This window comes from Scyliorhinus torazame, chromosome 4 (genome assembly GCF_047496885.1).
Source record: "Scyliorhinus torazame isolate Kashiwa2021f chromosome 4, sScyTor2.1, whole genome shotgun sequence".
In the NCBI taxonomy this organism is placed as follows: Eukaryota; Metazoa; Chordata; class Chondrichthyes; order Carcharhiniformes; family Scyliorhinidae; genus Scyliorhinus; species Scyliorhinus torazame.
Window position 1 is genome coordinate 165,975,138 of NC_092710.1, and position 72,089 is coordinate 166,047,226.

The following is a 72,089-nucleotide window of genomic DNA, read 5'->3' on the forward strand; positions in this document are numbered from 1 at the left end:
TATTACGTCTACCCAAAGTGGGTGCATGTGTCCTCAACTTGTATGATTCAGGCCAGGCACTGCAAGGATCAGTGTGCTTTCCTTTTAGAGATATCCACCGGATCGACGATGTTCTCAGTTTCTACTGGTGTTCCAGTTTAAGGTATAGAAGACCAATTTGGAGCAGTCTTTCAATTTTTCCCGACTTCTTTGTATTCGTTCTGGGAAATGTCATACAATCACAGAGTGTAGCGTATAAAAGCAGCAATTTTCTTTACTATTAAACGTTTTCTTTGTTTGTTTCATTCTTGGGGAGATAAGTTCTCTTTATTAGTTCTGTGCGTGCGGGGAGAGGGAAGCTGCGGGGGCGTTGGTGCACAGCACCAGTGTTTTCCACTGCATTAAACAGGGTGGCTCCCCTCTTCCTCTTCCACTTTGACTCCACCCAGCCGCTTGTTGCCGCGCATGCGCACCGCGCCTGGCGGCTCCCGCCCGCCTGACTGGAAGCGCGGCCGTTGCCGGGGCAGTGCTTCCGGTGAGAACTCTGCGCAGGCGGCTCAGCTTCGCGGAGGGGGTGAGTCGGGGGAAGGAGCTGCGGGTTGAACACGGCGTCCACCGCAGGGGCTCATTGAAAACAACACAGAGGTTAACCCGCTCAGAGACAACATATTCCTGCTTCACATCCATCCATCTGTACCCCTCCCCCCGCGCGGGGTGGTTATAAAGCATCCACAGCACTAACTGTACTTGAACTGTAGGTCACCCTGCCCAGCATTTATTCGCTTCGCCAACATCACCCAACACATCATCTGGTCATTTATCTCATTGCTGTCTGTGGGACCTTGTGCATAAATTCCCTGCCCTGTTTCTCCGCCACAACAGTGAGTTTGCTTCCATCAGCTTTGAAATGCTTTAGGTCTTCGTGAGATGCTGCACAAATGCAGGTCACTTATTAGGTTTGGGACTAGGAACATTGGTGAAGTGGTGCCGTGACAAATCTATAGGTCAGTACCCCTGAACTTTAGAGGACAGTTTGCCTTTGTGAGTTGTCGAAGGCCATTTCCTTTTAAAAGGTGGCGGGTGATTGTTGAGATGGTCTTTGGGGAAGTGATCGAATGGATGTTATATTTAATGATGTGGAGATGCCAGCGTTGAATTAGGTGGGGTGGGCACAGTAAGAAGTCTTACAACACCAGGTTAAAGTCCCAACAGGTTTGTTTTGAATAACAGTGCTAACAGCGGAAGAGTTTTTACATTGATGTCCCCTCTTCCCACCCCCGAGTTTAAGATTGTATTTAGTTATATTAATTATTAGAGCAAACAGTTTTCATTATATTAGTTTAATTTATGAAGCATTACATTCAGTTCTATTTATATGGCATTTTCCATATAGTTGAACATCCCAAGGTGATTCACAAGAGAGTTATCAAACAGAATTTGACACTGAGCCACAAAGAGTTATTAGAACAGATGGCCAAAAGCTTGGTTAAAGAGCTTAGCTTTAAGGAGTATCTTAACGGAGGACACAGATATAGGAACGCTAAGGGAGGGAATTCCTAAGCTTAGGGCCGAGGCTGCTGAAGGCATGGCCACTAATCGTGCAACAAGTAAAATCAGGAATGTGCAAAAGGCCAAAATTGGAGAAGTTAGGGTTGTGGGCTGAAGGAGATTACAGCGATACGGAGAGGAAAGGATGAAAACCATGTGGAAAATTGCAAAATCAAGGTACTGTTTACCTGCAGCCAATGTAGGTTAGCGAGCATAGGGTTGATGGATGAACATGACTTGGTGTAAGTTAGGATGTGGCAGCAGAGCTTGGATAAGCTCAATTTAATGGAGAGTGGAAGATGAAAGGCTGGGCAGGAGAGCATTGGAACAGTCAAGCCTCGAGGGGACAGAGGCATACATGATGGTTTCAGTGACAGATGAGCTGAGGCAAGGACAGAATTGGATAACGTTATTGCAATAGAAGTAGGCAGTCTTGGTAATGGAAAGGATATGTATTTGTAAACTCAACTCATTTAAGTCAAATATGACACTCAGATTGTGAATGGTCTGGTCAGCCTCAGACTGTTGCCAGGTCCAGGGATGGAGTCAGTGGCCAGGGAATAGAGTGTAACAGGGACTATAGACAATGGCTTTGGTCTTCTCAACATTTAATTAGAGGAAATCTCCTGCTCATCTAGTACTGGGTGTTGGACAAGTTGTTTAAGTAGTGATTGGTGATGTTTGATGTGAGAAGAATGCAAAATCACTATTAAATATTAAGATTTCGAAAACACATGGATGAAAGATTGAGCTACAGAAGTTGTTCACAGTTTAATTAAAATTTTCTTTACTATTGGAATAAAACAAATAGACAAAGTTATTCAGTTCAGTTATGAAAATTAGTACTGTGATTATGGTACTGGGCTAGAAGTCTTGAGTTTGTGAATTGAAATCCCATCAAGGAAATTGAGGTTGAATTAAAAAAGCCATATTTTTGTCGGTTTGTATCCGAATGATCATGAAACCCACATTATTGTCTTCTAAAAAAAGTACTTTACTAAGCTTCAGAGAAAGAGAGGAACCTCCTTACTTGATGGCAGTGAACTAGTTACAGCCCACACGCCCTCAGGAAGGATAGGCTACAAAACTGCCTTGACATCCCAATAATTAAAAACTAATGATTATTAAAGTGCTGCTTTCTGAACCACAGTTTCAGAGGTACCACTTACCGGTGAGGTTGAAAATAAATTTTTAAGGTCCTTTTTTTTTTGTCTTTTGAGGTCTTTATTTAAGGACCCTAATCTGACTCTTCAGGTGGATATAAATGATTCTACAGTACTATTCTCTTGCTTTGTAATCTAACTCCTCATACCAGATTATGTCATCTCCTGTTATGACAGATGCCCTGTGCCAAAGGACATGGGTGTTTGGCTGCACCGATTGAATTTTAAAAGTAAGGAATGTGAAGTGCATCGGCTATCCCAAGGGTGTGATGGTATGGTGTGATACTTATGCTCTGCTTTAAGGCAGATCCTTGCTCCGTTGTCTGCTAGTGCTTCATCCTGAACTGATTTTCTTGGCCGCTTTTGTCAATGGTGCTTTGCCTTTGCCTTCCACTCTCAGGCAAGGAAAGGAAACAGATTCCCGTGTCTACCTAAACCAGAATGGGAATCAAACTTGTGCTGTTGATATTTTACCAAACCCCACACTAACCATCTAGCCAAATGCAGATGTAACATCTGACCTTTTACCTTCTCAGTCCTCACTGGCCAAGGCTTCAAATGCTTTCCAGATGAAGTGGTGATTTACACTTCTTTCAATCTTGCCTAATGTATTCCCTGATCACATTTGTTACACTGGTGAGATCAGATGCAGATTGGGGACTGCTTTGTAGAACATCTGTGTTCAGTCCTCGAGCATGGCTCAGAGCTTCTGGTGACCTGTCATTTTAATTCTCCACCTTGCTCTCATACTGACATCTCTGTCTTCTGCCTACTGCACTGTTCCAGTGAAGCTCAATGTAAGCTTGACAAATGGTATCTCATCTTTCAATTAGGCACTTTACAGCCTTCCAGGCTCAACATCGAATGCAACAATTTTGGAGTATAATTTGCCCCACTTTGTTAACTTTTCTTTGCTTGTTTGTTTTTTATCTCTTATTTGGGCTTTCAGCCAACAGTATACCTGCTCTAGGCACATTTTGTTTCTCTATTTATTTTCTTGACCCATCACCATTTCCTTTTCCCTATGTTATGATCCTTGGCCAGACTCTCAAATTGTTGGTAAGATCTGGTTAGGGACCAATACAATCTTTTTTGAAGTTAGACAAAATTTGAGATTTCAGACACTTGCTCAGTGAAAAAAGCCACAAGATGCCATGGGTTTTGAACAAGCAAAAATAAATTTAATTGTACAAGGTCAAAAAGTAAAAACAATTTACAATAACTATCTTCTACTCTTGACATTCAGGGTAAGTATGAATTGTGCGTGAATTAACAACTGTAGTCGAACACACCACACATGGCAGTTGAGACCAAGAGTCCATGGATTTCTCAACCTACCCAGATATCAATAACACTGAGTCAACCAATCTCACTGAAACTCTGTCTGTTTGTGAGAGATTCCAGCCTTCACCTAACCTGGGAATTCTCTCCAAACACCACTCCAACAAAGATGGCATAAACTACCTCGGAGGGTTTCAATCTCGCCTCTGCGATTCTGTTGACCTGGAGTACGGATTATGCAATGAAGCATCAACTCACAAGTACAACTTCAGACCTTCAGCCGCATAAAGCTGAACACTCATGTTCCGAAGGGGTGCCTTTACCCCAATGATCTCTTCCTGACTCTGTCCCCTCTCTGGGACTCTTCTTTTGGGATCTCTCCTTGTCCCTTGCCTTCTTGATGTTGCTCCGCTCCTGGTCAACTGATCTGGCACCGTTTTATTTTCTTGCGCGGGCATGCTGGGTCTAAAGAAAATAGATATGCTAATCTAAGCAAATGCAGCCTGCCCCCGGTGCAAAATCTGAGATCCTTTGGGAGTTAAATTTCCTGACCTCCGCTCTGAACTTTAAGATAAGTTCGACTTTCATAACACCTAGAATTATCCTCTGTCTTTCACCTTATCACCAACATTCCTTTTGGCCTTGTCCCACCCAGCCATTTACATTTCTAACTATTCCCATTTAAAAAAAAAAATGTAATCTACCCAATTCATTTTTTTTCCAACTAACGGCAATTTAGTGTTCCAATTCACCTACCCTGCACATATTTGGGTTGTGGGGGTGTGACCCACACAAACACGGGGAGAATGTGCAAACTCCACATGGACAGTGACCCAGGGCTGGGATTGAATCCGGGTCCTCAGCGCCGTGAGGAAGCAGTGCTAACCACTGCACTACCATATCGCCCTCTCTTCCATTTCTGATGGAAAGTCATACTCTGTTTCTCTCTTCACAGTTGCCGATTAATCTGAGGGTTTTTGTTTCGCATTTTATGCTTTTCTTGTGCATAATCTTCTCGGCTTCTAAAAATATTTTGAGTATACAAAAGTAACACGTTAGATTCTCTAACTGGCTGTTTATGCTGCTTCAGTTAATAATAATAATAAGCACTTATTGTCACAAGTAGGCTTCAATGAAGTTACTGTGAAAAGCCCCTAGTCGCCACATTCCGGCGCCTGTTCGGGGAGGCCGGTGCAGGAATTGAACCCGCGCTGCTGGCCTTGTTCTGTTCTGGCCTTCTGTTCAAGAAAAGACAAAAGAAAAATCATGAAATTTATTGCAACAGATATAGTCTTAATAGAAAATATCAGTGGAGCAATTGTAAACCATGTCATTTTCTGGATGCTGAGGACAAGTCAAAACTTTAAAAGTTATTTACAGTTACATGACTGAGTGCTTGGTTGTTCAATCACACTACTCTGCAGAATGCTGACTCTTGGTTTGATAACTGCCATGTAGACCATTATGGTTTTGTCACCCTCCGATTTATTAAGTATTTAGTTACTGAGAGAATTTGAGATTCCACTATATGACTGACTTTGAGACCCGCTCCATGTTGTCACATGATTTCTACCACCAGGGCTGTGACTTGAGATAACTAAAAATTACAACCACTGGCCGCAATTGGTAAATGATTGCGCAAATTTTCATATTAACAATTTCAGTGCTCGGTGTTCGGCCCATGAACATTGAAGTTGAAAATTTATGCCAGATAGCTTTTATGTCATCTTTTCCCTTGAATCTTCAAGAAAAAGCCAGAATTATTTAATTCCCGATGTACTTAATGCAGTGGAAAACATCTCCTTCCTTATCCGTATGATTCATTTGTGCTATTTCTATTGAGTGTTTCAATTATCTGTCATTTCTAACTTGGAAATGGCAGTTATGCTTGGACTGCTAACAAGAATAATCAGCTCAGGTCTCATTATGGATTAAATGCTGCAGCTTTCCTCTTTTGGACAGCTGTATTGAAGAAGCCTCGAATAAGTGACTGACTGCTGTAAGAAGAGGTTGTGCCTATCATCTCGGTGAGACAATCTTTCATTTGTACTTCAGTCATTAACAGGCGTAGTTGCTTTGACTCTGTTAGATGTATACAATAAGGTCTACACGTGCACAATTTATTGGAGAAAACATGCTGCTAGTTCAGGTGGGATTGTAAATTTAATTTTTTGTTGCCTCCAGGATTCTGCAGAGGATCAGCATGGAGCTTGGAAAAGCAAAATTGCTGCGAACTGGAATTAATGCATTACATCAGGCTGTTCATCCAATTCATGGGATTGCCTGGACAGATGGAAAGCAAGTTGCTCTCACTGCCATATACCTAGTCAATGGTGAGGTAAAGTTTGGTGACAGCAATGTCATTGGAAGTTTTGATCATGTCAATGGCCTTCATTGGGGCCCTGTTTGTTATACAGGGGCTCTGGCATTGCTCGCTGTTCAGCATAAAAAGCATATAACTGTATGGCAGTTACAAAACAGTACCTTGGAGCACAACAAACTTTTGGTTTCACAAACTTGTGAACTGGGAGAGATATTTCCAATATTGCAACAAGGCTGTGTGTGGCATCCAAAACATGATGCCTTAGTCGTACTAACGAAGAGAGATGCCTCTGTGTTGTTTGCAGTGCAGGTTGACAATCGCAGAGTTAAAGCAGATATCAAAGGTAGTGGTTTGATTCATTGTGCTTGTTGGACTACAGATGGGAATCGTTTAGTAATTGCTGTAGGCAGTGCCCTTCATTCGTACATTTGGAATAATACCCAAAAGACTCTCATTGCATGTAAATTCTGCCCCATATTTGATGTTGGAGGATACATCTGTGCAATCGAGGCTTGTTTGGATTTGCAAGTGGTTGTGACAACTGAATTACCCCTTGATAGAATCTGTGGTCTCAATGCTGGTATTACTTTTGATGTTGCACCAATGTCAGAAACTGGATCTTTGATCTCACGACCCACAATGCTCGCAGTTGATGAAAACCATTTGATGGATATGAGAAGAAAATCAATAGATTCCTCAAGGTCTTTGATAGAAGGCCCAACATTTTCATCATCTGGCCCTTTAGATCTGACCCATCTTCTTGCAAATCATCGCAAATCTGATCCCAGCCCCCTTATTCATCTGAAACGTAGGGATTGCCTTACTGGAAGTGGTCAAGACTCATCGCATCTGATTCTAGTAAAATTTGAGAGAAAAGTAACAACAACTAGAAAAGTAAACATCCCTGGGATTCTGGTCCCCGATATTGTAAGTTTTGACCCTCGTCGATGTACAATCGCTGTATCATCTAATACTTGTAACATGATATTAGTGTATTCAGTGACCCCTTCAAGTATGCCAAACATTCAGCAAATACAGTTGTACAAAAATGAACGGCCAAAGGGCTTGTGCTTTCTGACTGAAAAACTACTATTGCTTTTAGTTGGGAGACAAAAATCAAATGATCTTGCTTTTCTGCCATCTTCAAATTCAGATCGTTATTTAATCAGACTTATGACTAAAAATCTAGCCTTGGATGATGGTTCTGTATTACCAGAGACTCGTGGGCAGCCTGGTATTAATATCTCTGGAATGAAGAAGTATTTTGAAAATCTGTCCCAAGAGGAGCCAATTACAGGAAAAGAACTACTGTTGCCAGGAAATACCTCAATTCAATTTCCAAACAGTAGAAAAGGATTGATAGAAGAAGTGAAGAACAGCAGCAGTGAGCAGAGCTCTGAAGCAAGTACTCCCAAACCAACAGAAGGAATCTCACCCAGCGAGTCTGCTGTGATTTTTAACTATGTTGCAGAACCTGTTAATAGTCCCATAACTAATCATGGACTTAGGATACCAAATAGAAATTTGACTAGTCCAATCTTGGTTAGTGGAGATCAAAATACACAATCTCATACTAGTACTTCACTGAACATTGGTGACAATGCAAATGAAAAAATTGAACAACTGTCTAGAAAAATGGAAAAGTTATATGAAAGCTTCACAGAGATGAAGCAGTCCCTTTCTCAAATTACAGATTATATAAAAACTGGAAAGAAGTCTTCAATGGCCTATCCACCTGATCCATCCTTTCTTTATATCATCTGTCAGGTATTTTTTTCTACATTGTTAACTATGCTGTTGAGAAGTAGATGTTTAGTTTATACGCTTGGTTAAGAAGTCAGAATTGTGCTTTATTTGATTTTGCATGCAATTAATCGTTGCTACATGAAGGCTTCCAAATTTTTAGCGTTGTACTTGAAAGGAGTTAGATTTAACCCAGGAACAAAGGCGGATGTGTCAAGTGAGCAGCTTAAAAAAAAGTTCACAGTATTGTCGTTCCAATTATTTGGTTGGATACTAATTCATTATTTGCTATTTGTTTCACCCTGCACCCTCTTTACCCCACGCCCGTGATAGATGGCAAGCAGCACCCTTGCAAGTTTCTGCCCTCTAGCTCTTCACCTTCTATTTCATTTCTTTCCTCACTCCACCCATTTCATTTCTTCCCTCGCCCACCCATTTAATTTCTTCCCTCACCCACTCCCATTTAATTTCTTCCCTCGCCCACCCATTTAATTTCTTCCCTCACCCACTCCCATTTAATTTCTTCCCTCACCTCCCCCCCCCCCCCCCCCCCCCCCCCCCCCCCCCATTTAATTTCTTCTCTCACCCACCCCCGAAAGTTAGGAAGAAACATTCCTGACCCTAGCCTACCTCTTGTAATTACATTCAATGGACGGGATTTTTTGCACTCCAGGCGGCATGTTTCATGGCTGTGGAGGTGACCTGCTATTGGTCGAAAGATCACGCCGCTGTCAATGGGGTTTCTCATTTTATGCACCACTTGCCTGGAAACCCATGACGGGGCTTCGCCATTGGCAGGTCCGGAAGATCCCGCCTGTGAGAATACCTGGAAAATTCCGGCCAATTTGTCTTATTTGTTAATAACCTTATTTGTCTGGGCAGCACAGCGGTGCAGTGGTTGGCACTGCTGTCACGGCGCCGCGGTCCCAGGTTCGATCCTGGCTCTGGGTCACTGTCCGTGTGGAGTTTGCACATTCTCCCCATGTTTGCGTGGGTTTCGCCCCCACAACCAAAGATGTGCATGGTAGGTGGATTGGCCTCTGGGGCTGGTTTAGCACAGGGTAAAGAGCTGGCTTTTAAAGTAGACCAAGGCAGGCCAGCAGCACGGTTCAATTCCCGTACCAGCCTCCCCGAACAGGCGCCGGAATGTGGCGACTGGGGGCTTTTCACAGTAACTTCATTTGAAGCCTACTTGTGACAATAAGCGATTTTCATTTTTTCATTCATGCTAAATTGCCCCTTAATTGGAAAAAATGAATTGGATACTCTAAATTTATTTTTTTTAAACTTATTTGTTTTTTCAATGTGTTTCTCTCGCTCTGATGTAAGCAATAATTATATCTATCTTTTCTATAAGCAGAACTTAAATGAGTTGGTTTCAAATTTGGTGTTAGCATGAAATCTCAGTCCCTAACACCTGTCTGACGATTGCTGCTCTCATCTCAATATACACTAAATGTGTCAGCAGATCATTTCCTGTCTCACATGCACAAGCTCCTTTTGGAAAAAAAAGTACTTGCACATTTTGCTTCATAAAAGCTTTGAAAGTTGTATTATTTTCAAAACTATTTAATGAGAAAGGCTACTCAGTATAAAGTCCTAGAAGCTAACAAAGAATATGCCAACAGTACAGTTGACTTGAACGTTGCTGACATAGTCTGGAAATTTAGGTGCACATTCTATTTTCAGTGTCAATATAATCAAAATTCAAATGAAAAGGGGAAATTTTAACCAAATGTATGTATTTTGAGGGGGTTAAAATCTTGCCCCGTATGAAATCACAGCTCCGGCCAAAAATATCAAGCCCAAACCTAAGCATTGAAAACTAATGCAGCATATATACTTAATCTTTTTTTTGAAAAAAATATTCTTAATGTGACTGACATTTAAGTTACTGATAAAATAACAGATAATTATTTTTAAAAATTTGTAGGTATCTGGTAGTCCGATTGCATAGCAAGTGTTGGATTTATGTAGGCAAATCCCATTCTAAACGTTCACAACTTTTCAATGTAGGAAAAGTAGACACAACAAAACTATTATAATAGGAAGTTATTATGTGTAGAAAGGTAATCAAACATCAATATATTAGGCATAGATTATGCAGTGTGAATACATTTGCTATACCATACTTCTTTGAAGACAACTCTATCCACAGTGATTAATGTGGTAGTCACAAGTGCATCAAGTACTGGAAAAAATTGACCTCAACTTATTATATAAGCTGTTTGCAGAAATAGCTGATTTTAAATGCGGCTTGTGGTGTACATTATTTTAATAATTTTTTGCAATAGTATTGAAACTTAATTGTATCCTGCTGGTTATTGATGTGATTTGTATTATTAGTTCGGGCATTAAAGCATTTAAGCCAATGTTCAATGCACAAATTCGAATCAGTGATACGAAGATCCATTAACACCTGAAACAGCTAGTGGTGCAAGGTGTTATAAATATAAATATTGCTGAGGCTTGGATATTTGCTGTGAAGTGTTTTATGCTTCAAAATGAATTCTGTTATCGATGTTCTAAATGCAATTTAACATTGGGATTTTCAAAATGTGCTTTAGTGGTGCTGTGTATAGAACATAGAACATAGAACATAGAAAAATACAGCACAGAACAGGCCCTTCGGCCCACGATGTTGTGCCGAACCTTTGTCCTAGATTAGACTTGTCTCTGTGGTTTCAAGCATGATCAATCCAGCTGTCACTTGGGAGGGAATGCTCACCAGACATTTTTGCCAGACAATGATGGAAACCATCAAAAACCAGTCCATCTGTAGTCCACTGCAGCAAGTTGAGGAAGACAGGGACAGAAGCCGTGACAATTCACCTTTCATTCAGAGATCGATGGGGAAACTCCAAAATTATTTTATAAAATAGAAAGAAAAACCTTCTTTCATTCAACTAGAATAGCTATGAACGCATCTATCTACAATAGAATTCTTTTGAAATACCTCACTTTCAAATCTAAATGTTTTTGCATTAAATATCTTCTGGGACATATTCAATTTATTTAACTTTTTGATATATTTTGTGTGCTCATTAAAGTGATATGCCAGTGATTAAAAATGGCACATTCCTTCTAATTTGGGACCCAGTTTCTGCATTGCATACATTCCAATCAGTTACAGCATAAATTGTATGAAGGATTAAATAATCTCAGTATATCTTAAATTCAGCCTATACACTTGAGCGGTTGCATGATATTTCCATTTACCACATCGACTATCTTTCTTGACTAGTTGAGTGAGCTTGTTCTTTAGCTGGCATTATCAACAGCTACATTTATAGATGTGCATTCACCAGGAACTGTGTACAAGTGATTGAAAATAATTTTGCTTCGAGTCACTGTTGGCATTGGAGAAGAATTTTTTTAATCATCAGTCTGGGTGGCATTCTACCTCAGGTAGTCCAGGAACAGCATTACAACTCATTTTATCATCTGGTTCTCTTGAGGCAAATGTGCACATTTCAATGAATCTCATGAAACACAAGAGTTGTAAAATTAGGCATTTTATTAAATTACTATTGGTTAAATTAATTTATATTAATTACATTTGCAATACCTAACATGTATTTTAATCCAAATTATTAAAGAAAATGCTGCAAGAAAATACAGTTGTGGATGAAAAACGAGCTTTTACCCTTTGTGAAGGCAGGCTTCGTCTGAGTACAGTCCAAGAAGTTTTTAATCTCTTCGTTGTTGAAATGTTTCATGGTAAGTAGTTTTGGTTCATAAATAAGAAATCTATTATGTCTTCTTTTGTAGTACCATTTTTAGCATTTTTTGTGAGGGCCACGAAGAATCCAGCAGAAGTTTGTGGAGTCAAACAGAAAGTAACTTTATTTACAACAATATGTACACCGGGCCAATAGTTCACCACTGGTTCCCTCTCGAGCCGGTACCACACTGGCCAGCTCTATTTATACAGCTGTACTGCTAATGATTGCCCCATCTCCCTCTCATTGGGGGAGCTCATATTCTTGAAGTACCATGGGGTAATCCATTGTCCCCAGCCAATAGGATCCGGGCAGATTACAATAGAAATATTGGGCAAATACTGGGTCTGAGATTTTCAGTCCTGAAATAGACACATACCTGAAATATTACTGCATGCTGAAAAAGTAGTTATAGGAAAAATCGCATCTATCACCCAGATTGTACTGGACTATATCTTTCTGCTTCCATCTGAGATTGCCATCCTGTTATTGCTGATATAACTGCAGTCACTTATTTCTCCAATTGGAGACTGAGTTACCTCTCTTTGCTAAAGTGTAAAAGGAGCACTGTCAGTATTCTGCTAGTGAATAGCATTCCTTGCTGTGTTCACCTGTTTCAGTAAATTGTTGGCAAATTGAAAATTCTTAGCTTGAGAGTGAAGGAAACTCACAAGTGTAGATACAAATTTGAAGGTTTGTATCTGTGATGGCCCATATTGCATCAGCTACTTTCAGAATTTTTATCTGCATTTGTATGGCAGAAATCCCTGTGGCAATAACCAAACCAAAGCTTTCTCAGATTGACTATTGGCATTGTTGTGTTGTATCACCCAATGAACTGGAAGTGGGGAATGACTTACAATAGGACCTACAAGCAAATAATCTATTCGTTACCAGACGTGATAGACAGGGAATTGCCTGGTCATTTCCATTCTCGTTGGGATTAGTGGTATTATTATGTGCACTTAGGTGTGACAGAGTGCTTTTTTTATACCACTTCACCTATAATTTGGACCTTTCAGGTAGGGAGATAGTAGAATGAGTAGGTATGCTTGAAAACTCAAAATCATCAAGCACAGAGCAGCCTTGCTCATGCGTTTGGTGTGCTATTCCATAGAGTATTAAACCTTTGCAGAACAAGGATTCAAGTGGTCTATATCCAACTGTAAAACTTCCAATTTCCTACTCCCAACCTTAATCGGGTATATTCAGCCATTTAAAAAAAATCATGTAATTTCAATTTTCAGATAGATTTTTTTCAAATTTCTAGCTAGTCATTTTGTTCAATTGTTATACTTTGAGCTTAAAAGGCATACATTGTGATATTTAGACTTTCTCCATTTTATACTGGAAAAATATATTTACCAAAATCTTGTTTGATTTTTTAAATTTAGAAACTGCCTTGCCCAGGAAACCATGTTACAGGCTGGGTAACCTGCATTATTAATAGTAGGAGATTCTATTCATTTGTATTCCTTGCATCCAATAACAAAGCTAAAATTGGTTCTATTTGTAATGATTCAGTGCCCTGTAGGGTTAAAGAGTGAAATGTAGGCTAGTCTTTTTATGTTTAAAATTTTAACATTTACAGTATCAGAAAAAAGAGCAAGGTGGCTTTTACAGCAATCTCACTTTAATGTTTTATAACGCATCAAATTGTAATTTTATGTTCAAACAATATGTGCCCGTTCTAAACAGAAATAGAAGATTTTTGAGATTATCATTGGGCTAAGGTGCTCTACTGAAATCCGATTATGTCTTACTGTATGACGTTCGTATTCATTCCTGTAAACTCAACAAGTAGGACAGTCAGATGATCATTTGCTAGTTAGCACTTTTCTAGTTTCTGGATTAGCATTATTCTAAAGGAATGTGCAGAAATTCAAAAAGTTCCAGATGAGAGGAACAGTGAGTTAGAACAAATCTATTTAGAATAATAGCAATTGTTCAGAAACATGCGAGACAGCACTGCCTACTTGATTTTAATGATTGTCAGCTTTAATAGGCAATTAATACAGAAGTGTCCTTGTCTCCAGAAATCATGCATTTATTGAATCGTAGAATCACTACAGTGCAGAAGGAGACGATTCGGCCCATCAAGTCTGCACCAATCCTCCAAAAGTGCACCCTACTTCGACCCACCCCGCCCTATTCCTGTAACCCTGTATCCTAGCCTGCACATCCCTGGACATTAAGGGGCTATCTAGCATTTTAATTCCTCTTCTGTTTGGCCTTTCACACCTTTTATTCTCTCTGGGGACTGTCATTAGCACTCTTTTCCCTTAGTTTCTGTGGCTATGACTCATCTTTCATTCCGTCACCCCACAGTATAAATATCTCCCATTTTCTATGTCTTTTAGCTTTGACAAAAGGTCGAAACGTTAGCTCTTTTCTCTCACTATATATATGCTGCCGGACCTGCTGAGATTTCCCAGCATTTTCTCTTTTGGTTTCACATGTATGGATAGTTGTGTCATCAGAACAGATGCTCTGGAGAAACTGGGAGAATGGAGCCTTTATAGGGAAATAGATGTGAGGAAGTGTGGGTAAGGTCACTAGGAGTCAGTGGCTCATAGTTAATGTTTGTTGATAGCTTATCCTCAGAAATCGATCCCAAGAAATTGAGAAGAAGGAGGGTTGGAGATAGACCATGTGAAGGTGAGAGAAGGGTGGAAATTGGAAACAAGGTTGTTGAATTTGTTGGTGGTGCCATGGTCCAGGGAGAGCTAGGAGGAAGTGTCTGAGAGTTGGTGTTTGGCCACTGCAAAGTAGAGGTAATTATAATTAACTTGGGTCAACATTCATAGATTATCATAGAATTTACAGTGCAGAAGGAAGCCATTCGGCCCATCGAGTCTGCACCGGCTCTTGGAAAGAGCACCCTACCCAAGGTCAACACCGCCATCCTATCCCCATAACCCAGTAACCCCACCCAACACAAAGGGCAATTTTGGACACTAAGGGCAATTTATCATGGCCAATCCACCTAACATGCACATCTTTGGACTGTGGGAGGAAACCGGAGCACCCGGAGGAAACCCACGCACGCACAGGGAGGATGTGCAGACTCCGCGCAGACAGTGACCCAAGCCGGAATCGAACCTGGGACCCTGGAGTTGTGAAGCAATTGTGCTATCCACAATGCTACCGTGCTGCCCCTAAAATATTTTTTTCTTTCATGTGGGCGGCATCCCTCATTCACCCTCAAGCTGAGATTCAGCATAGAGAAATCTAAAGATTTGTAAAAATAAATGGAATACACAAATTTCCTTCATCAACTTGTTAAAATATACTACAGGTATTGCGTGATCTTGTAGCTGCCAAGTCATTTAAAAAAAAATCTTTTTATTCTCAATTTCAACATTTTCATCAGATAAACAACAATAGAAAAAACAAATAAAAACAAGTACAGTAACAATCCCCTAAATGAAAACCGCACCCCGCTCGATATAAGACCAAAACATCCACCCATACATTCCAGGTTAAAAAATTAACAGTCAATCAGTAAACAGTGTACTCAAAAACAACAATAACCCCTCCCCCCACCCTCAATGTTCGATGGAAGCCAATTTTTCAAAGTGCATAACAAACAGTCCCCTTGAATTGTAGAACCCCTCCTTCACCCCCTCAGCTCAAACATAACCTTCTCGAGAGTCAGAAATTCCAGTAGATCCGCCCACCAAGCCGACGGCGGAGAAGCTGACCTCCAGCCCAACAGCACCCGCCTCTGGGCAATCAGCGAGGCGAAGGCCAAAACATCTGCCCCTGCACCCGCCTGCAGCTAGGGCCGGTCCGACACCCCAAGAATGACTTCATGGGGCCCTGGTTCCAAGTTCACATGCACTACCCCCGAGATGACACTGGAAACCTCCCTCCAATACTTCTCCAGCTTCGGACAGGATCAAAACATGTACATGGTTTGCGAGGCTTCTCCCACAGTGCTCACATACGTCCTCCATTGCCTCAAAGAGTCGGCTCACCTTCATCTCCGGAGCACCTCACACTACAAACCGTCTTCCATAGCCTCATCCAACTCTTACTCCCACTTGGCTTTGATTCCCTGCATGGACCCCTGTCCTTCCCCAAAATTCTCGCCTAGATCACTGACACCACCTCCTTCTCCATTCCCCCTGCCGTCAATACCTCCTCCAACAATGAGGGGGTCGGCGCTATCGGGAAACTCTGAACATCCTCCCTAGCAAAGGTTTGGAGCTGCAGGTACCCAAACCCTTCCCCCAGTCCATATTTTTCCCCCAACTCTTCCAACCTCGCAAAATGTCCCCCCAGAACATGTCTTGTAATACTCTGATCCCCCTCTCCCATCTCCAAAACCTCCCGTCCACCCTCCCTGGCTCAAACCTATGGTTCCCCTAATCGGCATCTCCCCTGTCCCAGCCCCCAGCTTAAAATGCTGCCTCAACTGCCTCCAAATCTTTGGTGTTGCTACCACCACCAGACTCCCAGAATACTTGCCCAGGGCCATTGGGAGCGGCGCTGTTACCAACACCCTCAACACCAAGCCCCTGCACAGACCCTCCTCCATCCTAACCCACCGGGACTCCCCCCTTCCAACTCAACTCCTCACCTTTGAATAAAGCTCAGACATGTTTGCTGTTTTACATGTACAGAATTAGATATCATCTTTAGGAGTAATGTTGATCAATGATCAATCAGTGATTTTCAGTTTGATCATATTTCTTTTTGCTTCAATTGCTTCAGTTTAAATTATTCAGTTCGGAAATGGGGAACCTTCTGTTAGTGGCAAATATTTGCAGAATGTTAGCTGCAGTAAAGCAAGATTGAGCAGAGGGAGATTTCCCCAGGATTGAAAGTTAGCAAACATTAGAGAATTAAATAAATAGTTTGCATTTATATAGCACCTTATTGTGCCAATTATTCCAACAGGTTCATCTTTTAACTTCCAAACTACTTTTCCTTTAGCACAAAGAAACAGCTTTTGCTTGTTTCTTCAGTGCTCTTTATACACTTAATCATTTTAATCAGGTTGTATCTGCTACATGCTGCTAAAGTTATCTTCCTTGTCGACTATTTATAATATATTCTTATTGCTTATCTTAATTTTAATTTCTCTCAGTTTATACTTATTTCTCTGATAAAGTTTTTTAAAAATTCTATTTTTCTTCATTAATGCCTCTCTCAACAGCATATACTAATTTATTTAGTTTATTCCTCATTCTATTTAAGTTTATTTTCTTGTAATCAAATATACCTGCTCAATCCTTAATGATGCCAATTGCCGGATCTGAAATCTGATAAAATAATAGTCACTAATCCCAAGAAATTTCATAACTTTTAACTCTCAAGCTATTCGCATGGCGTCTACAAAAACTATTGTGAGTTTCCTCTACTATGATCCATTACATTTCAGCTTGAACATTGTTGCTCGTGGTGTTATGCATGAACATATGCATGTATAATGTTTATCTGTTTTCCCCTTTGACAAAAGCATTAATTCATTTGTTTTATTTCCATGAACATTCCTAGTTATTCTCACATGATGAGAGCATTGTATATTGTACAAAATCATATAATTTCATCATAAAAATATTGTTATGTTCTTTACTATATCGTTTACTTGCCCCAGGAGTTGAGTATCAGAATCAGTTTGCTGGTACTACACTTTTTTGGGAGGTCCAACCAAAAAATCACGTTTTTTTTCTCTTGAGATATTATTCACATTTCTTTGTCATCCTTATTAACCTGCACATTTAAATATAATCCTCATGTTTGTCCTGAACAAGGTATACCTCTGAATGTAAATTCACTGCTATCTTTTGGGGTGTACCTTGCCTGGACCGGTCACAAAATACCAATTTTTACTTCTGCTACTGTTGCTTCGAGTTCCAGAATTTTATTCCTAATGCTTCCAGTGTTTAGGTAAAATCTCTTTCCGGATTCCATACTTTAGTCTCTAATTTATTTGTAGCCTCTCCCTTAAAAATTGTTCCTAAATGTATTTGGTGGTTTATCTTGGCTTCTTAATCTCAATTTCTCAATCTTCTCATGAGCCACATCAATTTAGCTTTTTCTGACCCCATACACTTTCCCAATTTAGTTTGTAATGTAACTTGTTGAAAAGAAAATTGATTTGTTTTGCTTAATCAACTATTCATCGTCGTGATCTGAATGATATCCTAGCAACCCACTGCAATTCAAAGAGATGCTCTTTCACCTTATCGATGTAGTAGCAAAAAGCAATCTCACTAATTGTTATATGATGGTCAGGACAACCTTGTAGCTAAAATAGAACAGGATTTTTGCATAAGCTGTTTTGAGCTCATAAGAATTCAATCTTTTTGTCAAGTAGCATCTGCACATTTAACACACTTGATATACTTTTGATTGAGCATATGGAGCAGTGGCAGAAGATGCAGAGCCTGGCCCAAAAGGTGGAGGAGGCGTTGGGGGAACATGAGGACCAGTTGACCTCGCTAAAGGCAGGGATGGTGACGAGCAGTCAGAAAAAGCTGAGGGAGAAACTGGAAAATCTCGGGAACCAAAACAGGAGGCAAAATCTTTGAATTGTGGGGATGCGTGAGGACATTTAAGGTGCAGAGCTGCCAAATATGTGGCAAACATGCTGGAGAAGCTGATGGGGTGGGGGATTTTGACCGTCCTCCTGAGGTGGATCGAGCGCACAAGGAGCTGAGGAACAGGCCACAGGTGGGGGAGCCGCCGAGGACGATGGTGGTGAGGCTGCATCATTTTCTCGGCAAGGAGAAGATTTTGAGGTGGCCGAAGCAAACAAAGAAGTGCACATGGGAGATGAATGAGCAGCATATCTACCAGGACCTGCGAGCGGAGTTGACCACGCGAAGGGCCGGGTACAACTGGATCCAGACTGTCCTCTGGGGCAGAGGGGGGTTGAAGATTGGAGTTCTGTACCCTGCGCGTCTTTGGATTATGCACCAGAAGCAAGAGTTTTATTTTGAGTTTGCGTTCACATGTTCTGGGCGTGTCAAAAGCTGAGGGGGTTCTGGCAGGGGTTCTCTGATGACATGTCTGAGACCCTGTGGGTGTAGGGGTGGCCCAGCGTCCAGAGGTGGCAACATTTGGAGTGTCGGAAGATCCGGGTTCAAGTGGGAGAGAGGCTGATGTCTTGCTCTTTGCCTCCCTGATAGCCCGGAGACGGATTTTACTAAACTGCCGGAACTCGGAGCTGCCAAAGGTGGGGGTATCGGTGAGTGACCTGGCAAATTCCTGGACTTGGAGAAGGTTAAGTTCGCCCTACGGGGAGCGAAGGAGTGGTTCACCCGGAGGTGGAAGATTTTTCTTAATTTCTTTAAGGTGAATTAAGGCATCAGCTGTGGAGGAGGGGGGCTTTAGGGATTTGTTTCTGGTTTCTTTGTTGTTTTGAGGGGGAACAGGATAAGTGGGGGAGGGGGGGGGGGGGAGAGTTATGTGCTTGGAATCAGGGTTGTTATGGGCCTGTGTTCTTGTTTCTATGAATTTCTGGTTTTCTGATATTTGTATGTACATCTGCAAAATGCCTTTAATAAAAATATTTTATAAAGGAGTTAACCACATTACTGTTTGTCTGGAGTCACATGTAGACCAGACGAGGTAAAGATGGCAGACCTCCTTCCCTAAAGGACATTAGTGAATGAGGTGGGCGTTTACAACAATCAACAATAGTTTCATGGTCACCATTACTGAGACCAGCTTTTAGTTCCAGAATTGAATTTAATTCCCATTCCACCAGCTGCCTTGGTGGAATTTGAACCAATATCCTCAGAGCAGTAGCCTGCGTCTCTAGTTTACTAGCCCAATGACATTATCACTACACCATCATCTGCCCCGATTTCAGCTGAGTCATCAAAATCAGCACACTACGGGACATCTGAGTTAGAGATCTTGCCCTGCCAAGAATTTGAGACAGCGAAGGTGGAATCTGTTCATCCATTTCTCCTGCTTAACTATGTTGCCCAGGTATCACCACTTTAGAATAATACACTGAAGACGTAATCTTGGTAGACTCACAGTTTGGTATTCTCAGTCAATTTGCTGTTGTCCCACAAGCTCTTGATGAGCTTGGATGTAACAGTTGAAACTTTTGTGATGCATGTATTGATTTCAGCATCAAGTGACGGATTGCTGGCGATTGTAGAGCCTAAATATGTGAAGCAGACGATACTGGAAAGGTTGTATATTTAGACATCAATCTGCCTTCGGGATGCACTCCACATTTTTTGTCAGGGTTTAATACCTTTGCCTTCAACTCTCCCAAGTTATCCACAAGGCAGTGGAGCTATTTTCCATAGCTGGGAGTTTGAGTGCCAGGGTATGCCCACATGCCAGTGGGCCTGCACACTGCATATCTGGAGGCCAACTTCTCCGAGTTTCTGTAGTATAAACTTGGACTACACATGTTGTTGTTGTTGAAACGGTTTTCGCTGGGAAATTAAACTACTGTTATTATTCCTTAGTTTTCATCCTTATCATGCATTGATCCCACCTTGGTGTAATAACTTTGCCAGAACTGGAGAGCCATAACTCTATTATCCTACGGCTGATGCTTCATGAACATATAAAGGGTAAATCAAGAAGGAAACTGAAAACATGTTTGCATCCTTATTTATGTACGCATCAGTCTCTTTTGGGTGGTGTGATAACTGTAGGTGTTGTGATACACTGGCGTCACACCATTTAATTTGGTGATTATTGCTGGAAGGTGGTTATGTGCAGCAGGTTCGGATTGAGCATCATTATACCACAAGGCACAGAATCAGTGGCAATTTTGTCAATTCATTGTGCATTGGTAATGTTAGGATACCATAAATCAACTATTTAATGCTGGGTTTGCAATTTTGTGCACCAAATACTGGTGGTTGAAATTTCTGAAGAAAATTAATGTTATTTTACAGGAACTAAGATCATAAAAGATGCATATTTCTGACATTCAGATTTTTGTTGTGTTATGGGCCAGGGTTTCGAGAACCCCAAAGTGCACCATGGAGTTCACCTGACCCACAACTTTTAATAGATTGTGGTATGGGGAGCACCCGGCCCACTCTACAGGTGTGGTAGAGCAGAAATGGAAAAGTATTTTTTAAAGCAAAACAATGTTTATTCTATGAACTCAAGTTAACCTTTTAAAACATAGTGAACATCTTAGCAACCATTAATTCAAATACAACCCCCAAAGAATACAACACTAAGTATTCCTTTAAGCTTTCCTTTTAACATCCGTAAGACTTAAAACACCTTTTACCAGAAGCACAGCAGGTTAAAGTCACTGCTGTTATTAGTTTTAAATCACCCGGATCGATTTACAGTCTTTAGATTACGGAGAGACTCTAATACACCTGGCTGTGACTGCAGCTATCCAGCTCTGAAAACGAAACTAAAACACACCGTGCAGCAAACAGCCTAAAACTACATAGATCATAGAATTTTACAGTGCAGAAGGAGGCCATTCGGCCCATCGAGTCTGCACCGGCTCTTGGAACGAGCACCCTACCCAAGGTCCACACCTCCACTTTATCTCCATAACCCAGTAACCTCACCCAACACTAAGGGCAATTTTGGACACTGGGGGCAATTTAGCACGGCCAATCTACCTAACCTGCACATCTTTGGACTGTGGGAGGAAACCGGAGCACCCGGAGGAAACCCACGCACACACGGGGAGAATGTGCAGACTCCGCCCAGACAGTGACCCAGCGGGGAATCTAACCTGGGACCCTGGAGCGGTGAAGCAATTGTGCTAACCACAATGCTACCGTGCTGCCTGAAAGTAAAAAGCTGACAGACAGCCCAGCTCCACCCACTCTCTGACATCACTGCAGTCATAAACACCCATTTCTTAAAGCTACTCTCACTACAGATACTTATATACACACCCATTTATAAACACCCATTTCTTAACGGTACTCTCGCATGACCCCTCCCCCCAAGAAAAAAAACCCCATCAACTTCAAGATGGTTTCATTTTTCACCTTCTCACTATCCTTTAAGAAATGCACACAGTAAATATACTTCTCCGTTTCAAAAAACAACACGCAAACAGGTATAATAATATAGTCCATTATTTTTTCGTTTTTCTTCCTCCAACTGAAATCCTTCTCGATTGATAGTCTCTTTGAACAAGAAGGTCTCTGCATGAGCCGTCCATTTCGCTATGCCTCGGCATTTCTCTTTAAAGTCAGATACTTTAGTTCAATCAGATCACAGAGTCCCTTGTAATTCTCCAACACAGGAGCATTGGTTATCACAGCTTTCAGGCAGTCAAATGCATGTTGAAACTCGGCTGTCCACTGAAATTTTAGACGTTTTGTCAGCAAGTCCATCAGTGGAGCAATCACGCTACAAAACCTTTGCACAAATGTTCGATCAAATCCACTCATGCCAAGAACTCGCATTATTTCCCTTCGTCTTGAGGGTATCGGAAACTCCTCAATAACTGTTGGTTTCACATCCCGTGTGACCATTCGACCCCGTCCACTTGCATGGCCAAGGAAAGTGACTTGGGCTTTTCCAAATTCACTTTTGGCTAGGTTTACCACCAAACCCGCCTCCTGAAGTCGATCGAATAACTCCATCAGATGTTTTAAATGTTCTTTCCATGTCTGGCTGAAAATTAGCAGATCGTCGATGTATACCGCACCATTGGGTAATCCTGAAACAACTTTGTTAGTTAACCGTTGAAATGTGGCTGGGGCGTTTTTCATGCCAAATGGCATAACTTTGAATTGGTATATACCATCTGGAATCACAAAAGCTGAAATCTCCTTTCCCCTTTCGGATAAAGGTACCTGCCAGAAACCTTTAAGTAAATCCAGTTTGGAAATAAAAGCTGATTCTCCCACTTTCTCAATGCAATCCTCCAAACGTGGAATAGGATAAGAGTCCTTTCTTGTAACTGCATTAACCTTTCTATAGTCCACACACAACCGTTGGGTACCGTCTGGTTTTGGTACCATCACTATGGGTGAGCTCCATTGGCTACAACCCACTTCAATTATGCCATTTTTAAGCATGCTGTCAATCTCTTTATTAACCTGTGCCAATTTTAAAGGGTTAAGTCTATATGGATGTTGTTTGATTGGAACAGCATTTCCCACATCTACATCATGTATAGCCATTTTAGTACTTCCCAATTTATCTCCACAAACTTGCCCATGTGATATCAATAACTCTTTCAGGTCAGTTAGTTTTTCCTCTAGAAGTTAAATCAACAATTTATCCCAATTTTTAAGAACATCTTCGTTTTCCAATTTAATTTGAGGTAAGTCAAATTCACAGTCATCTGGATTTGGTTCGTCACTTTGAGTTAGAATCATTAAAACCTCCTTTTTCTCTCCTTTCCTTTCAAAGTACCTATTAAGCATATTCACATGACACACTCGGTGTGTCTTCCTTCTATCTGGTGTTTATACCTCATAATTCACCTCACTTAATTTCCTTTCAATCTGATACGGTCCACAAAACCTAGCTTTTAAAGGTTCACCTACCACTGGTAACAACACTGAAACTTTATCTCCACTGGCAAAACTACGAACTTTGGATTTCTTGTCCACTACCCGTTTCATCACATTTTGTGCAACTTTTAAATGTTGTCTAGCCAATTCACCTGCTCTATTTAATTGTTCCCTGAAATTTGACACATAATCCAATAATGTAATTTTTGATTTCTCACTCACCAATTTTTTCTTAATCAATTTATGTGGTCCTCTTACCACATAACCAAAAACTAGTTCAAAAGGACTGAATTTGGTTGATTCATTAGGTGCATCCCTAATTGAAAACAGTACGAATGGAATTCCTTTATCCCAATCCACTGGATAATCTTGACAATAAGCCGTCAACATTGTCTTTAATGTCTGATGCCACCTTTCTAACGCTCCCTGCGATTCTGGATGGTACACAGTTGTTTTAAATTTATTCCTAAGCTATCCATAACTTCTTTGAATAACCTCGAGGTAAAATTTGATCCTTGATCCGATTGTATTTCTGTGGGTAGTCCATATCTCGTAAAGAATTTAAGTAACTCCTCCACAATCTTTTTAGCTGTAATATTATGTACTGAAATGGCCTCTGGAAACCTAGTAGACACATCCATTAATGTCAAAAGATATTGGTTCCCACTTTTTGTTTTAGGAAGCGGTCCTACGCAATCAATTAGAACCCTTGTAAAAGGTTCCTCAAATGCTGGAATGGGTATAAAGGGCGCTGGTTTTATCACTGCTTGAGATTTCCCTATCAGTTGACATGTGTGACATGATTGACAAAAGTTAACTACATCTTTATGTAGTCCAGGGCAATAAAAATGTTTCTGGATTTTAGCTTGAGTTTTTCTTATTCCCAAATGATCTCCCACTGGTACCTCATGTGCAACTCGCAACACCTCCTTTCTATACCCTACCGGCAATACTACTTGATGAACTTCTGCCCACTTTTCACATGTAAAGGTCTCCATTTTCTTATCAAGACATCACTTTTACGGTAATAACACTCTGGTATACACTCAGATTCCTCTTCTGTGTATGCTTTCTGATACATCCGTTTTATTTCTATATCTTTTTGTTGTAACTCCGCCAATTTTCCTGAACTAAAAATATCTGCCTCATCCTCCACCTATTCTTGTTTTTTTTCAACCATCTGATCAAAAATTGTTTCTGACAATTGCACTTCAACATCATCTTCACTCTTTGATTTCTCCTCTTGTTTTAACCTATGACCTTGCGACCTTGTCACTACACAATCTTGAAAAATCCAAGGATACTCGTCCTTCAACACTTCAGTTGTCTGATTTTTCACTGGCTTATCAACCACAATAGGCATCACTCCCACCTGCGATCCAGCTATATCATTACCCAAGATAAACTGTATTCCTGGACAAGATAGTTTCTCTATTACTCCTACTACCACTTAACCACTCTTCACTGGACTTTCCAACCTTACCTTATATAATGGAAGACTATTCTTCTCAGCCTGAATTCCACATATTACCACCTTTTCTGGCAATATTCTTCCCAAACTACATAACTCCTCATCTCTTACCATTACAGATTGACTAGCTCCCGTATCTCTTAAAATTGTGACTTCTTTACCTGCTCCTCCTGATACACATGAGTAAACTTTACCCACACAAGTAAATTCTTCAAAGACATCTGGCACCTTCTTATCAATCACCTCTTGATCAGGCTGTACAAACTTTTGCACCTCCTTCGCTTCACTTGGGCTTTCCTTTACCACTTTAACAAACCCCACTGTCTTAACCTGTTTTACCACATCAGCCCTCCCAGTGCTTTTCTTCAACCACCAACACTGTGACTTTACATGGCCTAGTTTATTACAGTGAAAACATTTGAAACTTTTCATTTCTTTTCCACCCTCCTGGATTTATTTTTTAACCAGAGGTACACTCTCCTTATTGTCTCCCATCAGATCACCTTTACTTTTACCACTTGAGTATTTCTCATGTCCCCAGTTTCTATCCCTCACAGGCTGAAACTGATGTTGGAAACCAAGCTTTGATTTATGAACTAATTCATAATCATATGCGATTTTTGCTGCTAATCTCGCAGTTTTAACCCTCTGCTCTTCCACATGAGTTCTCACTACATCAGGAATTGAATTTTTAAACTCCTCAAAAAGTATAATTTCTCTGAGAGCTTCATACGTTTGGTCTATTTTCAAAGCCCTTATCCACCTATCAAAATTACTCTGTTTGATCTTTTCAAACTCCATGTATGTTTGACCAAGTTCTTTTCTTAAATTTCCAAACCTTTGTCTGTAGGCTTCAGGCACTAGCTCATATGCACCTAAGATGGATTTTTTCACCTCATACGTCTAGATACCTCCTCGGTAGTGATGCAAAGACTTCACTAGCCCTACCTACCAGCTTTGTTTGAATCAGTAATACCCACATGTCCTGTGGCCATTTCATTTGTTTAGCTACCTTCTCAAATGAAATGAAAAAGGCTTCTACCTCCTTCTCGTCAAACCTTGGACATATTTAAATAGATTCCCTCCCAGCCTTCGACTATGACGCTCTTTCTCACTATCCTCATCACTATCTTCCAACTGTACGTTTCCCTTTACGTTTGCTAATTTTAACTGACTGTCATGTTTCATGGCCATTTTCTGAAGTTCAAAGTCTCTTTACCTTTTTCCCTGATCTGTATCTCCCTTTCTCTTTCTTTTTGTTGTGCTAGGGCAATTCTTTCTGTTTTCCATTCTTCTCTTTTTCCTCTCTTCTCTTTCACTTTCTTTTTCCTCTCTTTCTTTTGTATTCAAGCTGCTTTAATTCTCTCATGTTCCATTTGTTTAATTTGTAACTGAATTTTTGCCATTTCCAATGAGTCAAACTGTATCTCAGGCAACTTTAAATGCTTAGCCACCGCCTTAATGACCCCATCTTTTCACATTTTGTCAGGTAATGTTAACTGCAATGTTTTTGCCAAATCTAACAGTCTGCTTTTAGTCTCTGTCCGTAAGGTACTGAGTGTGACCGTCCCCACCCGCAAAAACCTCAGAGCCTCTGAAAGAACCATTGTCCACAGCACACTCCCTACTTAAACTAAAATACCACACCTGAAAAGCACCCGCAATATGCTCACCCCTCACTGTCTTTAAATTCACAAAAGCAAACCAATAGATAGACTTTTATTCCCCTCGAGCCCCCAATTTGTTATGGGCCAGGGTTTAGAGAACCCCAAAGGGTATCATCGAGTTCACCTGATCCACAACCTTTACTGGATTGTGGTATGGGGAGCACACGGCCCACTATACAGGTGTGGTAGAGCAGAAATGGAAAAGTATTTTTAAAGCAAAACAATGTTTATGAACTCAAGTTAACCTTTTCAAAACATACAGTGAACATCTTAGCAACCATTAATTCAAATACAACCCCCAAAGAATACAACACTAAGTAATCCTTTAAGCTTTCCTTTTAACATCCATAAGACTTAAAACACCTTTTACCAGAAGCACATCAGGTTAAAGTCACTGCTGTTATTAGTTTTAAATCACCAGGATCAATTTACAGTCTTTAGATTGCAGAGAGAGCCTCTATTACATCTTCTGGCTGTGACTGCAGCTATCCAGCTCTTAAAACAAAACTAAAACACACCCTGCAGTAAACAGCCTAAAATGAAAGTAAAAACGCTGACAGACAGCCCAGCTCCACTCACTCTCTGGCATCACTGCAGTAATAAAAACCCATTTCTTAAAGATACTCTCACTATAGATACTTATATACACACCCATTTATAAACATCGATTTCTTAAAGGTACTCTCACACGACAGTTATCAAAATTACTTGCCCAATAAACATCAGGTTCTTTAAGATAGTTTCTTTGGTAGGACATTGTGTTTTGAATACCATCTTTCAGTAAGCTTTTTACTTTATTTTCATTTGTAGGTTCAAACTGGATAGTTCTAACGGCAGATGACGAAGGATTTGTTCCATTAACATTCAAACCCAAACAGGAAATTATTATTCGTGATGGGAGGCAAACTACAGGACCTAAAGAATTCCCTCCACCTCCATCTCCAACCAACAGTGTTGTCAATTTGGATCAGATGATTGCATGATAATGTGCACAGAATATTGTGAAATGTGTTTTTTAACCTGGTTATTAGTTATGGTGTTCACCAGTTATGATGAGCAATAGAATAATGTAGTAGTTTGAATTTATGTGAGCAGGCGGCTGTTCAGAGTGTATGATTTTCTTTTTGCTGGGGTCTGACTACATTAGGACTATAGACATTGGTGTGGGCCATTCAGCTCCTCAAGTTTGTTCTGCCATTCTGTGACTGATATGTCTCTTCACTCACCTGCTTTGGCCCCATTTCCTTTTATTTTATTTGTTTTTAATTTAGAGTATCCAATTAATTTTTTCCCATTAAGAGGCAAATTAACGTGGCCAATTTACCCACCCTGCACATCTTTGGCCAGTGGGGGCGAAACCCACGCAAACACGGGGAGAATGTGTAAACTCCACACAGACAGTGACCCAGATCCGGGATCGAACCTGGGACCTCGGCGCCGTGAGGCAGCAGCACTAAACACTGCGCCACCGTGCTGCCCCCCATTTCCTTTTCTACCCTTGGCTAGTAAGAAATCTGTCAATCTGAGTGTGGTGTTATGCATCACTGTAAATACACAAGGGCTAATGTAAATACACAACGACTAAGTAAACACTAGAGGGAGCACCAGTGACGTCATGACATACAGCTAATGAACACATAGAATAGGACACGACCAATCGGCAGTCAAGACACCCAGAGGTGACACTACCACAAGGGGGCATTACACAACCCATATATAAGGACAGGGCACACATGCTCTGTCTCTTTCCACAGGTGACACTTAGAGAGTAGGACAGGGGCAGATCAGAAACATCACCCACTACGTGGCTTAGAGCAGACTGGTTAGTTAGACTGAGCTACTTTAGCAGGAGAGTCGAACTCATAGAGAACTGTGCTAACGTTCAATAAACCACATTGAACTTACTTCAAAGTCTGGAGTATCTTTTGGTCAAAGCTGCATCGAGTTGCAGCCTGTGTTATCCCAGAGTACATAATGCAACATGGTACCAGTAGTGCCTGTTGAATCTATATAGTTCAACTCAGCAAGATCTGTGACTACCAGCAACAGCACCCTGGCAAGATGATCAAGATTCTGGTTCCTCAGCAGCTCAGGTACCACAGTAATCTCAGTGCCAACTGGCGTGCATTCAAGCAGAGATTTGAGATTTACATTGTAGCATCTGACCTAGATGGCGTGGCCGATGCTGAGAGGCTAGATCTTCTACTCACCATTGCGGGTGAAAGTGCAACAGAAATCTTCAACTCCTTCAAGTACTCCAAAGGGCAGGACAAGAGAGACTTCCAAACAGTCCTGGATAAGTTTGAAAACTGCTGCGAGGTGAATACAACAGAAATCGGTAAAACTGGCGCCTATACTCCCCATGAGGCAAAGGTAGGCTTGCAACAGAAGCAAACGGCAATTTTTATTGGCAGCCATCTTGTGCAAGGAGCTGCACATGCGCAGTTCCCGAGAAGACGTGAACCGGCGAAACTGTTTTGCGCATGCGTGAGAAGCCGCGCATGCGCAGTTGGGATAAGAACACACAGTGCAGGAAAAGCGATCTGTGCATGCGCGATCTACTCCTACGCTCTACGTCACAAGCGTCATGATGTGACCACGCCCACTTAAAGGGGAAATGTCCGAAAATAGTGGAAAAAAAATTTTAAAGCCAGAAAACACAATTCTTTCACCTGGAACAACCACAGCACAATGCCTGAACTTCGACCAGTAGCTGAAAGTAACCTCCGCAGAACCCTGCAACAAGCAGTTAGCACCGCCCTAAGAGATAATTTAGTCCTTGACGATGACTCAGATGATGATTTCATCATTGGACGTGGCGATCTCAGTACCAAATCCAATCCGCAACGAGATGTGTTGTACATTGAAGCATCTGACACAGTCATGGACGAGTTCTTTGGATTTGAGGATCCCCAGCCCAGCATAGACGCCATCCTGACCCATGAGTACACGATTCTGCTGCTGCCTGACGCCAAGAAACCACTGCATGACGAGCGCACAGATCGACATCATAGCGAGACCACTGCATGACTCCACACTGGGAACGATGCCAGATTCCACAGAGCGATACAAGCTTCCATAGCAAACTCGTTGACAGACTCCACGATGGAAGCAATGCAAGACTCCAGAGCGCAGTCCTTGCATGAACAAGACCATGAAGGTCTAGCAACCTTATCTGAGCAACCAGCAGCAGATGATGCAAGTCTGCCACGCCCAAGTGCACAGCTGACGACTATGACAATCTACCACGCTCACGTGAACAACAAAAAGACTATGACAGTCTACCCAGATTGCTTGAACCACCAGAAGAAGACTCTGACAGTCTACTCAGCTCATCTAACCGACAAGAAGACACTGAAGGTCTACCCACTGTATGTGCGACAAGTGACAAAGGCTTCACAATGCCCATACAAGCGAGACTGTCAGATCTCAGCTAGTATGTACAGAGGCACTCGACAATCAAAGTGAGGCTACAAGTGACTCCAGTGACACCATGTTAATTCAAACCTCATCTACTCGAGCCTATCCACAAGAACCTGAAATGACTCCAGACGAGGGGCGTCAAGAAACCAAAGATAATTCAAGTGAACTGGACAGTGAGCGCCAAGGAATCAGAGACGGCACGCTCAATGAAACAGCAGATGCCACAAAGGACACTGACACAAGTAACTTTGTGAAGGACTCGAATTCTCCACTCGGTGTGGGCATTGAGCGCAATAAACACAACAAAACCTCCAAAAACAACAACAATCACAACAAGCAGCACGTCAATAACACCAATGACAACAACAATAGAACAACAACTAGTACGACATGGTATAACTCTGCCCATGAAGGACAATGTTACTGCTCAGCTCAGAACAATGACGAGAGTGCAAACATACCATGGCATGTCAACGCATCTTACCAATTCATGTTTGCTACACTACGGACAAGCAAACCAGCTTTCAGGAAAGTTGTCATCAAGAATTGCTACCACAAGCATAAAAAAAAGAGTCCACCTCAGACATTGAAGTGATTTGACCATTTGAACACCTCCTGATGACTTCTTGGTTACGTAAACACCAGGACACTGACGGCATTCACAAGGGAATGACAACATCAACATCGACACCTCCATAACAGCACAAGAAAGCCACTCGACCGTGTAAATTCATGAACCTTGGACTCATAACTATTATTTGGTATTGTATAATCCTCAATGTCATCATAACTATTCTTTGATCTTGTATAGTCATCACAGTCATCATAACTTGTTCATGTCGTCACTTATTTACCTGTTTTTGTTCAATTTTTCTTTAACACTGTACAGAAAATATGTAACATGAAAAAGGGGGGATGTGGTGATATGCATCACTGTAAATACACAAGGGGTTAATGTAAATACACTACAACTAAGTAAACACTAGAGGGGGAACCAGAGACGTCATGACATGCAGACATACAGCTAATGAACACATAGAATAGGACACGACCAATGGGCAGTCACGACACCCAGAGGTGACACTACCACAAGGGGGCATTACACAACCCATATATAAGGACGGCACACATGCTCTGTCTCTTTCAACAGGCGACACTTAGAAAGTAGGACTGGCAGATCAGAAGCATCACACCCACCACGTGGCTTAGAGCAGACTTTTTAGTTAGACTGAGTTACTATAGCAAGATTAGCAGGAGAGTCAAACTCATAGAGAACTGTGCTAATGGTTTAATAAATCACGTTGAACTTACTTCAAAGTCTGGAGTATCTTTTGGTCAAAGCTGCATCGAGTTGCAGCCTGTGTTATCCCAGAGTACATAACACAACACTTAGACCTAAGGTTATTAATTGAGCTAATATCTGCTTATTGTGAGAAAAACGCTTCACACTGCTACAGCTCTTTGTGTGAAGAAGTGTTTTCTAACTCCTCTTCTGGATGGACTGACGCTGATTTTAAGGTTATGTTCACTTGTCCTAAACTCCCATTGCAGCAGAAAAAGTTCTCTCTGCCTATCAATTCCTTGCAAATTCTAAAAAACCTCCATCAAATCACCATTTCCTTGTCTGTTCCAGGAATATAATTCCTGAGTCAAAGGCCAATAAAAAGTTGCATTAATAAAGCAGCTTTAACATAATTAAACATTACTGCAGAAGTACAAGAAGGCAAATCACCGCCACCTTCTGAAGGGCAACTAGGGATGGGCAATAAATGCTGGTCTAACCAGCGACACCAACATCCCGTAAATGAATTTAAAAAAAATTATAAACCAAAATATTCCACCAAGCCACATGACCAAAATCACGGTCAAAGAGATACATTTTGAGGAATTTCTTAAAAATGAAAGTGGGTGAAGAGGCAGAGAGTTGTGGGGAAGGATTTAGAGGGGCATAGGCAACTGAAGGCACTGCGATTAATGGGGCAATTGAACATGGGGATGCTCAATAGGCCAGAATTAACTGAGTGCAGAAATCGAGGGTTTGGAAGAGGTTTGAAATAGGGAGGGGTCAATTCTATGAAGGGATTTGAAAACATGATCATTTTAAATTTAAAACAGTGCTTCCAGGAGCCAATGTCGCTTAGTGAGCAGAGGGATGATCGATCAATAATACATGGTGTGAGTTAGGACAAGGGCAGCAGAATGTTTGATAACCTCAAGTTTATAAAGGTAACAAAGGCATGATAAGGGTTTCAGCAATAGATTAGCTGAGGAGGGGCAAAGTCAGATACAGAGGTAGAAAGAGGCGAACTTCGTGGCGATATATTTATGGTGAGGGAATCTTTATTTTTTTTGGTTCACACTATTGTCAAGGCTGAAGACTACAATTCCCAGCATACCTTGTTCCAGTGCAAGCACAATGGCAGGGGAATGGGCTGCATGTGCTCAAGGATGGTGTTGAAACCTGAATAATGGGACCTGTGGAGGTTGCATGAAAAGCTTCCTCATGTGACCTGGATTCAGTTCAATAGCTCAAACTCTGGACCACGTGTGCAGCATGAAGAGAGAACCAGGTGACAAGATTCGGCAGAAGAAGGTTGGCAGCAGTCATTGACTCAGAGAAGCTTGGGATTGGTGTCAGCTCAGTGAAGCTGAAGAGGTGTCTGCTTAGTGGAGCTGGAACCCGGGACACAGGGTGGGGAGTAGTTGTCTGCTCAGTGTAAGTTGAAGGGGTTGTCTGGTCCATGAAGCTGGCAATTTGAGCAAGAAAAGCCTGTTTGCTTAGTGCTGCTGGAGAGCTGCGATTGTGTTGGTGATAAGATGCTGCGGTGCTGCCTTGTAAAACCAATGGGATGCAGTTTGGGAGAAGAAATTAACCTGGGGCTGGTTTAGCACAGGCCTAAAGAGCTGGCTTTTAAAGCTGACCAAGGCAGGCCAGCAGCATAGTTCAATTCCCATGCCAGCCTCCCCGAACAGGCGCCGGAATGTGGCGACCAGGGGCTTTCCACAGTAACTTCATTTGAAGTCTACTTGTGACAATAAGCGATTTTCATTTCATTTTTTTTCACTTCAATTGAGCAGCTGTGAGGTGAGCTGGAGTTCTATTGCCTGGCAACTCTTTGCATATAGAAGAAAAGAGAATTTCTAGTCTGTGTTGGAGTGGTGTTCAAGGGAAATCGGGGGCTAAATCTTCGAAAGAGAAAATACTTTGTCATTCACAGTGATCGCTGACGTCTGGACGGGCTGCTTGAGAATTTCATGGGATCTGTCTTGGCTGTATCTGCCATTTAGTGTGTCCTTTGTGGTTTGTGCTTGATCATAGTTTGCCTGTTAATTCCTGTTTGACTCATGTTAATTCTGGATGTTAGAGTCTCGGATCGATGTTATTGACTGCTCTGTCAGCTGTTAGAATCATAGAATCATAGAAGTTTACAGCATGGAAACAGGCCCTTCGGCCCAACCAGTCCATGCCGCCCAGTTTTTTACCATTAAGCTAGTCCCAGTTGCCCGCACTTGGCCCATAACCCTCTATACCCATCTTACCCATGTAACCATCTAAATGCTTTTTGAAAGACATAATTGTACCCGCTTCTACTACTACCTCTGGCAGCCCATTCCAGACACTCACTACCCTCTGAGTGAAGAAATTGCCCCTCTGGGCCCTTCTGAATCTCTCCCCTCTCACCTTAAACCTATGCCCTCTAGTTTTAGACTCCCCTACCTTTGGGAAAAGATGTTGACTATCTACCTTATCTATGCCCCTCATTATTTTATAGACCTCTATAAGATCACCCCTAAGCCTCCTACGCTCCAGGGAAAAAAGTCCCAGTCTATCCAGCCTCTCCTTATAACTCAAACCATCAAGTCCCGGCAACATCCTAGTAAATCTTTTCTGCACTCTTTCTAGTTTAATAATATCCTTTCTATAATAGGGTGACCAGAACTGCACACAGTATTCCAAGTGTGGCCGTACCAATGTCTTGTACAACTTCAACAAGACGTCCCAACTCCTATATTCAATGTTCTGACCAATGAAACCAAGCATGCCGAATGCCTTCTTCACCACCCTGTCCACCTGCGACTCCACCTTCGAGGAGCTATGAACCTGTACTCCTAGATCTCTTTGTTCTATAGCTCTCCCCAACGCCATACCATTAACTGAGTAGGTCCTGGCCTGATTCGATCTGCCAAAATGCATCACCTCACATTTATCTAAATTAAACTCCATCTGCCATTCGTCGGCCCACTGGCCTAATTGATCAAGATCCCGTTGCAATCCTAGATAACCTTCTTCACTATCCACTATGCCACCAATCTTGGTGTCATCTGCAAACTTACTGACCATGCCTCCTAAATTCTCATCCAAATCATTAATATAAATCACAAATAACAGTGGACCCAGCACCGATCCCTGAGGCACACCACTGGTCACAGGCCTCCAGTTTGAAAAACAACCCTCTACAACCACCCTCTGCCTTCTGTCGTCCAGCCAATTTTGAATCCAATTGGCAACCTCACCCTGGATCCCGTGAGCTTTAACCTTCTGCAACAACCTACCATGCGGTACCTTGTCAAAGGCTTTGCTAAAGTCCATGTAGACAACGTCTACTGCACTACCCTCATCTACCTTCTTGGTCACTCCCTCAAAAAACTCAATCAAATTTGTGAGACATGATTTTCCACGCACAAAGCCATGCTGACTGCCCCGAATCAGTCCTTGCCTCTCTAAATGCTTGTAGATCCTGTCTCTCAGAATACCTTCTAGCAACTTACCTACTACAGACGTTAGGCTCACCGGTCTGTAGTTCCCAGGCTTTTCCCTGCTGCCCTTCTTAAACAAGGGCACAACATTCGCCACTCTCCAATCTTCAGGCACCTCACCTGTGGCTGCCGATGATTCAAATATCTCGGTTAGGGGACCCGCAATTTCCTCCCTAGCCTCCCACAACATCCTGGGATACATTTCATCAGGTCCCGGGGATTTATCTACCTTGATGCGCTTTAAGACTTCCAGCACCTCCTCCTCTGTAATATGCACACTTCTCAAGACATCACTATTTATTTCCCTTAGTTTCCTAACATCCATGCCTTTCTCCACCGTGAATACCGATGAGAAATATTCATTCAGGATCTCACCCAACTCTTGTGGCTCTGCACATAAATGCCCTTGTTGATCCTTAAGAGGCCCTACTCTGTCCCTAGTTACTCTTTTCCCCTTTATGTATCTGTAGAATCTCTTTGGATTCTCCCTTGCATTATTTGCCAAAGCAATTTCATGTCCCCTTTTTGCCCTCCTGATTTCCCTCTTAACTCTATTTCGACAATCTCTATACTCTCCAAGGGATCCACTTGATCCCAGTTGCTTATGTACGTCATATGCCTCCTTCTTCTTTTTGACCAGAGTCTCAATATCTCGAGTCATCCAGGGTTCCCTACTTCTACCAGCCTTGCCCTTCACTCTAAAGGGAATGTGCTTACCCTGCACCCTGGTTAACACATTTTTAAAAGCCTCCCATTTACCAGCCGTCCCTTTGTCTGCCAATAGTCTCCCCCAATCTACCTCTGCAAGTTCCTGTCTGATACCATCAAAATTGGCCTTGCCCCAATTAAGAATTTTAACTCTTGGGCCAGACCTATCATTCTCCATAGCTATCTTAAAACTAATGGAATTATGGTCACTTGTCCCAAAGTGATCCCTCACTAGCACTTCTATCACTTGCCCTTCCTTATTTCCCAAGACGAGGTCAAGTTTTGCCCCCTCTCTAGTCGGTCCATCCACATACTGAATGAGAAATTCCTCCTGAATACACTCAACAAATTTCCCTCCATCCAAGCCTCTAATGCTATGACTGTCCCAGTCAATGTTGGGAAAGTTAAAGTCCCCTACTACTACCACCCTATTATTCTTGCAGCTATCTGTAATCTCCTTACATATTTGCTCCTCAATTTCCCGCTGACTATTTGGGGGCCTGTAGTACAGTCCTACCAAGGTGATCTCTCCCTTCTTATTTTTCAGTTCCACCCATATAGACTCAGTGGGCGAACCCTCGGATATATCCCCTCTAAGTACTGCCGTGATGTTCTCCCTAATCAAAAACGCCACTCCCCCTCCTCTCTTACCTCCTGTTCTATCCTTTCTATAGCATCTGTAGCCCGGAACATTGAGCTGCCAGTCCTGCCCCTCCCTTAGCCATGTTTCAGTCATAGCTATAATATCCCAGTCCCATGTGCCCGTCCATGCCCTGAGTTCATCCGCTTTGCCCGTCAGGCCCCTTGCATTGAAATAAATGCAGTTTAATGTAGACCTTCCTTGCTCTCTGCCCTGCTTTCTCTGGTCATGCTTTACACACTCTCCCTTCCTGCCTTTTGTTTCTGTCCCCACTGACTTCCTACATCGGTTCCCATCCCCCTGGCACATTAGTTTAAACCCTCCCCAACTGCACTAGCAAACACCCCCCCGAGAACATTGGTTCCGGTCCCACCCAGATGCAGACCGTCCGATTTGTACAGGTCCCACCTCCCCCAGAATCGGTCCCAATGTCCCAGGAATTTGAAACCCTCCCTCTTGCACCATCTCTCAAGCCACGTATTCATCCTAGCTATCCTGTCATTCCTACTCTGACTATCACGTGGCACTGGTAGCAATCCTGAGATTACTACCTTTGAGGTCCTACTTTTTAGTTTAACTCCTAACTCCCTAAATTCAGCTTGTAGGACCTCATCCCGTTTTTTACCTATATCGTTGGTGCCTATATGCACCACGACAGCTGGCTGTTCACCCTCCCCCTCCAGAATGCCCTGCAGCCGCTCCGAGACATCCTTGACCCTTGCACCAGGGAGGCAACATACCAACCTGGATTCTCGTTTGCGTCCGCAGAAACGCCTGTCTATTCCCCTTACGATTGAATCCCCTATCACTATAGCTCTGCCACTCTTTTTCCCGCCCTTCTGTGCAGCAGAGCCAGCCACGGTGCCATGAACCTGGCTGCTGCCACCTTCCCCTGGTGAGCCATCTCCCCCAACAGTTTCCAAAACGGTAAATCTGTTTTGGAGGGAGATGACCGCAGGGGATCCCTGCACTGCCTTCCTACTCTTCCTCTGTCTGTTGGTCACCCTTTCCCTATCTGCCTCAGTAATTTTAATCTGCGGTGTGACCAACTCACTGAATGTGCTTTCCACAACATCCTCAGCATCGCGGATGCTCCAAAGTGAGTCCATCCGCAGCTCCAGAGCCGTCAAGCGGTCTAACAGGAGCTGCAGTTGGACACACTTCTTGCAGATGAAGGAGTCAGGGACACCAGAAGGGTCCCTGACTTGCCACATCTCACAAGAGGAGCATGACACGGGTCTGAGCTCTCCTGCCATGACTTAAACCTGAAGTTAAATTTGAACTACACTACACAGCTAGGAGAAAGTCAAAGAGAGAGAAATCACTTACCAGTTACAAGCCAAACACTTACCTGCTGGCTGTGATGTAGTTGCTCCAGAGACTCCCTCACAGGTCTGCTTCTCTGCACCTCCTTCAGGTGAGCACCAAATTCCCTTAACTAGTTAATTACTTTACTTAATTAACTTGATTTTTTTTTTTTTTTTTTTTTTTGTCACTCCCCTCTTACCCGAACTCAGCCTTACCCAAACTCAGATACACTCTGTTTGCCTTCAGCACTCTGTTTCTATAGGCACTTCAGCCACACCCTTTGTATCCTTCCTGATTTACAGTCAGCCAATAGGCCTGCTCCCAAAACTGATCTCTCTCCCGAACAGCTGACCTGCAAGGTAAGGAAGTGGTTATGCAGTACTTACCTCACCCACAGCGCGCCCTTTTAAACTGTCCCCTCTGCCTCGCAGCTCCCGCGCTTTTTGAAACTCCCGCGCTGTTTCCAAGGTCCTGGCTCCCTCTCTCTCCCGAACAGCTGACCTGCAAGGTAAGGAAGTGGTTATGCAGTACTTACCTCACCCACAGCGCGCCCTTTTAAACTGTCCCCTCTGCCTCGCAGCTCCCGCGCTTTTTGAAACTCCCGCGCTGTTTCCAAGGTCCTGGCTCCCTCTCTCTCCCGAACAGCTGACCTGCAAGGTAAGGAAGTGGTTATGCAGTACTTACCTCACCCACAGCGCGCCCTTTTAAACTGTCCCCTCTGCCTCGCAGCTCCCGCGCTTTTTGAAACTCCCGCGCTGTTTCCAAGGTCCTGGCTCCCTCTCTCTCCCGAACAGCTGACCTGCAAGGTAAGGAAGTGGTTATGCAGTACTTACCTCACCCACAGCGCGCCCTTTTAAACTGTCCCCTCTGCCTCGCAGCTCCCGCGCTTTTTGAAACTCCCGCGCTGTTTCCAAGGTCCTGGCTCCCTCTCTCTCCCGAACAGCTGACCTGCAAGGTAAGGAAGTGGTTATGCTGTTGTATCGTAAAAATTATTTTGTTTGTTTAAAATTGTGGAATCTTGTGGCTTTATTCTCTCAGTAAGTAACTGGGATAATAATTTTTGTTTAGAACAGAAGGCACTGGTCCCTAACCAGATCATAACAAAATTGGGGACTCTGAAGGATTTTGAATTAGTGGACAGATACGGGTGCTGGGATTTGCTAATCTTAAGGCTAACAGGATCTCATGATGAATTTTACTATACTTTTTGAAAAACATAATGATTTGTCAGTTGTTATGACTTTCAAACTGGGGAGGGAAGATTTATCAAAGTGATGTGCAACTATTAGCCAAGATTATGTTAGCCAAAAAGTTGAATTTAGGGTTAAAGGAAGAGGCTAAAAGGAAGATATGATTGAGATGGCAGAACACCAACTGGGATTAGAAGAAGAAGAGCCTGACCCAGGTAGAACTCAGCTTGACTTGGCTGGACTTCAGTTTCAGGTGAAGCAGCTTGGGGAGGCAGTGGCATATTGGTATTGTCGCTGGGCTGTAATCCAGGACCCAGGCTGATGATCTGGGGACCTAGGTTCAAAACCCACCATGGCAGGTGATGGAATTTAAACTCAATAAAATATCTAGAATTAAAAGTCTAATGATTACGATTATTGATTGTCGTTAAAAACCCACCTGGTTCACTAATGTCCTTTACCTGATCTGCCTAGATGTGACTCCAGACCCACAACAATGTGATAGACTCTTAAATGCCTTCTCAAGGGCAATTAGGGATGGGCAATGAATGCTGGCACAGCCTGCGACACCCACGTCCCATTAACATTTTTAAAAAAGATTCAAATAAACAGAAAAGCAAAAACTTGAAAAGACCAAGAGCAAAAGAACCTGAACTTCAGATAGAGAAGTTAGCATGGGAGAAATTAAATAAAGAAAGAGATTTCAAAGAGAGTAAAAAATCAGACAGCATTAACTGGCTAAAGAAAACTTAGGTTACGGATGAAAGATAGGTTAATAGTTCAGAGGAGTGGTCAAATCCCAGTCCAAGATTTGATGTTCCAGAATCTTTGCCTAGTGCTTAAACTCACTGAGAAATGTTATCTTGTTTGAAAAAGGGTGGTGGCTAACTTGACCACCAAAAGGTAGTCAAAGCATGTTATAAAAGTTAATTTTTAAGATATAAAAATAACAGTTTAAAATACAATGTGGACTCAAAAACAGGAGCAGCTATTCAAACATCGAAATAACAGTAACAGAAGAGAATCAGAACTAACGACAGTTGAATACGAATATACACTGGTAACAACAACTAATGACGTCTCAGCACTGACTGGATTACATCAACAATGGATTTAAATAAGATGCATAATTGTAACTACAACACTTTCTCCCCACCTAAATTGTAACCCCCTTAAAGACAAATACAACTAAACTAATGCCTTAATTAGATGCCAGTCTTTTCGGAGCTTTGCGACTACCCTGTTTGCAACTCTGTCAACTCTGGTGATACTTGACTTAGCTCAACTGAACCTGTAGGCGCAAAAGTAGGTTGAGTACCGGTGCCTGAGTGTCCCTCTCCTGAAGTAGAGTCCTGGTACAACAGGTACCACTTCATGAATTTGCACAGCAGTATTCCCTTCGATTGTGTTATCTGGCACTTTTGCTGTCTCCAAGTCATGGCGTAGATGAATATGATCTTGGTGCCTGCAAACAACTCTTCCATTGTTCAATTTCACAAACAAAGATACTGGGTAGGAGCAATTCCAGGTAGTCAATCCTGGTTACTCCTAAAATTCCTGATATAGGCACAATTATCAGGGATAAAATGTCCCTCCTTAGCAAGATAACTATGTCTCTCCTGCTTTTCTGGTCTTTTGCTTTGACATCTGGATGTGGTAGATCCAGGTGAGACTTTGGTCTTTTACCCATCAATAATTCACCTGGCACGAGTTGTTTGTAGTGTGATACGATATTGAGATAAAAACCTCGAGAACTCGGTCCCGAAAGTATCACCTGCCATCCTCTTCAATCCTTCCTTCAATTTCTGAATAGCTCACTCTGCCAAACCATTTGAAGCTGGATGAAAAGTGCGGTACACACATGGCGTATTCCATTCCTTGGCATAAACTCTTGGAACAACACACTCATAAATAGTGTACCGTTATCAGAAACAAAAGAATCTGGTAACCCATGAATTGCAAAGACTTGGCATAGCTTCTCTCTGGAACTGGAAGCTGTAATGTTGATCATGCTTCTAACCACTTAGAATATGCATCAATGATGACTAAAAACATGTGATCCATGAAAGTACCTGCAAAATCCACATGAAGTCTCCATCAGGTCAATCCTAAGAATGTAAAGGTGCTAGTGGTGCCATCTTCTGGTTAGATTGATATGCAGAACAGGCTTTCATTTTCTTCTCCAAATCCTGGTCCATATTAGGCCACCAAACATATGACCTGGCTAGACTTTTCATTCCAGAGGCACCTGAATGAGCCTCATGAATTTCATCCATTACTTGCAAACGACCAGAGGGTAGAGTGGCCATTCTTGATCCCCACAGTATGAGATGAACCTGCACACTTAACTCATCTGTCACAGAATCCCTAAAGTGCAGGAGGCCATTTGGCCCATCGAGTTTAAAATATAGTATGGACTCAAAAATGGGAGCAGCTAGTTAATAATAACAATAACTGAAGAGAGCAGTTAATTACGAATATACACAGGTAACAACAAAAATACTTGCCTTTATTGGCCGAGGCACAGAGTTTATGATAGCATCGTGGTTAGCACTATGGCTTCACAGCACCAGGGTCCAAGGTTCGATTCCCGGCTTGGGTCACTGACCGTGTGGAGTCTGCATGTTCTCCCCGTGTCTGCATGGGTTTCCTCGGGGTGCTCCGGTTTCCTCCCACATGTCCTGAAAGACGTGCTGTTAGGTAATCTGGACAATCTGAATTCTCCCTCTGTGTACCCGAACAGGTGCCGGAATGTAGCGACTAGGGGCTTTTCACAGTAGCTTCACTGCAGTGTTAATGTAAGCCTATTTGTGACAATAAAGACTATTACATTTAAGAGCAGGTGAGTTATGTTGGAACAGTATAAAACTTTGATTCGGCCACAAGATAAGATTATTGAGTGCAGTTCTACAATCCACATTATAGTAGGGATGTGATAGCACTGGAAAGGATGCAGAGGAGATTTACCAGGATGTTGCCTGGACTGGAGAGTTATAGTTATGAAGAAAGATTGGATAGACTGGGGTTATTTTCCTTGGAGCAGGGGAGACTGAGGAAGACATGATTGAGATGTATAAAATTATGAGGGGCATAGATAGAGTAGACCGGAAGAAACTTTTCCCCTTGGTGGAAGGACCAATGACCAGGGGCATAGATTTAAGGTAAGGGGCAGGAGGTTTAGAGAGGTTGTGAGGAAAAACCTTTTCACCCAGAGGGTGGTGGGAGTCTGGAATTCTCAGTCAGAGAGGGTAGTGGAGGCAGAGACCCTCATAACATTTAAGTATTTGGCTGTGCACTTGCAATGTCAAGGCATACAAGGCTATGGGCTAAGTGTTGGAAAATATGATTAGGATATTTAGTTTTTTTTATCAGTGCTGATGTAATGGACCGAAGGGCCTTTTCTGTGCTGTAGACCTCTAAGACTTTAATGATGTCACAGCACTTACTGATGATATCTGCAATTCATTTAAATAAGAAGATGCATAATCATAACTCTCTATAACAGGTGGCCAGCAGATGCAAGGACTCTTATTTTGCAAAGCATCTTATTGGGAAAATTAATGGATATTTAGTCTATTGGAAGAAAAATTCTGAAATAAAGAGACAGTTAAAACTGCAGTACTTAATGCATATGAACTTATCCCTGAAGTGTATCATTTAAAATTTTGGACTTTAAAGACTGCAACATTTATGGATTTGCCTGGGAGAAGGAAAAGTTTGACAGATAGTTTCCATGTGAAGTCAGAAGTGTTTTTTGACCATGTGAATAACATAATGACAATGGAAGAATTTTGAAACATCAGGTCATACCTAGAAAACAGCAAGGTTTCTAAAATAAGGGAAGCAGCAATTATGGCAGATGGGTATGATATGTCACATAGTCGGCTAGGGGGCAGTGGATCTCCATTTGTAAATCCATACAGCAGTTGGAAAGATAGGCCAAATGCAAATTTACAGGCTTCAATTGATGGTGAAGGGGTGAGTAAGAAGGAAAATGCTGATTCTCTGCAAGGTGGTCAAGAAGATATTGTAGAGTGTAGGAGTGAGTCCAAAAACTGACATTGAAACAGAAAAAACTGGACAATCTCAGCAGGTCTGACCGCCTCTGTGGTACGAGAAGAGAGCTAACAGTTTGAGTCTGAATGACTCTTTGTCAAAGCTGATATGTTTTCATTGTCTTACAATGGGGCCTGTGAAGGCAAATTGTTGGAAGTTGAAGTCTAGATCGGTGGCATTGGTGCAAATTGAAGTTTCCAGAGAGAAAGCTACACCAGAAAGTGAAGCTTGTTTATGTTTAATGTTTTTACAGTGGGAATGGATAGAGATGTAAAGGATTACAAGGGGTTTATATTTGAAGGGGAAGTCACTCCCATTTTTGTCCAAGTGAAATCCTAGACAGATTGTTATCCTGACAGATAATGGTTTGGCTCAGAGTTTGTTAGCAAAGGATTTATAATTTCTTCAAAATGTTTGCGAATAAAAATGCATGAATGCAGGGTATTGATGGGAAATGGGTACCCATCCAATTGTATTGAATACATTTAAATTGTGCCGTGATAAAGTCGTCTTATGTGAACCATTAAAATGTAGATTTTAAAATGGGAAATTGTTCAGCAGGCAGTATGGTATTTCCTACACCTCCGTGTACCCCAAAGAATTCTGTCAAAGTGTTATTCCCCTTTTTGCTTTTTATAGTTGTAATAGTTTGAAAAAATAGTTCCTTAATCAAATATTGAGATTGAAAATTAAATAGATACAATTTTTATCTTAACACTTTTATTATAGATAATGAAAACAGGAGGAGACAGTAGTTGTGGATGGTTGGGAGAGTGGGGGTGGGGTGTTATTCCAGAGCTTGAGGCCTCGGCAACTGAAGGCACAACTACCAATGGAACAATTAAAATCAGGGATACATAAAAAGTAAGAATTAAGAGGAGCGCAGATATCTAGGAAGGTTGTGGGATTGGATGAGATTACAGAGGTAGGGTTAGGGTGAGGCCATAGAGGGATTTGAAAACAGACAAAGAATTTTAAAATCAAGACATTGCTTCACAGGGAGCTAATGTTGCTTTTATGTTAAGAACCCCGCTGATGTTACCTGCAAGAGTGTCTCAAAACCCTGAAGGATAACTTAAACATTGGTTTTTAGTAATGTATTTTTGTTTGGAATAATATGAGGAAATAATATACAACCCAGTAAGGAACCAGTCTAGTTGTTATTTAAACAATTAATAAAGAATATTTATTGAAGTAAAAGAAAAGAAACAACAAAAGACTAATACACACTATGACTCTAAAGTATATGAATAGCTAAGCACACCGTGTTATCTGAAGTTACCTCTTGTTCCCAAAATATGCCCATGTTCCTTGAACTCCCTGAAACACCCCTTTTCCCAAGCAATGCCCAATGTTAGTAAATCTATCGGTTTAATCCAGTTAATAATTACCTCACAATAGCGCTTACGTGACCAAGTCTAGGAAAATGTCTCTTCCTGGTTCAGGGAAGGCACAAAACTGCAAAACAAGCTCGGACCACTGGCTTGTCTGACTGTTGGATGGAAACTAGCTTCCTTCCCCAATGAGGGTGCCAGCTGTTATACTGGTCAATCTCTTTGACATTCCACTCTGTATATTCTGCTGTGCATCGCATTCAGATTCCTTGCCTTAGAAGTTATCATTTGTATAGCCCCAATGATCTTTGGTAAACAATGTTTCTTAAAATGGACATTTGATTCTCAATGTCTCCAGATTCCTGCTCATCTTGTTACTGGGCAAATCACATCTCATTATTCCTCTAGGTGCCTGCTAGTGTTACTTTTCTGTTATTTTATTTTCATCTCAAATTCACTGTTAATCTTGTTAACGTCCCACATTCCTGACACTTGGGTAATTTGAAACATGTTACCTTATTCAGATTTCTTACCGAATCTTTCAGATTATGAAACCAAGAATGTCTTTGTGCTGCATGCTGCTCAATTGTTGTCAACATTGTAATTTTCTGAATTGCTGCAATTTTAGTTGAAAACAGCTTTCCATCTCTGCCATCTCTCATAACTCAAGGCAGCTATACTAGTATTTAAAATTGAAAAACCTAAAGATCACAGCAGGATTGTCCACTTTTAGTTTGCCAGCCTGCAATTTCCTGTCCATTTATTTAATGAGCAGAAGATTGTAGCTGACAAATGCAGAAGCAGAAAATTGTGGCACATCTGTAGGACATCTAATCAGTGTGGTACTTTTGTAGAAACTGGAAGATTGAGGTACCATCGGAACTTAAGAAACAAATCAGCAGCATTGGACAATAATTGTTTGAATTACTACCTTCCCTTGTAGAAGCTGCAGTGATGCCTGTGACAAAAGTCTTGCTTGTGAGTAATCACCTATGTCTAGGTAGCACAAATCTTGGAAATCTGACATTTATATATGTGAAATAACCTGGAAGCTGAAGACCACATTTGATTTTATCATTAAATGAGAAGTCATCCAAAATGACTTCAACACTTAGTTTTTTATGTACTTTCACTTTTGTAAAATAAATTGTATTTCTTTGTATTGGAAAAAGCACAAATATGTTATTAATAGCAAAATATGTGAATTGTAAGGAGTTTTAAAATCTGACATTCTTATCATAACCCATAAAATTATTGAAGCAATTTGTAATCTTAGTCCAATATCATTGTATTGTTAAGAATATATTTTTCAAATCTAAAGTAAACAGGATAGATTTTCCGCTATTGTACCTTCACCTGCCAGGACTTACCATAATGATGCCCTTGCCAATTTTCCAGTCTCAAATCATTTAAACAGTTTTGATGAGCTCCCCATCTTCAGCTGAGAACTCTGTTTTTAGGAGGCTGACAGATTAACTGTCAGGCGTTGGCTCTCTCTGTAGTTTAGCTGGCAGCTTCTAAACTGTCCCTTCAAGTTATTTACAAAATTGTTTAAAAATTAAGTTTTTTTAATGGATGTCTTTTTTTTTAGAAATTTTAAATGCCCGATCTGATGCTATCGGTGGTACCAAGGATAAACCAGTATTACTGATGTTGTATCAATCAAATTCAGATACTTCAACCAGCTCCTTAATTAAAGTTTACCCAGGTGTCTTTATTTATGAGTAGAACAAAGTGCGGATACGGATATAATGCAAAAACACTTTATTAAATATAGTTAACCCGTAAATTACCCACTATACATATAAGAAACACCCAGGATTCGACTATACTACCCGCAAAGGTGGTCTGGTAAGTTGTAGCTCCGATCCCTGAGTCCCTCTGGTTCCGCTTTGCAAAGATGATTCTCGCTGGCTGTTTCTTGCTTGCTTGCTTCTGGTCTGGTCAGGGTCACCTCACACACCGAATCTTTGCTTCGAGTCTTTGCTTGTCTTTCTGCTTTTCTGCTTGTCTTCTGGTCTTCTGCTTTGTTTGCCTCTTTTGCTTGCTCTTTTGCATCTTCCGCTTGCTCTGCTCCTTCTACCTCTGGTGTCCCTCAGATGCCCACTTTTATCCCCCCTTACTCGTTTATCCAGAAACGTCTCTAGCCTCCAGCTAATGAGGTCTCGGGAGGGGAGTCCCAGCAGCTCATGGTCCGGTTGATATCTGTTTGACAGGCCACCTGAGCCCGTCCCAGGTGTCCCATCTCTGGTGGTGTGGGTTGCACATGACCTGTTCTCATATAAGGCAACAGTAGATACTCTCGGTAACGGAAAGTCTGGCTCGATCTGGGCTACAAACAACAGTCTTCCTGAGGTTTGACTGCAGTATGATTTTAAAATGACCACACTGATGTTCAGTTTTGCCATGATACAAATTTCAAATACATCAGTTAACATACTTTCCATCATTTGTGTAGTATCTGAATAGGCCCATGGGTATTTGGATGGCTGTATTGTATGCAATCTGTTTTGGCAGAAAAGTCAATAAATATGGAGTGCCATTGGAAAAATGGGTAACTATTGTCCTACCCACTGGAGTAACACTGATTGCCTAATGTAATTTTCTTTGGATATTCTACCCCAGTGTGCATACAGTTTGTGTTTTCATGATGAAAAAAAAACTTTGATACCCAAAGCTTTCAACCTCCTGGCGAAATATCTACCATGATCTCTCAAGTTATCTGTTTAAACTCAATTAATTGAGCATGCATTTTAATGACAAATCATAGTTTTGAGCAGAAAAGAATATAATTGTTCAAAACTTGATTTTATTCAGCTGATTATTTCTAATCCATCTGTCCGTCCATCTTTACAGTTTGACATAGGATGGAATTCAACCCTGAAAAGTGTGAAATAATGCACTTTGGAAGGAGCAACGTGACAAGAGAGTGTTCAATAAATAGCAGGACACTAGGAAGCTCAGATGAACAATGGGATGTTGGGGTGCTTGACAACAGATCTCTGAAGGTGGCAGGACAGATGCATAAAGCAGTTAAGAAGACATATGGGACAGTCCTTTATTGGCCATGATAAATTGCCCCTTGGTGTCCAAAGATGTGCAGGTTAGTGGGGGGTGGGGGGGTGGGGGGGGGGGGGTAGGCCTGGGAGGGTTGGTGAGGACTTAATGGGCCAAATGGCCTCCTGAACTGGAGGAATTCTATGGTTCTATGGGCGCAGAGGAGATTCACCAGGTTATTGCCTGTGATGGGCATTTTAGCTATGAAGAGATGCTGGATAGTTTGGGTTGTTTTCTTTGGAGCTGAGAAGGCTGAGAGGGGACCTGATTGAGGTGTATAAGATTATGAAGCTTATGGACAGGGTGGATAGAAAGCAGCCGTTCCTCTTATTTGAAGTGTCAATAACAAGGGCATAATTGTAAGGTGAAAGGCAGGAGGGTTAGAGGGGACTTGAGGAATTTCTTTTTCACCCAGAGGGTGGTGGGAATCTGGAATGCACTGCCTGTGATGGTAGTTGAGGCAGGGAACCTCACAATCTTTAAAAAGTACTTCAGAACCTTTAAATGAGCATTTGAAATGCCATAACAGTCAAGGCTCTGGGCGAAGTGTTGGGAATTGACGTTAGTGTAGATTTCGTGTAGGTTATGTCAGTGCAGATTAGATGGGCCAAATGGCCTCTTCTGTACTGTATGAATCTATGATTCTATTGCAGCAAAGATTTGAAACATTAGTGAATAAAGACTTCTGAGAATGTTCATCTTGTCTATTGTTTGATGCACTCTTGCTGTTGAAAATTGTATATATAAAGAATCTCTCAAGAATTAACAATGTGGTGAATGCAATGATCCCTTAATGTTACCTTTGATGGCTTTTTTTGGTTTGCTGTCTAACTTAGTGATACAGCTGGAAAATAGGTATAAAAACAATGGTTATTTCTCAGGCTAGGCAGTAGAAATTAGGGTTGATTTACTGAGTTAATGCTCGCAACAGGGAACCTTTCCCACTGCCTGTTTATATCGATAAATTGCCCCTGTTGTGCTTTTTTCTGGATAGATTATCATAGTATTAGTGGCCAAAATGTGCTGTTGCTGAAGTATTTCAGAGATAACCGTCCAAAACAACGTTTTTTTAAGCCTCAGAAACAGCAGTCCAAAATCTTTGGGCAGGATTCTCCGACCGCCCCCGCCGGGCTAGAGAACTGCCGGGGGGGGCGGTGTGAATCCCCGACGTCGGCTGCCGAATTCTCCCGCGGCAGTTTTTTGGCGGGGGCGGGAATTGCGTCACGCCAGTTGGGGACCATTGGCAGCGCCCCCCAGCGATTCTTCGCTCCGCGATGGGCTGTGCGGCCGCCCGTTTTCGGCCTGTCCCGCCAGTGTAAATTAAACAAGGTTCTTACCGGCGGCACTTGGCTCTGCAGGCGGCCTGCGGAGTCCTCGGGGGGGGGGGGGAGCGCAGGGGATCTGGCCCCGGGGGGGGGGGGGGCACGTTGGCCGGCCTGACCCACGATCGGGGCCCACCGATCTGCGGGCGGGCCTGTGCTGTGGGGGGCATTCTTTCCCTCCGCGCCAGCCGCTGTAAAGCTCCGCCTTGGCCGGGGCAGAGAAGAAACCCACTGCGCATGCGCAGGAATCACGGCAGCAGTTCTGGGAACATGCTGGTGCTCCTGCGCATGCGCCAACCCGCGTCGGCTGGCTGAGGCCCTTAGGCACCGGTTGGCGCGGCGCCAATCACTCCAGCGCCGGCCTAGCCCCCGAAGGTGCAGAGGATTCCACACCTTCCGGGCGGCCCGATGCCGGAGTGGTTCATGCCACTCTTTGGCACTGGTACGGCCTTCCCGTTGGATACCAGAGAATCCCGCCCCTTGTGTTCTTGGTCAGAATCCATATTGGTGAGCAATTTTCATGTATAACTTTATGTTAATATATATTTTTTTAAATGTAGTTACTGTATCTTACATTTCTTAGATCATATTTTATCATTCACATGAGCTCAGTCGGCGAGACAGCTAGCGTGTGAATCAGATTAATGCTGCGGAGGACTCGGGGCCTGTCTTCTCACCTGACCCATAATATTCAGTGAGCAATCGCCAAGGACCTGCCTTTGGACAGTGAACAAGAAGAAGAAGAATGTAACTGAATATATGTTGTTAGAGTCAGCACCTGTAAAATGAAAGCTATTTTGTTTTTTATTTCTCAAGGCTATAAAATGGCCTGTTTATACAAATAACATTTATTTCATGTATAAATGTTTTTTTCACCTGATTTCCTTTGTACTCCATCAGTTGATTGCAACAGGGCATTATAGAATTTGATACAGAAAGATCTCTAACTTGGTTTGAGCGTGAACAGAATGAATCACAGTAATTTTAAACTGCTTCTCCAGTCAAGGTTACATTCCTTTAAGTAATGAATCTCCATACCTATAAAGGAACCTGGTAAATTCCCATATTGCCAGATGATTTTGAAATCTTGTAATTGATTAAAATTTTTCTCCATGAATTGATTTTAATCTCTCAGATGCTAAACCAATCTGATAACTAAAGTGAAGAACAATATTTATTAGTGGCTTTATTTTATGTCACTTTCATGTCAAAACCTAAGTTGGCTCCATAACTAGAATCACAGAATCTTTACAGTGCAGAAGGAGGCTATTCGGCCATCAAGCCTGCACTAACTCTATAAAAGAACAGTTTACCTAGTCCCACTTCCTTGCCTTATCCCTGCAACCTGGCATATTTCTTTTTAGATATAAATCTAATTCCCTTTTGAATACCTCAATCAAACCTGCCTCCACCAGACTCCAACCACCCTCTTGTTCTTGATGCTGTCTTGAATTGGAACAATTTCTCGCTGTTTGCCCTGTCCATGCCACTCCAGATCTTAAATACTTCTATCAAATCGCCACTCGGCCATCTTTTTCTCCAAGGAAAACAGTCCAATCTCCCCAATCCACCTAGATCGCGACAGTTCTTTATCCCTGGAATCATTCCTGTGAATCTGATTTGTACTCTCTCCAATGCCTTCACATTCTTCCTCAAGTATGGCACCCAGAACTGAATGCATTACTCCAGATCAGGCATAACTAGTGTCTTGCATAAGTTCAATGTGACATCCTTATTCTTGTACTCTATTAATAAAGTCTAAGATATTAATGCTTTATTAATTTCTCTCTCAAAATGCTCTGCCATCTTCAATGACTTATGTTAAAAAAATTTAAAGTCCCCATGGTCCCAGATGACCATTGGCTGCTTTCCCCTTTGAGGGGGAGAGCTGACTGGTGATGATTTAACCTGAGGATCACCACACCTCAGGCGAGGGGCAAGATTGAGGTGGGGCCTTCATGAAGAATCTCAGCCGGTACAGGAATTGAACCTGCGCTGCTCACCTTGCCCTGCATGGTGAGCCACCTGTCTAGCCAAGTGAGCTAAATTGACCCCCAAAAAGTTCATTTAATTTCAGTAGTTGCAAATGACTTAAGTACATATATACTGAGGTCCATTTACAAATTTCAAAGCAGTGAAATCAAATCAAAACAATTAAATTGTTTACATATTAACTCATACAGTTCCTAGAACCATCGAAATGATACAGCCCAGAAGTGGGGATTTGGCCCATCTTGTCCATGCTGACCCAAAGGTGCCCAGATGCCCTTTGTTATACCATCTTCCTGCACACGGCCCGTAGCCCTGCATATTACAACACTTAAGGTGCAGATCAAGTTACTTCTTTAAAGAGTTCAGGGTCTCTGCCTCCACCACCAACTCAGGCAGCGAATTCCAGACACCCACCACCCTCTGCATAAAAAGATTTTTCCTCATGATCCCTCTAATCCTTCTGCCACCTAGCTTGAATCTATGACCCCTTTTTTTTTTACCTCTCTGCCAAGGGAAACAGCTTACTCCTATCTATTCTATCTCTACCCCTCACAATTTTGTACAGCTCAATACCATTTTTAATCCTATAAAGGTTCATTTAATTTCAGTAGTTGCAAATAAGCAAACCATCTTGCTATTGTATCATAATACAATTGAGCGATGTTGTTTTGCAACAGATGTCCATGGTTTTTATGTACCTTCATGATTCTACAAAAACTTGCAGGAAACCAACCTGAATTATATTCTATGTTGTCTTCTAATACAATTCTGAGAAATGCAATGAGCCCTTACTGTGAAGAAAAACATGTATTATAAATTTTTAAGTGTTAATTATGTGCAAGGGTCGGTTTTCCTGAAATCTAGCAACTCGGGTCTCGAACACCCGGTCTCTGCCCCAATAGGGCTGCTGACGAGTTTCCTGCATATTATTGAGAGACCTACATTACAGCAAGCATAGGCGTATAATGTCACCCTTTTGTGTTAATGCTGTCACAATTGAAAGACTGGAGGAGTAAATCCTGACTCAACTGCCTTGACATTTCTCCTGCATGCTGTCTTCCGGTATACAGCTGATGTTGTGCTCTGATTACCAGCTGGTGCTTTACTTCATGTGTGGGAGAGGTCCACATTTTAACAGGCTGTTGAAGGGCCTTTTCTTCCCTTTTCCCGTCAGTCCAGAATTGAAAACTTTAGTAATACGTCTGATCCTTGTCTACAACTGTATATTTTTTATGCTGGGAATTCATAGTTGATATTGAAACACCCTTGTTTAGAGTTAATGATCTGTGGAGGGACTGTATGTGCAAAAATATATATATTCTGCACCTTACCCAACTAGGCCAAGGGGGCTACCTATTTAATTTTACAAATATCTCAATCTGAATTTATACTGCTTTTTCTTATGTTAGCTTTGGTGCTTTACCTTGTCCAAGAGCTGTGGTACAATTTTCTTCAAAAAATGAGTTCCAAATGCTCATAACATTTGTCCAATATTTTGAAGATTTATCTTTCTTTATTTCATTCAGTTCTGATATTTCCAATATGTATTTTATTACAGAGTATATTTTTGCTCATCTTAAAATCTGCTTTCTTGGTTAGAAAACCAAAGTACTAATCCCTACTAAAATATTCACATTGATAATTGTAAGTATAAATTCAAAGGATGATCAATATATTTAATCTCAATCTATATAATTTAATTGCTATATCTTTCAATATAACAATCAAATAGGCAGATAGGTGAGGGTGAATTCGATTTTGCAACCTACGTAAAAATGAAGATGAGTCACACATCGAGTCTGCAAGATGAATTTTGCATTGGTGGGAAAATGAATGCTACGCATCTGTAAAAGAGCGTAAAACCCATTTTATGCCATGAGAAGTTCATGAAGGAATTCACTTTGGTTTTAAATGTATTGATCAAAATATAATGGGTGTGATTCTCCGTTGCCCGACACCGATATCGTAATCGGCGATTGAATGGAGAATTGGTTCCGACGCCGGAATTGGGGCCGGCGCCGGGTTGACGCCGGTTTGCAATTCTCCATCCCCTCTGAAATGCCGTCATGGTGATACGCAGCATGCACAGTCGCAATGCCATTGGCGCATCATTGGCCAGCCCACTTGTGATGCTCCGCCAACGATGGGCCGAGTTCCCAACGGCCCGGGACACGTGTCCTCACACAAATCGTGAACCCGGCGTGGAGGCTGCGGACTGTGTCCAGCACTGCCACACTCGACCTTACTGAATTGTTGATATGTTTTTGGTGTACCCCATTAGTTTTTGTACATAGCACATGCATTGGATTATTAATAACATATGCCACAATAGGCAAGAGTAATAGTGGTGCATGTGTCTGCATTCACTAGTGATGGGAGCCAAAAGGTTTATGTTGCACAATGTGCAAGAACATTTTCAGACAAAGGTTAGAAAATTTAAAATTACACATACTTATGATGACAATTGGTGCTCGCTCCCTCCCTAGTCCTTGAAGGACTTGTATATATTCTCTCATGGAAAATCAATTAATAAATGTGCTGTCCATTTCATTCTACAGTATTGCTTAATTAATAAGGGAAATTTTTAAATGTGCAAAGATATCAATACTGATATATTAGATTGTTGACTGCAACATTGTAAATTGAGGTAAAGGCACGTAGGTTTGCTGCAAGAGTTGCCTATACTTTCCGTCTATATAAAGTGATCTCTGTTGCAGTAAGGAACCAGCCCGGCTCCTTCTTGAAGGTAGAGACTTAACACTGCCACTCCAGCTGGGAATGTGTTTCAGAAGCTTGCTACTCCCCGGTGAAAGAAAATGGGCGCGATTCTCCACCCCCACGCCGAAGTGGCCGCGCCGTCGTGAACGCCGTCGAGGTTCATGACGGCGCAGAACGGCCCCGGTCCCGACCGATTCAGGCCCTGACAATGGGCCAGTATCGGGGCCGCGTCATCTACACGCGCCAGGCCTTGTCGCCCGCGTAAAAGCACCGCCGAATAGATGACGCGGCCGGCGCCGCATAACGGACGTCATTCGCGCATGCGTGGTTGCCGTCCTGTCCAAATCCGCCCCGCAAGAAGATGGGGGATGGATCTTGCGGGGCCGCAGAAGGAAGGAGGTCCTCCTTCAGAGAGAACGGCCCGACGATCGGTGGGCACCGATCGCGGGCCACCCCACATTCAAGGTACCCCCCGGTGCAGGATCCCCCCTCGCCCCCCCACAGGCTGCCCCCCCCCAGCGTTCACGCACCGCCCACGACTGTAGCGACCAGGTGTGGACGGCGCTGGGGGGAACCCGCCGTTTTGGCCTGGCCGCTCGGCCCATCCGGGCCTCAGAATCGGGGGGTGCCGAAGAATTGCCGTTTTGGGTATATCCGGTGATTCTCCGGCCTGCGGCCCGCGAAACTCGACCGGCCTGTTTCCGCCGCTTGGGAGAATCGCGGGAGGACGTCGGACCGGCGTCCCGGAAATTTTGGCGGCCCAGGCGATTCTCCCAACCAGCGTGGGAGTGGAGAATCGTGCCCAGGATGCCTAATATCCAAGCTATTCCTAATCCTGAATAGAATATTTCTTGTCCCTTGTTCCTCTGCAGTTTGTTAAACTGCAATAATCTATCAATAGCTAGCCTTTTAATGATTTTATAGACCCCTATCAGGTTACCTCAAAACTTTTGTTATTCCAAAATAATATACCAGATTTCTTCCGTCTGGCTAAACAAGATTCTTTAAGCTGAGAGTTTTTAAAACTCTGCTTTAGACCTTTTCCAATGTCACAATATCACCAATGATGTAGGGACACCAATAGTGGGTGCAATAGTCTAGATGAGCCCTAACCACTGACCTGTACAGTGCCACAATGGTGCCCTTTGATTTATCCTGGATAGTCCTATTAATTCCACTCAATACCTTGTTAACTTCAGCTGCTGTTTCTTTACGTTGGTCACAAGCCTTCAGTGATCTGTGCTCTGTGCTGAATAACACAAAGATCTTTTGATCTCTCAACCTCTTCCAGTATTGTTCCTTGAAAAATGTCATCACTTTTAAATTCAATCACTTTTAGCATTCATTTCTAAGAAACAGTTCCAATAGTATCTTCCTGGAAATCCTGAATGTTGCCATTCAACTTTTATACTTGTGATTAGTTGCAGCTCTTTTACTCATAAAACTCAGATTAAAATTCTAAAAACATGTCATGCTAGTGAATCAAATTTCTTTATTTCTGGACACTGCTGTGCACTACTAAAATCTCCTCATTGCATAACATTTTCACATGCGCATGTACTAAAAGTGACATGGTCCACAGGTGCAACTTTGCATCATGACAGCTGCATATATCTGAGACACTGGTGGAGAAGAGATCCATGGGATCTTTGATAGAACATGAGTAAGGGATTGATAGTCTACTGGATCTGCCTTCAGAAGGGAGTCACAACAGCAGTAGAAGCCTTTGGAACATCCTTTGAGGTCATCAGCAAAAGCCATAATCCACCATTGATATCACTACAGACCTGTGGAAAGCACTCATAGAAATATAGAGTATCCTGGCGCAGGTGGCATCTTAGTGACCATTATCAAGGAAACTCCAAAGCAACAAGGGAGCAAGTATGATCTCGACTTCTCTCATGCTTGTTGCTGTTGTGATTCAGACCTTGGATACTATAAAGTTTCACTTCAGCCTGGCTGGGGTAGGTGATTGTTTTGAAAGGGCAGTGATTCATGGCCCTTATTTACATAATTGACTTATTTTGTATGAAATTGTCTGGAGTGAGACTTCATCACAACTTTATGATGCAGAGGTGACAGTGCTACCACTGAGCTATGGTTCAGAGATGTACATTTCTTACCCAAAATTTTCTCTCGGAATTACAAATAGATCTACCCATCCCCACTACAGCCCCCCCATGGAAAAACATACACAATTGAGTTTGCCTGCCTACAGCTATAGTTGTGGCCCCCCAAAAATGCCATAGACGAGAATGTCGAGGACCGGGACGATGCAATGGGCCCCGGGGCCGTCCCAATTCTCCGGGCCGGATGGGCCGAAGTCCCGCCGACGTGACCATGGGTCACGCCGGAGTAAATCAAACCACCTATTTAACAGCGTCAACCAGTCGTGCTGGTTGACGCCGGCCAGCGCAGAGGTAGGGGTCGGTGTGGGGCGGCCGCCGGAGAAGTGATGGCACGGCCGCAGGTGGTGGGGGGGGGGGGTCGCAGGAGCCATTGGAGTGTGCGTGCCGAGGGGGGGGGGGGGGGCCGTGGCGGGAGCCGCACTTCTACATGTTGCCCTGGGGTAGCTGGAGCAGGAGCGTGCCAGGGAGGCGGCGGAGGCTGCCGCAGAGGAGCGAGCCGCAGGGAGGCAGGTGGCAGCCGCCCAGGCTGGAGGGCCGCCCGCACGACAGAACAAGGAGGAGGAGGTGGTGGTGGTACCACGGAGACGTCCGATGAGGCCCCGTGTGTACCGGCTCCGCTCGCCGTACCAGCACCCGGGGGGAGGGGGGGCACACTCACCTGAGCCTGACGTTCTATCACCCCTCACACACACTGGCGCTCACCTCACACCGGACCCCGCATGCATCGGACAGAGCACAAAGGCAGCTTCTGTAGGTGTGAAAGTGATATTAATAACAAACAGTTCATACATGCGCCCTAGCCCCAGAACTAATCTGTGCCCTGCACCCGTGCCAACTTACTGAGTGTCTAATTTTTTGGCCTTAGGGGCCCTATGACTACGCCTAGGTGGTTCCCCAGTCGGTACAGCAGAACTGGAGGTGGACTCCTGTGATGTCTGCCCTGTGACTAGGGATCCCTTTGGCAGCCGTTTCCTGGGCGGCCCGGCCTAGATGGGCCAGGCTGCGGCTCGGGCGTCTGGGATGACGAGCTGCCAGCCTGTTCTGCCCATTGCCCACCAGATGCAGTCCTGGAGGCCCGCCCTGGTATCAACAAGGGTCTGCAAGTTTGCAGCCATGGAGCTCAGGGAGTTGGCCATCCCTGTCTGTGTCTGGGTGACACCGGCCAGCACCTGGGCAATGGCGCCAATGCCCTCAGCGACTGGCCTATTGCCTGCTGAGACTGTGCCACAGCATTGAGCGCCTCTGCGATCTGCTGCTGGCTCTGGCTCATGGTTGCCTGTGAGAGGGCAGCCATGTCCTCGGCCACAGACGTCGCCTGCACGGAAAGCCCCACACCTTGCATACTGCGACCCATGTCTGACACTGTCGCACCCATTGCCTCCACTGCAGACGCCACCCGTGCGGTGTCAGCCTGAGTGGCACACATGACTGGCATCACTACCTGCTCCTTCCTGCACGCGGGTGGACTCCTCCACCTTCATCTGCAGCTGCCGCAAGCCGGCTGTCACCCCCTTCGGTCGTCCCTTAGTCCGTGACTGCATCGGGTCTTGATGCACGATCAATTGCACAAAGACTAAAGTTGGGTACAACTGTGGCTTTATTACAGTCAGATGCGAGGCCTCCTGCTGCAGCTGACGAAATGGCAGGGCACTGGAGGTCATGCATATTTATACAGTTCTCTGTGGGCGGAGCCAGCCGGCAGGAACTACCAGCGAACCTGTAGTGCAGGTCCTACCTTACATCTCCTATTACAGTGGTTCACCACATTCACCCCCTGTTAAAAATGAGTCCGGCGGGGGTGACGTGAAACTATATACAATTAGTGCAATTATGTACAGTGGGAGTGAAAGAAAAGTCCATATTGATGGTCCGGAGTCCGTCAAAGGTTCAGCCGTTCCGGTGCTTTGATGCTTCGTTGGGAGCGGCGTAACGGTGGCGGCGAAGGCGGTGCTGGCGGCGGTGGAGGTGGCACCGATGGCGGTGGTGGCAGTGCTGATGCTGGCCAGTCATCGGGGAACTCTGGGAGCATGCAGAAGTCCTCTTCGTCCTCTTGTGCGGAAAAGGGGAGGGGGGGGGATGATCTGGTGGCGTCAGTATTGGCGACGCCGTGAGAGGTGGGGGGGGCGCATTGGTGGGGGATGTGTTGGGGTGGACCTGACGGTGCCAGGTCCCTGAGTGAGACAGTATCTTGGCAGCCGTCAGGGAACTCAACGTAGGCATACTGAGGGTTGGCGTGGAGCAGGTGAACCCTGTCCACCAAGGGGTCCGCCTTGTGGAGTCGGACGTGCCTACGGAGAAGGACAGGACCTGGAGCTGCGAACCAAGTCGGGAGTGACACCCCGGATGTGGACTTCCTGGGGAAGGTAAAAACACGTTCATGGGGTGTGTTATTAGAGGCGGTGCACAATAGTGACCGGATGGAGTGCAGAGCGTCAGGGAGGACTTCCTGCCAGCGAGAGGCTGGGAGGTTTCAGGACCATAGGGCCAGCTGGACGGCCCTCCAAACCATCCCATTCTCCCGTTCTACTTGCCCGTTCCCCCCGGGGGTTGTAGCTGGTCATCCTGCTGGAGGCGATACCCCTGCTGAGCAGGAACTGACGCAGCTCATCGCTCATGAATGAGTATCCCCTGTCACTGTGGATATAGGCAGGGAATCTGACAGAGTGAAGATGATGCTGAGGGCCTTGATGACGGTGGCAGACATCATATCGGGGCATGGGATGGCGAAGGGGAATCAGGAGACTCATCGACCACACTGAGAATGTACGTGTTACGGTCGGTGGAGGGGAGGGGCCCTTTGAAATCCACGCTGAGGCGTTCAAAGGGGCGGGAAGCCTTCACCAGGCGCGCACGGTCTGGCCGGTAGAAGTGTGGCTTGCACTCCGCACAGACCTGGCAGTCCCTGGTGACTGTCCTTACTTTCTCGACGGAGTAGGGCAGATTGCGAGCTTTGACCAGATGGTACAATCGAGTGACCCCTGGGTGACAAAGGCTGTTGTGTAGGGCTCAGCGTTGGTCCACTTGTGCACTGGCACATGTACCTCGGGAGAGCGCGTCTAGGGGCTCGTTGAGTTTACCGGGGCAATACAAGATCTCGTAATTATAGGTGGAGAGCTCCATTCTCCACCGCAAGATTTTATCATTTTTGATCTTGCCCCGTTGTGTGTTATTGAACATGAAAGCTACCGACCGTTGGTCCGTAAGGAGAGTGAATCTCTTACCGGCCAGGTAATGCCTCCAATGCCGCACAGCTTCAACGATAGCTTGGGCCTCCTTTCGATGGATGAGTGTCGAATTTCAGAGGCATGAAGGGTGCGGGAAAAGAATGCCACGGGTCTGCCTGCCTGGTTCAGAGTGGCGGCAAAGGCGACGTCTGAAGCGTCGCTCTCTACTTGGAAAGGCAGTGACTCGTCCACTGCGCGCATCCCGGCCTTGGTGCTATCTGCTCTGATGCGGGCGAAAGCGTGTTGTGCCTCGACCGCGAGGGGGAATTGGGTGGACTGGATGAGTGGGCGGGCCTTGTCCGCATAGTTTGGGACCCACTGAGCGTAGTAGGAAAAGAACCCCAGGCAGCGTTTGAGGGCCTTGGGGCAATGGGGGAGGGGAAGTTCCATGAGGGGGCGCATGCGGTCGGGGTCGGGCCCGAGAAATCCGTTTAGGACTATATAGCCGAGAATGGCTAACCGGGTTGTGCTGAACACACACTTCTCTTTGTTGTAGGTCAGGTTGAGAAGAGTGGCAGTGCGGAATAATTTATCGAGGTTGGCATCGTGGTCCTGCTGGTCATGGCCGCAGATGGTGACATTATCTAAGTACGGAAAGGTGGCCCGCAAACCGTACTGGTCGACCATTCGGTCCATCTCTCTTTGGAAGACCGAGACCCCATTTGTGACACCGAAAGGGACCCTAAGGAAGTGGTAGAGGCGACCGTCCGCCACGCAAGCAGTGCATGGCCGGTCCGACTTCCGGATGGGGAGCTGGTGGTAGGCGGATTTCAGGTCAATTGTTGAGAAGTCCGGTACTGCGCAATCTGATTGACCATATCAGATATACGTGGGAGGGGGTACGCGTCGAGCTGCGTGTACCGATTGATGGTCTGGCTGTAGTCCACGATCATCCTGTGTGTCTCCCCAGTTTTAACCACTACCACTTGGGCTCTCCATGAGCTGTTGCTGGCCTCGATAATACCCTCCTTAAGCAGCCGCTGGACTTTGGACCTGATGAAGGCCTTGACCTGGGTGCTGTACCGTCTGCTCCTAGTGGCAATGGGCTTGCAATCCGCAGTTAGATTGGCAAAAAGGGAGGGGGGTTCAACCTTGAGGGTAGCGAGGCCGCAAACGGTAAGGGCCCGCTGAATTTGAGGGTGAGGCTTGGAGGTTGCACTGGAAGTCTAGGCCCAACAGGAGTGCAGCGCAGAGATTAGGAAGGACATAGAGGCGGAAGTTACTAAATTCCATGGCCTGGACCGTGAGAGTGACTGTACAAAAGCCTCGGATTGGGACTGAGTGGGATCCGGAGGCTAGGGAGATCCTTTGATTGCAGGGTTGACCGCGAGGGAGCAGTGCCTTACCGTATCTGGGTGAACGAAGCTTTCGGTGCTCCCAGAGTCCAGCAAGCACGAGGTCGCATGGCCGTTGATTTTAACTGTCGTCAACGTGGTGGACAGGATGTGCGGGCGAGATTGGTCCAGCGCCATCGAAGCGAGCTGCGGGTAGCCATCGGGTGCTTCGAGTGGCAAGCGTGTGCGGTTCCGATGTCGGGATGTCCGGGGATCCTGTGGGGAACAAGATGGCGGCGCCCATGGTGCGCACATTGCGGGGTCAGGACAAGATGGCGGCGCCCATGGGGCGCACATGGCCGAAGGGGACAAGATGACGGCGCCCATTGGTCGCACATGGACCCGGGAGGAGAAGATGGTGGCTCCCATTGTGCGTCTGGCGTGGTGGAGGTGGCGATAGCGGGCGCAATCGCAGCGACTTCGCGGGCCTGGCACACAGCCGTGAAGTGGCCCTTTTTACTGTAGGCTTTACAAACTGCAGTGCGGGCCGGGCAGTGTTGGGGGGGGTACTTCTGCTGACCGCAGAAGTAGCAGCGGGGACCCCCGGTGTGCGCAGATCGGCGAGCGGCGCAGGCGTATTGCGAAGGCAGGGCCCCTGCTGAGGAGGTCGTCGGCGGGATCCACGAGGGCTAGGAAGGGGTAGAAGGGTGGGCAGCGCGGTGGGAGAGACACGATTGTACGTTACGGGATGCGACCGTCATGGAGAGCGCCAAGGTTTTCGTCTCCGCCAGCTCGAGCGTGGCCCCTTCCAGCAATCGTTCTCGGATGCCGTCGACGCATTCCCGTCACAAAGGCATCGCGCATGAGGAGATTTGTGTGTTCGGCGGCCGTGTCGGCCTGACAGTCACATTCCGGACGAGTGGAATTAGGACCCGCCAGAAGTCTTCGATGGACTCACCAGGTAGTTGCGAGCGGGTGGCAAGTACATGCCTAGCGAAGAGCATGTTCGCCTTCTGCGGTAGTGTTCTTTGAGGAGTTCCATCGCTTTTGTGTAAGTCGTGGCATCTTGGATCAACGGGAACACGCTGGAGCTCAGTCTGGAGTACAGGACGTTTATCTTCTGAGCCTCCGTTGGCGCGGGGTCCGCCGCGTTGATGTAAGCCTCGAAATATGCTAGCCAGTGAGTAAAGTCTTTCCTGGCGTCGGGTGAGTGCGGATCCAGCTGCAGGCGATCGGGCTTAATTCGGATATCCATACTGTGGAAAATCTGACTGTAATAAATTGATGCACGATCAATTGCACAAAGACTAAAGTTGGGTACAACTGTGGCTTTATTACAGTCAGATGCGTGGCCTCCTGCAGCAGCTGGCGAAATGGCAGGGCACTGGAGGGCATGCATATTTATGCAGTTCTCCCTGGGCAGAGCCAGCCGGCAGGAGCTACCGGCGAACCTGTAGTGCAGGTCCTACCTTACATCTCCTATTACAGTGGTTCACCACAGGTCTATGGCTGGGTGTGGTAACTCCAGGAACCCGGGACCCATCTGGGCGGCAGATGGTTGCCTGCCCCAGGCTGCCCTCTGACCGCCCAGCCCCTCGGCTGCTCCTACCTCCACCTGCTGTACCGGGACGGCTGTGTTGTGCACACCAGTTAGTGTCCCAGGTGCCTCATCGCTAAAGTGCACAACCGAGGTGAGTGTCTCTGCGATGGTGGAGAGTGTAGGAGGTAGCAGTGGCGTAATGGCGTGCTCCTCATCGGACACGAAGTCCGGGATCCCCGGACTTTCCTGTCTTTCGGTCCCCTGTGTGTGGGTGTCGTGTGCGTCCGTGCCCTGGGCGGCGGTGTCCTGTGTGTTAATGCCCTGTGTGTTAGGGCCGTGTGTGTCGGTGTCCAGTGTGTCAGTGTCCTGTGCGTCAGTGTCCTGTGTCGGCTGTGACGGGGGCCTGTTGCTGTGGCTGCCCTCATCGTCGCTGGGTGTGGCCCGCCGGCGTCGCCGCATTCGCACGAGATGTGGGCAGCGTCCGCCTGGTGCTCCGGGTCTGTCCCTGGCTCATGGCCGCCCTGGAACGTCCTGGGGGCGTCGTTTGCCTGATGGGCTGGGTCTGTCCCCTCTTCCCCCATATCTCCCCTCCCCCATATCCCCCTTCCCCCATATCTCCCCTTCCCAGGATATGGGGGAAGGGGGATTTGGGAGAAGGGGGATATGGGGGAAGGGGGATATGGTGGATGGGGGATATGGGGGAGGGGGGATATGGGGGAGGGGGGATATGGGGGAGGGGGATATGGGGGAGGGGGGATATGGGGGAGGGGGGATATGAGGGAAGGGGATATGGGGAAGGGGGGATATGGAGAAGGAGGGAAGGGGATATGGGGAAGGGGGATATGGGGAAGGGGGATATGGAGAAGGGGGGATATGGGAAGGGGGAAATGGGGAAGGGGGAAATGGGGAAGGGGAAATGGGGGAAGAGGGATATGGGGAAGGGGAAATGGGGGAAGAGGGATATGGGGAAGGGGTTTATGGGGAAAGGGATTATGGGGGCTTGGGGATATGGGGTTAGGGGGGATATGGGGGAAGGGAGATTTGGGGGATATGGGGGAAGGGGGGGATATGGGGAAGGGGGAAATGGGGGAAGAGGGATATGGGGGAAGGGGTTTATGGGGAAAGGGATTATGGGGGCTTGGGGGATATGGGGTTAGGGGGGATATGGGGGAAGGGAGATTTGGGGGATAAGGGGGAAGGGGGATATGGGGAAGGGGAAATGGGGAAGGGGAAATGGGGAAGGGGAAATGGGGAAGGGGAAATGGGAGAAGGGGAAATGGGAGAAGGGGGATAGGGGAAGGGCGGATATGGAGGAAGGGGGATATGGGGCAAGGGGCTATGGGGCAAGGGGGTTTATGGGGGAACGGGGATATGGGGAAGGGCAGATATGGAGGAAGGGGGATATGGGGCAAGGGGATATGGGGAAGGGGGTATATGGGGAAGAGGGGATATGGGGTAGGGGGGATGTGGGAAGGCGGAAAGGCAGTGGGGAGTCTCAATTGGCGCTGCACAGCGGCCGTCCATTTTGCTGGGTCTCTGGGGGGGGGGGGGCGTCTTTTGTGCAGTGACGCCACGCGGCGTCAATGATGGGTAACGCCTTCGGGAATGTCATCACGCCACTACTAGCCCATTCCTGGCCGGAGAATTCGCAACATTTCGGGGGGGCCCGACACCGGAGTGATTCGTGCCGTTTTTGGCGCTGGGTTCGGGCCATCGCGTCAATTCACGGAGAATCCCGCCCAATATTCCCTGCACTTGTATGGTCTTATGATCCTCACTGTTAATGCTGCATATTTCTAAGTTATAAGGTAGAAAAAGCATATCAAGCAGCATTTTAGAACTTTGTTATTAAGCCAGAGCACTTCCTCTGCCTTTTTTGTCACAAGCAATGACAAACAATCTTGGAACAATCATTTTGTAACTTTTAACATTTTCTTTTCTTATTGAAACACATGAGCAAATTCAAGCAAAGGAAAATCTTTTCATTTTTGAATGCTTTTCCTGTAGCACCTAGGCTACTTAATGTAATTTTGTTATTTTGAAGGAATTAGTATACATGATCCTATTGTCATCCCCTGTATTTTATATATAACTGTACTCTCTCTAATCAATGTAACTGGTTCAGAAAACTTTAGCAGCTCATAATGTAACATCTGTGCAAATCTAATTTGATCCAAAGTTCTTACAGGGTCAATAATTCTGCATTGTATAATGTTTGCAACTTTTCTTGCCTCATTATTTCACCTTCTGGTGTTCTTCCAATGCAATGCTTTCAGTCGAGTCCATTCCCTTAGTCAAAATAAATTATTTTTAAAATTCTTTCAAGGGATGTGGGCATCGCTAGGCCAGCATTTATTGCCCATCCCTAGCTGCCCTTGAGAAGGTGATGGTGAGCCTCCTTCTTGAACCTTTGCAGTATGTAGGTACACCCACAATGCTGTTAGAAAGGGAGTTCCAAGATTTTGACCCAGCGACTGTGAAGAAATTGCAATATGGTTCCTCGTCAGGATGGTATATGGCTGGGAGAGCAATGTCCAGGTGATGGGATTCACATGCATCAGCTACCATATCCTGTGATGTCCTATCATGTTCTGTCAGTATGAAAACAGAAAATGCCGGAAAAACTCAATAGGTCTAGCGGCATCTGTGGAGAGAGAAACGGAGTTCGCGATTCAAGTATATATGACTCTTTGTCAGAGCTGAATAGTGGTAGAAATGTGATTGGGTTTATTCTATTGAAGAGGGGTGGAGCAGCTGGTGCAAAATCAAATGTCAGGGAAGAGGTGGGAGCTCTGGAGAGATTTGACAAAGATGTCATGGACACAAGAAAAAGGGAGTGGTAATGGGAGTGTTAAAGACTGAGGCTGGTGTTAATAGCGACAGTTAGCAGAATGTGTTAATAGCAGAACAAGGGTCAATGCCTCTGAAAGCAAAACATTAGAACAAGTTACAGATTGGCCCTGTCAGGCGATGGAGTTGGAAATATATAATAAATCAAAGTGGAGGTTAGAGTTCATGATCTGAAATTGTTAAACTCAACAAGCTGGAGTTGGCAGAAATGGTGAAGGATATCATCACCACCAAACACATTATCCCCTGTCAGCATTTTGAGGTGACTGTTCCTTTTGTGAGACCTTTGTCCACTGCTCTTTCAATCTAGTTTACTGTATTTGTTGCTTCCAATGAGATCTCCTCTACACTGGCGAGACTAAAGGCAGACTGGTGACCACTATGACCAGCACGTACCACTGGTAACAATCCAGAGATCACTACCTTTGAGGTCCTACTTTTCAACTTACTTCCTAACTCCCTATATTCGGCTTTTAAGACCTCATCCCTTTTTTTTGTTACCTATGTCATTGGTACTGATGTGTACCATGACCACTGGCTGTTCACCCTCCCCCTCCAGAATCTCCTGTAGTCACTTTGAGACATCCATGACCCTACCATCAGGGAGGCAACATAACATCTTGAGTCTCGTTTGTTGTCACAAAAACACCTATCTATTCCACTTACAGTTGAATCCCCTATTACTATTGCATTCCCACACTTTTTACTCCTCCCCTATGCAGCAGAGCCAACCATGATGCAACAAATTTGGCTGTCGCTGCTTCCCCTGAGAGGCCATTCCCCTCAACAATATCCAAAGCGGTATATCTGTTTTGCAGGGGAATGGCCACAAGAGATTCCTGCACTGCCTGCCTAGTCCTTTTGTTCTGTCTGGTGGTCAGCCTTCCGGCCTTTGGACTCAGCCTGAGGTGTGACCACCTCTTTATACGTTCTATCCACAATACTCTCTGCCTCGTGATTGCTTTTAACCCTCTAGTTGTTAACAGTTATGGGTTTGGAGGGTGCTGTCAAAGGAGCCTTGGTGAGTTGCTTCTGTGCATCTTGTTGCTGGTACACACTGCTGTCACCATGTCTCAGTGGTGGAGGGAGTGAATGTTTGTGAATGGGATGCCAACAAAGCAGGTGGCCTAGTCCTTTATGATGTTAAGCTTCTTGAGTGTTGTTGAAACTGCACTCATCAAGGCATGTAGAAAGTACCCCATCACATTCCTGACTTGTGCCTTGTAGATGATGGACAGACTTTGGGGAGTCAGGAGGTGTGCTCCTGGCCACAGAATTTCCAGCCTCCTGTAGCCACTATTTATATGATTCAGTTCAGCTGTTGGTCAGTGATAAACTCCGGGATGTTGATATTTTATGTTAAGACATTGCGTATTGACAAGTCAGTAAGTGAAATGGTTGGTTACACCAGGTCACAACTTCCTTCATCACATCCATTATTGGACTAAATGGAGCCTGTCAACAAACAGTTGCTGGTGTCATGTTTACAAGGCAGTAGAACAGTTCAAATCACACAATCAATTACTAGGACTATTCATCTGCAAGGATATCTACTGAAAGTTATTTCAGGAATAGAAGGACTGCTTCTTAAATTGAATTCATGTAAGGTGGTTGCACCAACTCAGTTGAAGCCTATTTAGAGGCTCTCTATAGTCAAATTTCTGCGGTCTTCTTCTCATCTTGGACTGTAATTTCGGCAGAAAATCCACACAAATCCTAGAGAAGCGGCATAAACGCCGTTTGCTACTGTTTCTTTGGAATTTGCGCAGATCATTTGTCGGAATTGGAATTCCCTCCCTATCTCCTCCACCTCTGTTCCCCATGGAGACTGTCATGATATTCAGATAAACATCATGGTGCAAACACACAAACACACTGATGGACAGATCAACAGACCAATCAACACACACGCAACATCACAGCCAATCACAAGCAAGGGCACACGCACTATAAAACGGGGAACACCACAGTTCCCGCTCTTTCCAGCAGGAGACAGCTCAGGGCACAGAGCTCACAGCGTGCCACTCAGACATTCACCATGTGCTGAGTGCCTCTCCAAGATAGTGTTAGGGCTGGGTCCACAGGTTAAAGGGTAATGAACGAACCACAGTAACAAGTTTACAGATGTTGTTATTGAAAGTAATAAAACAGAGGTGTACCATCTGCAACCGTGTTGGTTCGTCTGTGTAGCAGAGCACCCAACATGATAGAGACTGAACCTCAAATTGGATTGATACAGTGTGGAATAGATCAAAGATAATTACAGCTCGGGAAAGTCATTTGTTCCAGCCTAATTCTCGCATGCATTGAGGAAAGCGTCCAACCGTTCATAAATTATTTCAGAGTTTGTTTTTCCCTCCACTGTCCCACCTGGAAGTTTATCTCCAAAGTTGGTCATTTTGTATGAAGAATAACTCCCCCTGAAATCATCCCACAATGACTCCTCATTTGTTTGAAACTGTACTAATCCTGCTCCCACAATTCAACTGTAATACACCAAGTTAACTTCAGCTATACCCTGATGGTGTTATACATCTCTGTAATACCACCTCTCAGACACCACCTCTTTACTTTGTCGAACCCAACTTTTTCCAGACTCCTCAAACTTCGGAGGGATGACAATAGGGATCAGCCCCAGGGCTCCTCTCGGGAATATCTCCAGAACATGTTTCTTAGCAACCGGAACAAGATGCAGTGTTAAAGTTATGTTCTGACAAATTCATTGTAACGTTTGAGCACCACCTCCTTCGATTTATTTACCAATGTTTTGGCTACACAGTTGAATATCCTATTGGTTGCGTTGATCAGTGCTTTGTGTTGATGAGCCATGTTAAGTGCCTGACCTAGAAAGATGTCTTTGCTTTCTTTCAGCTTCACCCAGTGCTATTTAAACATATGACATCCTTTCTCTTTTTGTTTAATGTGCAATAATTTACAATTACATTTAATCTGCCATTGTTCTGCTCACTGACATATTTTGCCCAACATGTGTTGCCATGTCCTGAGCTGCCGTCTCATGTTCCATGTTCGCTCCTAGCCTTGATATCATCTGTAAACTAGGCAGGACTATACATGCCCTGTTGGAAGCAAGAAGCTCAGTCAGAAACCTTCCTTCTCTGAACCAGAAAGTATTATTGTGATCGGTCTCCAAGTTCATTTGTTTCTAGTAAAAAAATTATATATTTTTTGGTCGCAGGACTGAATCACAGCAAGTTTTGTATGTGCTAAAATGGCACACAGCTGACTTTGCCCAGTTTCTCAATGTCAGCCTAATTACATATTCCCAAAGAGCTCAGAATGAGTCAGTTGCCTTTAGCTCAGTGCCAGCAGGGGTCGGGAATTGTTCACAGCTGCAGTCCTTAAAGGTCTGTGGCAGTTAGTTGAAGGGACTGCATTTAAAAAGAACATTGAGATGGGTTGAAAATACTGAGGTGGTTTTGCAGGAGGTAAAGAATTATCCTCTTTTGAGCCTGTATGACACCCTCCCCAGAGTGGCACACATGGTTTGTGAGGAGCTGGCCCAGCAGGTTAATACTGTGTCCAATGCTCCTCTGTGACCTGAACAGGTGCCAGTAACTTCATTGCAGTGTTAATGTAAGCCTACTTGTGACAATAAAGATTATTATTTTAAAAATGCACAGTGGACAAGGCAACAGATATTTAATAGTGAGGGGGAGTCTGCCATGATAAAGCTGGCCAGAATTCCGCTCTACCAAATGAACAGACACAATTGCCGGGATTCTCCGACCCGGCGCCGGATCGGAGAATCCCAGGGGGACGTCGGAGAATCACGCCCCGCCACCCCGACGCCGGCTTCCCCTTTCTCCGGCGCCGATTCTCGGGCGCCCGTGGGATTTCCCGTGCGGGGGCCGTCCTGGAGGGGGGGGGATCCGACCCCGGGGGGTGAGGTGCCGACAGTGGCCTGGCCCACGATCGGGGCCTACCGATCGGCGGGCAGGCTGGTTCTGTGGGGGCCTATTTTACTCCGCGCCGGGCCCCTGTAGGGCTCCGCCATATTGCCCGGGGGCCGGCAAGGAGAAGGGAAGCCCCGCAAATACGCCAACCATAGCCCGCATGCGCAAAATCGCGCGGCCCGTTCCATGCCGGCTGGAGCTGCGGGGACCACTCCGGTGCCAACCTAGCCCCCTAGAAAGGGTAGCATTCCCCATTATCAGGGACTGTTGATGCCGGAGTGGTTGGCGCCGCTTTTGACGGCGGCATGGGGACATAGCCCCATTATTGAAGAATCCCGCCCAATGGGTGTGATTCTCCCCAAAACTTTCTAAGTTCATTTATGGCGGGTTATTCAGGGAGTTTCCTGCCGGCTCTGCCGGTGAATTCCCCACCGCTATTCAATGACACTAAGAGCAAGAGAGTTAGCCGCATGTCTCCCGGCACTCGCAGTGCCAAGAAACACATGGCTATTCAACGCGACTCGCTTTGAATGAGGGACCAGGGGCGAAATTCTCCATTATCGGCACAAAGTCCGCCGATCGGCGCCAAAAACGGCGCAAATCCGACCTACATCACGCCGCCCCAAACGTCGCAAAGTCTCCGGCACGGAATGGGCTAGCAGGGACGTGACGGGATCCACGCTTGCTCACGTGCTTCATGCCGTGCGGCGTCATACACGCCGCACGGCGTGACGGCTCATCAGGACGCGCTGCTCCCCCCCACCCGACCGGAACACCCGACCGGAACACCCGACTGGATGGCCGCCCGCCGCTCAGCCCCGAGGTTCCAATCACGGGATGTGGAGGCGCTCCTGGACGCAGTGGAGCAGAGGAGGGACTTCCTGTATCCCGGACACGGCCTCAGAGTTGCCCCACGCCACAGCCGGCGTCTGTGGAAGGAGGTGGCAGAGGCCGTCACCGCTGTGGCCCTGACACCACGGACAGGCACCCAGTGCCACAAGTGTCAGAGCAGCCAGGGTGAGCCTCCCCCCCTGCCCGATATCCATATCCCCCATCCCCCATATCCCCCTCCCCATATCCCCCATATCCCCCCTCCCCATATCCTCCCTCCCCCATATCCCCCCTCCCCCATATCCCCCCTCCCCCATATCCCCCCTCCCCATGTCCCACATATCCCCCCTCCCCCATATCCCCCCTCCCCCATATCCCCCCTCCCCATATCCCCCATATCCCCCCTCCCCCATATCCCCACTCCCCCATATCCCCCCTCCCCCATATCCCCCCTCCCCCATATCCCCCTCCCCATATCCCCCCTCCCCATGTCCCCCCCTCCCCCATATCCCCCCTCCCCCATATCCCCAAGTGAATCCAGCCCTAACCTTAACCTCTGCAATGCACGCGCAACCGATGGCGTGCATTCATATCCCTGTCTAACACTGTTGCCTTTTACCCCTGCCACCACCCCTCCCAGGAGAAGCGCGCACACAACAATAGGGAGCATGTGAGGACTGGAGGAGGCCCCGCTGATGAGAGGCCACTGACCGAACACGAGGAAATGGCCCTGGAACTGGCTGGCGGACCTGAGGACCGGGAGGTTGCTGATGCAGAGGTCGGGGGCGTACTAGCAAGTAAGCCACCGACAGCCCGTCCCCTTATCCCCCCTCCCCTATATCCCCCTCCCCCATATCACCTGATCACTGCCTGCGTGTCTAACCATGCATGCTTCATTGTGTATCGCAGGAGCAAACGTCGAGGCACCCATCCCCGCAGATGCAGACCGCCCGCATGATGCCCCTCGGAGGCCACGGGAGACGGAGAGACCCGGACCCTCCGGCATGCGACGCCCGCAGGATGCCCCTCGCACACCATGGGAGACGGAGAGACCTGGACCCTCCGGCATGCGACGCCCGCAGGATGCCCCTCGCACACCACGAGAGACGGAGAGACCCCGACCCTCCGGCATGCGACGCCCGCAGGATATCCCTTGGAGACCACGGGAGACGGAGAGACCTGGAGCAACAGGGAGACGACGCTCCCGTCTCGTGCGGGTGCGATGACGCAGGCGTGTGCCACACAGCGACGAGAGGGGCAGCCACAGGCCTCCGTCACAGCCGAGCCAGGACACCACTCCCCAGGACACCACTACCCAGGACACCACGACCCAGGACACCACTACCCAGGACACCCCTACCCGGGACAGCACTACCCATGAAAACGTAATACCGGACAGTGACACAGAGTGGATGGGTGGAGACGAACCCCCACCCCAAAGTGCCATGGACTCAGAGTGGGACGAAGAGCACGACACAATGCCACTGCTGTCAGCAACACTCTCCACCATCGCAGAAACACTCACCTCGGTTGGGCACTTTAGTGATGAGACGTCTGGCACACTCACTGGTGCACACAACACAGCCGTCCCGGTACAGCAGGTGGAGGTAGGAGCAGCAGAGGGGCCGGGCGGTCGGAGGGCAGCCCAGTCCAAGCAAACATCTGCCGCCCAGATGGATCCCGGGTTCCTGGAGTTACCACACCCACCCATAGATCCGATGCAACCACCGACACGGAGACGAGCGAATAGGGTGACGGGTGGCTTGCGGCGGCTGCAGTCGCAGGTGGAGGAGTCCACCCGCGTCCAGGAGCTGGGAGTGGTGCCGGTCATGCGTGCCACCCAGGCCGACACCGCACGGGTGGCGTCCGCGGTGGAGGCAATGGGTGCGACGGTGTCAGACATGGGGAACGGTTTGCGAGGCCTGGGGCTTTCCGTGCAGGTGGCATCTGTGGCCCAGGACATGGCTGCCCTCTCACAGGAGGCCATGAGCCAGTGCCAGCGGCAGATGGCAGAGGGGCTCAACTCCGTGGCACAGTCTCTGCAGGCCATAGCCCAGTCTCTGCAGGCCATGGCCCAGTCTCTGCAGGCCATCGCTGAGGGCATCGGCGCCATTGGCCATGTGCGAGCTGGCGTCGCACAGTCACAGACAGGGTTTGCCAATCCCCTGAGCTCCATGGCTGCAAACCTGCAGACCCCTGTCGATACCAGCACGGGCCTCCAGGACTGGCAGCGCCGGATGTCGGGGGGGCGTCGGATGGCCAGTCCGTTTGCATCCCCCACCCATGTAGAGGCCTGGGGGCCATCGGGCACCCCGAGGGAGGAGGAGATGCTGTGGTCCGTCCCGGGTCCCCCTGTAGGGGAGGTCCCGGAACACCGCGACACCTCGGACTCCCCCCTTCCATCCCAGGTGCATCGGGTGGGCAACGGGCAGGACAGCTGGCAGCTCGCCATCCCAGTCGCCCGGGCCGCAGCCTGGCCCATCTAGGCCAGGACGCCCCAGGAAACGGCCGCCAAAGGGATCCCGTGTCAGAGGGCAGGGATCACAGGAGTCCACCTCCAGTTCTGCTGTGCCATCTGGGGAACCACGTAGACGTAGTCAAAGGGCCCGTAAGGCCAAACAATTAGACAATGAGTAAGTTGGCACGGGTGCAGGGCACAGATGAGTTTTAGGGGCTAGGGCACGTGCATGAACTCGTTTGGTTATTAAAGTCAATGTTACACTGACAGAAGCTACCTTTGTGCTCTGTCCAAAGCGTGCGGGGGTGTCATGTACGTTGAGCGCAAGTGTGTGTGTGTGAGGGGTGGTCTTACCTCAGCCCCAGGTGAGTCTGCCCCCTTCCCCCTGGGCCGCCATCAACATCCCCCCGGGCAGAGGACGGGACCGTGCACTGCAGTGTCACAGCCGCATGCAGGGATGGTCCGGGTGGATGGTGGTACTGTGGCCATGGGTCAGACATAGTCCAACGATGTGGAGCCAGGAGCTCATCGCAGGGCGGGTTGTCATCATCCTCCATGGCCTGCAATAGACACGCGTCCACCGGCAACTGTGTGAGCCCGGCCCGTTGTGCCGCAGGTGGATCGGCAATGGGGGGGGGGTGTGCATGTGGGTGGGGTGGGTGGGGTTGGGGAGGGGGGTGAGGGTGCTGGGTGAGTGGATGGGTGGGGGGTGTGGGTGGTCGGCTGTTGCCATGGTGTGCGGTCTGTGGCCATACTACCCGATTCCCACGCCCATCTAGTCAGTGAAGCGGGCGGCTATCAGCCTGTCCCGTGCCCGCTGGTCCAGCCGGTAACGGTGGACAGCCACCCGCCCGTGTCTAGCCCGTCTGCCCTGACCATTGCCCCCATCCCCCTCATCTGGGGAGGACTGCGCCTCTTCCTGCTGCTCCTCCACTCCGCCCTCCTCTGCCTGCGGCACATCGCCCCTCTGCTGGGCTATATTGTGCAGGACGCAGCACACCACAATGATGCGGCCGACCCTATCT

At 45.3% G+C, this 72,089-nt stretch overlaps 1 protein-coding gene across 3 annotated transcripts; it reads left to right on the plus strand.

The window, feature by feature from the left end:
- Positions 1 to 474: 474 nt before the first annotated feature.
- Positions 475 to 28,242, plus strand: wdcp (WD repeat and coiled coil containing). Of its 3 annotated transcripts, none has more exons than XM_072498858.1 (4): positions 475 to 553; positions 6,156 to 8,061; positions 11,637 to 11,757; positions 27,149 to 28,242. In XM_072498858.1, the coding sequence occupies exons 2-4, from the start codon at positions 6,175 to 6,177 to the stop codon at positions 27,319 to 27,321; spliced, it is 2,181 nt and encodes a 726-aa protein (XP_072354959.1). In that variant the 5' UTR covers positions 475 to 553; positions 6,156 to 6,174; the 3' UTR covers positions 27,322 to 28,242. The 3 variants fall into 3 exon arrangements, with proteins under 3 accessions (XP_072354959.1, XP_072354958.1, XP_072354957.1); XM_072498857.1 differs by lacking the exon at positions 475 to 553 and adding an exon at positions 560 to 983; XM_072498856.1 differs by lacking the exon at positions 475 to 553 and adding an exon at positions 560 to 860.
- The last annotated feature ends 43,847 nt before the right edge of the window (positions 28,243 to 72,089 follow it).

What these genes read in the sequence shown, in the direction of transcription:
- wdcp (XM_072498858.1), top strand. Translation starts at nt 6,175, where the DNA reads ATGGAGCTTGGAAAAGCAAAATTGCTGCGAACTGGAATTAATGCATTA. An exon ending in TTCTTTATATCATCTGTCAG is followed by an intron (nt 8,062 to 11,636) that starts GTATTTTTTTCT and finishes AAATTATTAAAG; the next exon opens with AAAATGCTGCAAGAAAATAC. An exon ending in CGTTGTTGAAATGTTTCATG is followed by an intron (nt 11,758 to 27,148) that starts GTAAGTAGTTTT and finishes TTTCATTTGTAG; the next exon opens with GTTCAAACTGGATAGTTCTA.